Consider the following 72,089-nt stretch of genomic DNA (forward strand, 5'->3'; position numbering starts at 1 on the left):
TTCTGTTGTACATGCTTCATTCAACAGTGCCGGTGGGCTAGAGAACTGCCTTTTCTCCATTCTGCAACATTTATTAATTCACCATGAGCTTAACCAAATGTAAACATAGACGTTTAGTCATTAACATCAATGCTAGTTGTTCTATTCTAGTGTTGACTTTTCTTTTTTTTTTTTTTTGGCGGCACGCGGGCCTCTCACTGTTGTGGCCTCTCCCGTTGCAGAGCACAGGCTCCAGACGCACAGGCTCAGCGGCCATGGCTCACGGGCCCAGCCGCTCCACGGCATGTGGGCTCTTCCCGGACTGGGGCACGAAACCGTGTCCCCTAGCATCAGCAGGCAGACTCTCAACCACTGCGCCACCAGGGAAGCCCAGTGGTGATTATTTATGAATAAAAATGTCATTTGTGTTAAAAATCCAAGAGAAAAAATGTGCCCTCTATTCATTAACCCTTTCACTCAGCCTGGCAGTTTTCAAGAATTTGGGAAATCGAAGCTGGAAACTATCTACATATTTGTATCAAGCCTATTCTTCACGAATCAGGGTAGACTTTACTCCTATAGATTTTTAAAGAACAGATGGAAACAGATATATGGTGTCTTTAAAATAATAAGCTAAGTAGTACTGCAGAGAGTTGGGAGTCAGAATCCCAGGGCTGGGTGAGGGATAGGGTACCTGATCATATGAGGTGTGTAAAACGATAACTTTTTTTTGGAAAGCAGTTATTAGTTTGAGGGCTGAGAAGTTATTGTATATGAATTTTCAGCCACAACATTGGGACCATTAGGGTATTTGCACAGGATACAGGGACACAGAGAAAATAAACCACTGTCTCAAGGACACAGGGAAAATAAACCATGGTAACACAGTTCCAACTATAGTCCAGAATCGCTCCGATGTGGTCAAAGGTACGCCTGGGGGGTAACTGAAGTGATCTGTCTCCAGGCTCTGGCCATTAGAATCTGAAGTGAAAACCAGAGAAACCAGATATTTTTTTTCTGATGATAACCTCTATACATATATTGATAAAAGTCCAGGTTTAGTCCTAGAATAAAAATATTTAAGATATAATCACATGAGGAAGACCTTAAAAAATCCATGTTGTCCAATATGGATTGGACATGAAGATACTCTTCATTTGTTAAAACCAAGAGATAATCAGTTAACCCAGTAGTAATGAGATTTTCCAACTTTAGCTTTAGGTGATCACTATCTTTATCTAAAACACAAAGTATTGTGATGATGATGAAACTAAAATGTGTTTTTTAATGTCAAGCAATTGCTTTGCACGTATATTCATTTCATTATTTTAACAATCATATGAATTGAATAATTACCTTATCATGGAAGTGAAGAACCTTTAAAGTGTTTTATACATCCAAAAGGAAAAAAAAAAATCTCTTTCCATTTGGCAGTCCTAAACTTGTGTAGCAGCCAAAATGAAATAATATAGCTTGGTAATATGATGAATCTGCTTAAGACCTCCATCTATAGGTTTTAATACCTGAATTGAACTAGCAGTTTATTTTATTGTTTTTTTTAATATCTTTATTAGAGTATAATTGCTTTACAATGGTGTGTTAGTTTCTGCTTTATAACAAAGTGAATCAGCAATACTTGGCAATTTATTTTTATTCACACAAGATTGTAAGCTATAGGAGAACAGATCTGGGTATTTCTCAAAAGATAGGACAGTGTCTGCCACGTAGACTAAGAGCTCAATAGTTAAGTCAATAGATGAAATTCTCTCCTAGAATGTGTTTTTCTTGGGCAAATCACAACTTTCATGACAAGCAGGAATGCAAACAAACATGTAATGCATTTTAGAGACCTACTACTGAAAATTGTGCAATTAGTTCATCATGGATTAGTTCATGTGACCTTGTCACTTTCCTAATGAGTATTTCTGATTGACAAACACAGACACTAAAGCTCTGAACGGTCATAAACTTTTCAAAAAAACAACAAATTAACCATTGGCAGATCAAATGTTTTCTAATTCCCAAATTAAAACTTCTTTCTAAGACAATGTTTCCCAAGCCCCTGTCTTTTGGTACCATTTTCACTACTGTGAGGCTATAACCCCATCATCTATACTATTATTTACTGAGTATGTATTTAATTACCTCACTTGTTTAGCTTAAACTTATTTTAAATGAGACTTTATGTCTTAACATAATTGGAAAACTAATATAATTCATTACATAAAATATAACTATAAAATTAATTTAATTAAAGCAAATGATTAAATTCTTGATAAATATCATTAATTCATATATACTCTGAGGTGGCTGCCCATTCTCTTTTAATGTAAAAAGAGGTTAGCAAGTTGAAGACCTATTAACACCAAACTGGGCCTTTCTCCTTGACATAATCCAGATGAAATGAAATGAAATGAAATTGAAAATGGAATTTCACTGTACTTATGTGCCCCAGTATTATTTAAATATTATTTAAAATGAAACTTTTTTCTGTTCTGAGTCCCAACTGCATAGCACATGTTCAATGATTTGGAACACACTGCTCTAGGCCATATCACTTCCCAAAATCTGGTAAAGTATGTGTTTTTTCTCTTTCTACTTTTCTTTTCATATTATAATTTTGTCCTAAATATACATATACAGATATTTCTAGATAATCCTAGCTCAATCTCTTTATATTATTTTAGAAAAGACACTTTCCCAGTGGACTACCGTTATTCACATGACATTAAAGAAGTCTATTTTAGTTGGTGCATAAATGTGTTTTACTGTAATTGACAAACAAAATATTTTTCTCAAGTCAAAATTCAGATGAGTTCTTCATTAGCAGTTTTATCTTCTTCAATGTAACATTTTCCTAAGACCTCTCTTACTATTAAAAGGATCCCTTCCTCAAATGACTATTGTACTTTTATTTAATTCTTCATTTTCAAGGCCAATTTCTTAGAAGTCCCATTCACTTACTCTATTTCATGACCCTCCCAAAGACTTTTTCCTTGGCTCCTTGAAGCATCCCACCATTATATTAAACAGATTCTTTAAGGTCACCAACAACAACTCATTTGTCATAAATTATAGGCCTTTCCCTCTCTATATAATACTTAACTAATTACTCCTACTTAACCTCTCAACTGCATTTACTTGTGCGAGGCTGGGATCGCTTGGCTCAGACTGTTTCTGTATCTTTCCTCTTATGGCTTCAACTATCTCCTCTCTGTAAATGAGTCCCAATTACCAAGCTCTGGATTGTTGTCTCCAGCTGTCTGCTGTCCAAGGGAGATGAAATGCCCTGGATTGGGATGTAGGAATGGGGCATGTAACTGGAACTCTCTGCTGATCAGATCCAAAATGAAACTTGTGCTTCTCCTCCTCCTGTTTCCCATTGTTCTTATTGTCACTTTCATCCATCTAATATTTCAAGCCTAAAGTCTGGGTATCATCTCATTGACACGACATTTACTCAAATGGCCAGATACTGTGTTATACCTGAAAAATATCAATTCTTATCCTCATTTTCACTACCTATAATTCAGGCCATATTTACACCTTACTTGTCCTATTTCACAGAAGTCTTTACTATTCTCCCTGCCTCTAGTCTCGGACTCTTCCAATTCATCTTGAGCAAGACGGCCTGCCAGACTGTTCTTCACATAGGGTGATGCTCCTGGTCATGCCACAGCTCCACCCCAAATCAGCCAGTACCTTCCACATATACCCCAGCTAAAGTTCCAACATCTTAATCTAGAATCCAAATCCTTACATGACCTAATCACTCCTTTACTCAGTGTGTATTTGCTTTTCATCTTTGATTGGGCAGTATATTAAAAAGCAGGTTAATAAAAATTATACATAAAATTTTAAACATTTTGATCTATTAAAAATGCATATATTTACATTCGTTTGCCAGTCATTTCATGCAAATCATAGGCCTTTTCTTCTTTTCACTATGGATTTACCAAGTGCATGAATCATATACTTTTTCCAGTTTTAGTTTCCTTAGAATGAAATAAGTTTTTAGAGATACTTGTGAAGCAATTTGAATGCACGATCCTTTAATATTTTAAAATTTTCTTCCAAACTTTTACATTTGACTCTTCTCCAACTCCTAATTCTGCTGTAATTTTTTAGTGATTCATCTATGTTGTGTTTTTTCAATACATTAACTTAGCATTCACACACACAAAAAAAATGCCACCTTTCTTTTCGCACCTTTATTTCTTTGGCTAACATACTTTTAAATTACTATATATTTAAAATAACAAGAAACACTGATATGAGTAGTTTTAGCAACAAAAGCAAGTATATTAAGCATACAATCAGTCTGTAGAAAGAAAAATAAGTGAAATGTGCTCTAGAGTGGCTTAGTAGCCCTAGAATTCAATATGCCATGAGCATCAGAAATAACAACTTACCAAAATCAGGGAGGGAACTGGTTATTCGCAACTTGAAGTTGGTTAACGGAGATACTCTGTACTTGCTAGTCTCCATTAAAAATAATAGTTCTGACCTTTCCTTCCCACAGTCCTCTCTCCACTCAGCCCACTCAAATTTACAAGTATCTTCAGCAAATTAATCTTAAGTTCCAACTCAGACTCTGCCTTTCCATATTCAGTTCCCAGATGCCCCTACCAGAAAAATTTTCCCTATTAAACTACAATAACATTTGTATATGTACAAATGCAGGATATCTTTTCTCCTTTAATTATAGTTATTATTTTGTATATTTTGTTCTAAGTGCTTGGAATGCAGGTGTTGTTACTGAGTTATCTTGGTATCCTCCACAGAGTTTAGCATGAAGAAAGCAAAATGAGTGTATCATCATCATATCTCCAGGATAGTTCTCTATGGATACTGAGGCTTGGAGAAAAAAGGGACAATGGTAGAGCTTATACAGAATACCACCAACCAATGGATGTAGTTTGAACATAGGTGTTCATTCATTAGATGTCTTAATTTGCATTTGAATATCTTTGAAATGGGTAATTTCTAACCTTTTAAAAAGTTTTAAGTTTTTATTAAAAGGAATTTGCTGAAACAGGGCAAAATATACATAAACTATAATATATCCTAATGAAGGAATATTATGTAGTCATTTAAGATGATGCTTGCATTATGCTTGTGTAATGGGAAAAAAATTTGTTATAATGACAAGTGAAAAAAAGCAAGACAGTAAATTAAAACTACAGTTTAAGCACAGCTATTAAACCTTAATGGAAAAATAGTGGAAATTAAAAGACAAATATGTAGAATGATTGTGGGTGGTTTGTTTGCCTCATTGTTTATTTTATTCAAATTTTCTACAAAGAGCATGTTTTAATTTTATGATCATAATGCAGTAAAATGTATCTTGTTATTTTTAAAGAAAGTCGCTCAATTTCCATAAACTGAATTAATCTCCGTTATTAAGTAATAACTCTATTAATAGCTATAAGCAGATACCAAAAAGGACAATGTGGGTAGAAGAATAGTGCAAATCGCTATTGTTTGTTTCTAGAATACAAATGAGAATATCAATGATTTATTTTTAAAGTAAAAGGTGCCTGACTTTCAGCTGCTAATCCAAAGGTTAGATCAACAGGAGAAAAACTAAATATGTGATTTTAATGTACCTCCTCAGAAGATAAAATGCTATCTTTTCCCTTTAGGTAGGTGGTGCCTAAAATAATTTTTAGATATCTGCTATTTAATCTTACAGAGTCAGTGAGAGATAAAAAGGAGTATTAAACACACATGAGAGCAAAAACCATGGTCTTTCTTCTCTTAGATGTGACCTGGGACAAAGGATGTGAAGGTTTTCAGAGATTAAGGCCATCTCGATGACACCTGATTAATATAGTTTCCTCTCTGGGCTCCCTCATCCATTGCAACATTATCTTTCCAAGGTTCACAGCTCACCATTGGAGGTGTGTGGTGGGGTGAAGATGGTAGGGGGCAGGGAAGATGGTTTCCAATGATCTCAGAGAACAGTTAGGCAGGAAGGAAGCAAATGATGGACCAATACCAAGAGCACCTCCAATGCAGCTAAAAGTTTCTTAACTTGCTTAAGAAATAATTAGAGCTCCTCTTGAATGTATCCACCTTAGCAGTCATCCTAGGGTCTCCTCCTTGGACTGCAAATAATGTCCCAAAGTAATTTGTCTCAAAAGGTGGTGTATTCATTTCTTAGGGTTGCTATAACAAAGTACCACAAACTGACTGGTTTAAAACAACATAAATTTATTTTCTCATAATTCTGGATGCTAGAAGTTCACAGTCAAGGTGTTGGGAGGGCTATGCTGACGCCTCTAAGGGTGGGTTCTTCCTTGCCTCCTCTTACAAGGTCACCAGTCATCGGGTAAAGCACCCACCCTATTCCAGTATGACCTCATTTTAACTAATTACATGAGCAATGACCCCATTCCGAAATAATGTCACATCCCGAGGGATTTGGGGTTAGGGCTTCAACATGTCTGTTTGGAGGACAAAACCCATAACAGTTGGGTAAAAAGAAAAATCCTCCATCCAAACAATGACAAAAAAATCAACAAACACCATGACACTTAAGTCTACTCCTTTCAGTAACACATGTCTCATTAGTTGAAAGTTGGTGAGTTAGGGATAACATGATCTCATTATAAAAATCAATAAATCAATGACTCATTGAGAAATATAATGATACTCAGATATTAGAGATATCAATTACTCAGAGACATTCAGTCCCTCTCAAAGCTCCAGAGATAGAAACTGTTTTAATATAAAAAGTCAAGATACATTCTGGCTAAAGTCTCAACCAGATATCCAGAAGAATTAGATCTGGTACCATGAATACATGCCCTTTGCAACAGCTGCAATTTTAAGTGTTTATGTGACATAAAAAAAATAACGATTTATTGAGTATATATCTTCCACCCATCAAGTCACCCACCCATCTGTCTATCCGTTCATCCACCCATTTATCCAACTGTCAGCCTATCAATTCACCCATCCATTCATTTATTCAACAAATACTTATAAAGTGCCTGCTTATGTGCCAGGTGGTATCCTAGGAAGTGGCTATACAATGAAGAACAACACAGACTCTTTTTCTACTTTTGTGAAGTTCCATTCTAATGGGGGAAACTAACTAGAATAAACAGATAAATAAGATTTCTGGTTTCTTAGTCTGTATGCCAAGAACTAAAAATACACTTCTAGCGGTGGGTGTTGGGTGTTCTAGAGTAGTCCAGGCAAAGAAAACAATATGTGCAATGGATCAGAGGTGAGGGAACTGGTTACAATTTTCAGGACTGCAACTTATTCTATGATGAATAAAAGAGATGGGGAATACCAGAAAAGTAGCCAGAAGGGCAGGGAGTACACAAGTTCTAAAGGGCACGTTACGTGATGTGTCAAGGATCTGGACTGCACTCTATAGGGTGAGGAGGCACGTCTGAAAGATGTTAGGTAGGACATTTGCAGCCCTGTGCTTTGATATTTTCCTAACAACAGTTACTCAAATTTGAAGGCTGAATGAAAATGTGACTAATTTGAAGAACTATTGACATTACTCAGGCTTGGAGTCCTTTTCTATCCTAGCTTCTGGTTTCAGATTCAATTCCTCCCACATCAGCCAATTTCTTTTTAGATCCATGATGCCTTTCCAGTTCCTGTTTTTCCATACTTCCCTCTTCCCCACAGCCCAGCTATCAACTCATCTCAGTTCCTGGATCTAATTACAAATCTGCATTTACTCATTGCCTAGGAGGAAGTGTTGCTGCTTCAACACCCGCCCTGCCCCCTACAATCACTACCACAAGCCGATGTCTAAGTGTGAGGGTGACAATGGCTGGATTCATTTTGTGTCACAATCTAAAGAAAATTTTTTTTTTTTTTTTTTTTGCGGTACGCGGGCCTCTCACTGTTGTGGTCTCTCCTGTTGCGGAGCAAAGGCTCTGGACACGCAGGCCCAGCGGCCATGGCTCATGGGCCCAGCCACTCCGCGGCATGTGGGATCTTCCCGGACCGGGGCACAAACCCGTGTCCCCTGCATCGGCAGGCAGACTCTCAACCACTGCGCCACCAGGGAAGCCCAAAATATCTGGTTTTAATTAGCAGTCATAAAGTATTCTTTAGAGGGACCATCACAAACTGAATCCCTTCTTTAACAATTTATATACCCAGGATGGATGAGGAGAACGACAATACCAATATCATACTAATACCATGGATTTTGGGGACATGGCAATATTTTAAATAACATGGCCAATTTTTTGTAACAACAAGCATGGCACAAAAACTATTTTATTCCTGATCATTCATATGCTTATAAAGCATTTTCTGTTCACCATCACAGAAAATTCTGCGGATAAGCTGAGTCCTGGAATAGCTGAAAGGGGTATATCCCCCATCATTAATGACACAAAAGGGAGGGTGCTGGTGGGTGAGCATTTTAGATTTAAATTAACCACAACCAAAATATACAATCAGAGCTGTTCAGATGAAAACTGACTCATGAGAACATGTGGCAGAAACAAGATAAATAAAAAAAACTAGGTAACTACCAATGGTTTTGTTTGTCATTTTGCCAGCCTTCAAACATTTCTCCAAAAGAGTGAAATATCATATTCTGGAAATTTTTATAATATATCAAGGAGGAATTTATTCTAAAAAATTCTGTCAATCAATTTGTAGCAGAAATTATGGCAAAATTGTTTTCATAAGTGGGAGGAACTAACTGGTTTTAGGACTCAGGTAGGAGGTAAGAAAGGCTATTGCAGGTAACGAGTGTTCTCGTTTTCTCTCAGTTGCCCTGGGCATGCCACCTGGAAGACGGTTTTAAGTGAAAGAGCTTATCAAACAAAGCTATTATACTGGACCTCTAAAAAGGGCTTTACCATTTTATGCATTCATTTACTTATTTGTTCCATATTTTGTGAGCTGAACTCCACAAATGGTTTCCAATGTTAGAGAGAAATTACATAATTCCCAAGAACCCAAGGGAATTACTACAAGTTTGTATTTGGAGTAATCAGATCCATGTGCTGGGGACCAGCCTATGCTGACCTCTGTAGAACCTGATAGCAGTTCCTTTGAAAGAAGCATGCCTTCAGTTGGAGAGGCAAGTTTCAATGTCTGGAGGTGGTTGGATCCAGGAGCTGCAATTGGCCTTGACACTGATTAGTGGTGGGACAGATTTGTGAGTGTTTGGCAATATAAACACTGCAGGTGAGTATAAGTGTAGTCTCCATGCCTCCTGTCTAAAGTGGCAGCAGGTGACGGGTGAGGAAGACCCCTATCTTCATCTCTTCATGAAGGAGTGGTTCATTGACCCCCCACTCCTTGGGGAAGAATACATTGATAGCTGGGTGGACTTATACCATAAAGGAATGGATAGTTCTGCATCTGATACTGAATATTGAAAGAGAGGTTAAACAGGACATGAAAATGATATCTGAGACTCATGCTATTCCTGTAAACAAAATATGTATAAGGCAATCTCTACAAGTCATTTGAAAAAGACCTCTGTGAAGGCTAAACTGTAAATATCCAATTGTACCAGATGTCAGCTCTCATGATTGCATCAATCTTCCTCCTTAAATAGATATTCTGAAAAACCACTGGGGATATAAGCATTTCAACAAGTTCAAACACAAGTATACTTTATCTATGAAAGAATTACTACATGAAAAGATTATTATCATAATAAAAATACTATACCCCAAGGGAGGACTCAAGCTTTTCTTTGTAATTAAACTTCCTTTTAAAACAAAACAAAGAACATTTTTAAAGACAGCTTCTAAATCTTGAGAACACTTTGCTTCCCCCTAAAAGCCCTGTTGGATGTAAACAGATCCTTCTACTTGTGATTATGTTCAGAAGCTATTTGGGACTGGTTTGTTTATTTTGCTTTAAAGAAGGAGTTTGGAACAGCTACATTTATCTTCCTAAAAAGTAGACATGGTTAAAAACCATATACAAAAGTGGTACTTTCTTATCTGATTGAGCACTCAAAATCTATTTCTAAAAATAAGCAGAAAATAACTACATAAACAAGATTTTGTATCTGGAATCAACTCTACCTTTTAAGTGAAGAATAACAACCAGTTAGAAAATGGTCACAAAGGTAGAACTAATTTATGGCAAGGTACTTACAAGCAATGTAAATTTTATCAATTAGGCTGTACTTTTCCTTATATGATACACTTGCTCATATCCATAATAAAAGTGTGGCATTTGTTCCCTGGGACAAATATTCTAGAATTTGCAGATCCAGGTGGGAGAGGTCTATACAATATAATTGGCTATGACCAAGATGGAAAGATGGAGAGCCATACATGGCAATAATATTGAGGAGATTGAAGAAAAATAGGCAAGTGAAGAAAAGTCTGAGTTTAGGAGAAAAGGAAAGTAGACCTAGAATACTGGGTTTTTGATCAATAGGTTATCAAAGCACCAACAAGTCGATTAGACTTCTAGAATCTAGGAATCTAGCCAGCAGAATCCTCAAGTTAATCCAGGAAATGTTCTGGGTCAGAGTGAAGTCTTAAGTTAATACTTTTCAAAAAAGTTTTAAGCAGTTGGATCTCTTTAGAACCTCTATATGTCAGACAGTTAAAGCAAAGCTGCTCTGCTCGGAATGGGTGGGATACAGCTAGCAGCCTCCCCTTGGGCTGTATTGGAGACTGTGTCATAGGCTTGGGTGGGGCACTGGGACCGAGGGAAGCATAGTTTGAATTACCTTGCTCTAGGAAAGTGCTTTCTGACCTGGGCAATTCCATGTTCTAGGTTTAGAAGATGGTCTTTTGGCCATCTTATAAGATGGTCCATCTCCCTTATCTCCCTGCTTTCTGTGACATTACAGCAGAGTGAAACCAGCCCCAGATCTGGATTTAAACATTTGCATTGTGATGTCAAGCCTATTGTTTAATCCTTTTGAACTTCAGCTTCTTCATCTATCAAATGGCAAAAACTTATTATTCTCACTTCATGAGGAGTAATTAAGATGTAAAATTTTATCTAAGCCCTCTGATCCTGGAAAACAGTGATTGTTAAGAAATCCCACCTCCCACACTTTCTGTATTCTGGGAATCACCTTCCTAAAAGGAGCCATCTTCTTAAAAGGAGACACCCTTCCCCACATGACTTAGATAAGATTCAAGGATGTCCCCCTGTTTACCTATAATAAGGCCAGACAGGCTTTTCAAATTCCCAGTTTTTGCCTCATAAATGATTAGCTGTACTGTTTTGTCTTCACTGATTAATCAAGTTTGCTTAATGTTTGTTAACCAAACTTTGATTATCTTCTTCCCTGAGGTCCCTGAATTTGGCCCACTTTCAAGCCTGAGATAACACATACCATTTATTTAACAACTGCACCCAAGAGTAGGGCCACTTCTGGGCAAAACATTCCCTGATTTACAGTCTGATCAGGCCACTCCCTGTTCATCTCATTCATCACATTTTCCCACACCTACTTCTTTATAGCCTTGTTACTCCTTCCTGTAAAAGAAAAGCCTCTTTCTGCCTAACTTTATGATGTTTGCAGATCTCACGTCTGAGCATTCTCCCTATTGCAATGGCCCTCCTCTCCCTGGTCCCACAGCCATTTTCCCCTCTCAGTAACCTCTCAAATGAAGTCTCTCCTTACCTAAGTCAGGATTTGCTTTTTGTTTGTCACAGATGAAGTTAAGGAATTAGACAGGAAAGAAAATGGCCAGGTGATACAGGTTTTCATTAGCTGTTGGAGAATTTAAAAATCCAGGAAAAAGTATAAATGTATACACACACACACACACACACACACACACATATATGTATGTATGTGTATCTATCTATCTATCATTACCATTTGGACAGTGAGGGTCAGAGGAGGGAAAGTTTTAGGAATGTCTATGATATCCAGATTTCTAGAAGTAGGCGTAGTAGTGTCAAAATTGACATGCATCATCAGTTATCAACAACAGTTAAAACTGATTTCAAAGCAAAAATGCTCTGCAGAGTATAAAGCATTACATAAATGTCATTTGAAACTGCACAGGTCAGAAAGTGTTTTCCTAGTACAAGATATTTTAAACTACACTTCTTTCATCTGCAATGACCCCAGACTCCCAACTGCCAACCACACAGGCTCCACTACAGCCAAGAGGGGAGGCTGGTAGCAACATCCTCATCCTGCTCTAAGCAAAGCCATTCTGTTTTAACTCTGATATACAGAGCTTCTGGGTAAAATTGCACTTAAAGAAAAGGATCCAACTCTTCAAAAAAAAGTTTGAAAGTATTAACCTAAGGCTTCAATTGTTCATATCAATTCACTAAATGACATTAATTTTATTTTATTGTATTTTTATTGGAGTATAATTGTTTTACAATGTTGTGTTAGTTTCTGCTGTACAATGAAGTGAATCAGCTATATGTATGCATATATCCCCTCCCTCTTAGACCTCCCTCCCCCCTGCCCATCCCACCCATCTAGGTCATCGCAGAGCAGAGCTGAGCTCCCTGTGCTATACCACAGGTTCCCGCTAGCTATCTATTTTACACATGGTAGTGTATTTATGTCAAACCTAACCTCCCAATTCATCCCACCCTCCCCTTCCCCCTGCTGTATCCACACGTCCATTCTCTATGTCTATGTCTCTATTCCTGCCCTGGAATTAGGTTCATCTGTACCATTTTTCTAGATTCCACATACATGCATTAATATACGATATTTGTTTTTCTCTTTCTGACTTACATCACTCTGTATGACAGACTCCAGGTTAATCCATCTCTACATGATCAGATATGCTATTGGAACGTGAGTTAATTCACTGGCTGTGATTTAGGTCTAACGTCAGGCCAAATACTAGTTCTTAAGGATTAGTCTGTGTATTAATATTAATACAAATCATTCCTTAAAATGATAAATTCAAGGCAAGATTTACAAGCAAATAAAAGGATCTGATAACAAATTGCAGACCCTACATTATTCTTTGGTATAGCTGTAGAACTGACATTCATGAAAGTCCGAAACTAGCTCATCTTTATTTCTTGCCATCATATATCTTACAGGTATCAGCAGACATTTGTCTGCTATCAGTTAATAGGTTTCCAGCTCCTGCTATTGCATAGTAGATTCTTCCATTTACTCACCAATTCCCTCTCTCTACTAGACATCAGGAACCGAGGGGTGATGGGGCACTCATGACACCTGCCTTCAGGGAGCTCACAGTCTAGAGAACAGCAGTGCTCAAACTTTATGTGTAGTAGAATCATGTGTAGGGCTTGTTCAAACCTAAGTTTCTGGGACCCATTCTGTGTTTTTGGTTTAGTGGGTCTGGGGTGAGGCCCAAGAATCTGCATTTCTAACAAGTTTCCAGGTGATCCTGATGCTGCTAGTCTGGAAGCTATTCTTTTTCTTTTTTTAATTTCATTTTATTGGAGTATAGTTGATTTACAACGATGTGTTAGTTCCTGCTGTACAGCAAAGTGAATCAGTTATACATATCCATATGTCCACTCTTTTTTAGATTCTACTCCCATATGGGTTATTACAGAGTACTGAGTAGAGTTGGGAGCTATTCTTTAGGAACCAATAGTCTACGGTTATTAAGGATGTGATGCTCTTGTGAACTTGCTGACGGCAAGTTCCATTTGTGAGAAAGGGACAGAAACTTCCCACTCTTTGGAATGAGATTTCAGTAAGCTGTTGAGCTTTGTGCATACCTATAAAGAGTGATTGCAGAGAGACCCAGTGAGCATTCCTGATAAACTTTAGATTACCTATGACAACAAAAAAAGGTTCACGAGTGAAAATCAATCAAAGTTCTCTATGTTTTGATATAAAAGAAAGACATTAAAATTCAACTCGGAGAGTTAGAGTTGTTTCATGTTAAAAATCATGTGCTTGTCAAAGTGATAAGCTACTATGGTAATGACTTACACAAATATAATTTGACAAAAACAAGCATTTCCTCATTTATAGTGCAAAAGAGCAGTGTTTGTGTCATTCATTTCAGAAGCCAAGAAATATGTTCTGATTATTTATAGAATAATAAACCAGATTTTTATAAGGATAATTTACATGTGTGTTACAGAAAATTTAAGACATATTCCTTTCTTATTCCTATTTTAGCCTTTTTATTTTGGTGCCAGGGAAGGGAAGTCAGAGGGAAAAGTCCGAGATAAAGTAGGAAAGTTGTTCTTTCGTTGAAAATATTACCATAATATCTGAAGCCAATGCAGAATATAACATTTCAATGACTCTGATCCTAAAATTTGACAAACATGTTAAAATTGAAGCAAAACTCAAAAAGTAATAGAACGCACGTAGTCTTGAAGGCATGCTTGTTAAATAATAAATTTTCCAGAACTAATAAGTAAGAACTTCAATTAATGGATCAGGAAGGCCACTTACTTTGTTTGCATGAATAGAAGCATCTATGTGACCTTAAATTCTGTGAGGAATAATGCACAGTCTGATAAATAAGTAAATAAATAAAAAATAAGAAAGAAAGCCTGCTAATATCTATTCATATGCAAGGCTTTTTCAATGTTTTATTGACTCCAAACAAGAGTGACATAGGTCAAAAACAGTGATGTTTCCACTGAAGATGAGACATAGACCCATTAGGAGGTTGGGAGATTCGTTTTCTAAAATATCTCATCCAAAACGTAACCCCCAAATAAAAGAGTTTGAACAGCGGTTGTCAATCCCAACTACAAATTATGATTACCCAGGAAATGTTTAAGCCATCCCACCATTAGTCTGGATCCCACCCAGACTAATGAAATCATACTCTCTGGGTATAGAACCATCTGAATTCTCTACAAGCTTTCCAGTTGTTCCAAACGTGCCACCAAGGTTGAGAAATAGTAACTGAGAGGCCAGACCTGACGAGCAATGTATCCTTTTCAGGTTATTCTGTCATATCCTAGTTAAAGTCAGTTTCCACGCATAATTTTTAGCCTTGTCAAAGGGATACATAAATTGTTTGAAACATTTTTTGAGTTCAATAAGCACACTTTCTAGAGTCTGTAAGAATGAGAAAACTAAAAGGATGTCACTTGCTCAATGTCACTAGCAATGATCACTAATTCCAAACCAGAGGATGTCCAGGGACATTTCAAACCTACTGCCTCACCTATATCCCACTAAAGCACAAGGGAAGACAGAGATGATGTTGAGCAAAAGTGAATGAAAGCATAAACCACAGCTGCTCAAGATAGGCTGTAATGTTCAAACAGCTCTGCTGTAGCTTTCAGCTGGGAATAAAATGGCTGTAAGCAAGGGTACACAGTGATTGCTTTCCAAGATAGCCCCAAAGCCATTGAAATGTGATTTGACAGAGGACAAGACACTCCAGACACCAGTTCAGGGTTCAAGGAAATAATGCATAATGGAAAAGAGCTTATTTCTAGTTCTGCCCGCCCCAAAACAGAAGAATTCTAAACTTAAAAAAAAAAAAAATTCAGGCCTGTTTGCTTAAATGTAGAGTTGAATATATACTCCCATGCCCACTGGATAACCATTATTATGCATCTGTTGCATATCTCTCAAGCCTTTTCAATGTATCCAAGCATTAATACAATACTGTACATATTGTACATATTGTACAATAATTATATACATATGGGGGTCATATGTAATTATATGGGATCATACAATGCAAATTAATGTACAGCCTGTTTTTTATTCAACCTGTCCACAACCATCTTTTCATGTCTATAGCCACAGCTCTACCTTACCCTTTTCAAAGCTATATTATATTTAATTGAATAGTTGGATTTTTCCTTAGTTACCCAATTCCTCACTGATGGACATTTAAAGAGTTTGTAATACTTTGCACTTAAATCACATGCACCTGTCTTATTTTCTTTGGATAAATTCCCAGTTACAAAATCGCTGCAATAAAAATAATGCACGTATTAAGTTTTGCTAGCACAGGGCTAGTATGTTACAGTGTGTTGAAGGCTAAGTCTAGAGGCAGATCTAGGTTCAAATTCTGTCTCTGACGCTTGCTCAGTGAGCAGCTTACTTAGCAATTTGGAGTCTCAATTTCTTCTTTTGTAAAGTAGAGGTAATAATATTCCCCACATAATGGTTATGAGGCCCAATGGGGGAAAAACAAAAGGTAGTGTATTGAGCAAAGCAAACAGTTAGCAAGAGTTTTGTGTATGCTATCTTTTAAAGCTTTACTTACCTTTTATCAGACAGTTCTCAAGAAGAATTGCACAAATTTAAACGCTTTTGCCAATTTCACGCATTGCCACACTTTTAAACCTTTGACTCATCTGAAGGGTGAAAACTAATACCACAAGGTTGTTTGCATTTGAAGTTCTTTACTAGTGAAGCTGTGAAAGGATTTTAATATAAAACGGAACCAGAAGACATGAAATGGAGAATCTCACGCATGCGCCCTCAAGAATGGAACTCAACCAAGAGATTGATTTCCATTAAATACCTGATTTACAGAAGACCCAAGACTAACCTCCTGACCAATTAGATGTGCCAAGAATCTCTCCCCATCCCCAAGCCAAGGAACTTTTTGCTTGGATTCTGGCTGGACGTCTACCTCTTTGCACTCCTTGCCCATAAATGCAGCCCATCCCAAGCCCTCAAGGGACTCCCCTGTTGCCTGTTATAGCACGCGTTTCCCAAATTACAATTGCTCTGCTAGTCCTGGAAAAATGCAATTTCTGGTAATTTGAGCTTGCCTCAGTTTACCTCTTTATTTAGGTTTACAAAACTGATCAGTTCTTATCTACTACATATTCGTTTTTTAAACTATTCATAATTAGTAATTGAGTTTTCCTCCCTTCTCGTCTCTATCATGAAATTATCACACTCTAATCCAGTGACTGGCAAACTACAGTCTATGGTCCAAATTTGGCATGCTGCCTGTTTTTGTCAATGATGTTTTATTACAAAACAGTCACGTTCATTCACTTACTATTGTCTGCAACTTCTTTCATGCTACAATGGCACAGTCAAGTAGTCTCCAAAGAGACTATGTGGCCCACAAAGACTAAGATACTTACTATTGAACCCTTTACAGAAAGTATTAGTTGACCCTGTTCCATAGTAAGTCTTCCTGTCTCTGACTGCCTCCTTTTCTGGACTACATATTTCACTGTAAGTACAGGGACAATCCTGCAACCACAGAATGCCCTTTACCTAGCACAGTCCTTGGCACAGAGTTGGTATTTAGTGAACATTTCAAATATCCTTTCTGTTTTACTAAGTACCATAAAATTCAGGAAATTTAAGTGGCTGAAAAACCACCTGAAGGTTTAATCCTGAAAGAAATCTTTTTATCAGCAGAATTCTGCTCATCCTTCAAGGCCGAGGTCAAATACATATTATTTGAGTATATTCTCTAAATCGATATCCTCCTCAAATAAACCAACCAATGGCTTCCTTCTCTATGTACCACAAGACTTTGGAAAAACCAACATTACAGAATTATAACCTCATGTTAAAATTAAGAGTGTATGAATCTGCCCGTCTTAATAGGATGTGACCTTTTTTTAGATCAGAGACTCTATTTTGTATTTCTTTTTATACCTGCAGCATCCGGCAAATAGTGGCCTTGCATTAAGTATTCATTAAATGAATGAAAGAAGAATATACTCATTGTTAGTCTTAGCCTGGGCCATTTAACTTTCCTCTGCATTAATTTAACCACCAAACATAATATTCCCCCATCAACTCTCAAGGTTAAGAGCTCCATCAGTCCACCTTGGAGTCAGGTGCTTAATTGACCATACTGCTTGTGGATGACATGGACTCATTCCCTCCTCAGAGCAGGCAACATTTTGCTCTAAGCACTAGTGAACATTCCCTTGACTGGATCTAGAATTCCTTTTTAACAAGGTGTCTGCTGCTAAAGAGAAAAGCAGTGAACCCAATAATTCTACCAGCCTCTCATTCTTTGCATTGCTTAGGAGAGCAAAGGAAGGATGTCGTTAAGAAATTTGACCACTGTATTTCCTCAGCACATTCACTTAACAAATATTTTAATCAGAACCTGATCTGAAAGAAGCTATGTGCTAAATCCTAGAATATCCCCCGCCCCTCAATTTTTTGTTTTCCTTCCAAAGTGGAGGAGCCAGTCTTATAAAGAGACTGTTTTTTGTTTTTGTTTCTGTTTTTTTTTTTTTTTTCCAATTGATGCATTTGAAAGATTTGAAAGTATGCTCTCTTCAGGGGAAAATCAAAACAAAACAAAACACAAAAGTCAGGCATTATATGGCAATCTACTATATGATTAGCCCAAGGCCACATAGCAGGTTGGTCTCTCTGGAGATAATCTTCTCATTTGTGGAACAGAAATCTCATAAGACAATTTCACTGACTCTAAAAATTCTATGAGTTCATGGTTGAAAATGGATTCCTTAAACTAAATTTTGTGGGGTCCCATCCAAACTCTTCATTCTGTTTAACATATCATGAGTGATTTCAGTTTTTAAAACAATCACTTAGTAACTGTAATGGAAATAAATTTGTGTTTGTAGAAATGAGTGTTATTATCTTTCTGGTGTTTCTCAACTTCTAGTTATAATGTCTTTTTAGAAAAAAGTTACCAAGATATGTCCTCTTCTCTGGTAATTCTCTAAATGATGTCCTCATTTGTTGAATGGTAATGACAAATTCCAAAGCACTCAGATTCCTCAGAGGGGCTCTCACTAAGAGAAATACCCTCAATATATTCACAAATGCATGTAGCTACATAAAAAGCAAAGGCCATTTAGCTGTATGCTCAGCAGGGTCAGTGTTTGGCTGCTCCACGTCTGACTGCCCTTCTTCCCCTTTCTGGGACAGAATTCGAGAAATAAAGCCTTAAGATGCCAGAGACATGATGTTTATAGTAGATCTTTCAGTGCTTAAACCTACAAACATATTGGCTTTGGACTATTACAACTTGAGACATAATAAACACTCGGATACTCAAAAAGCATTAATTAGACACATCACCCAAGAAGATACACAGATGGCAAATAATCCCATGAAAGCTCCTCAAGATCATTTGCTATTAAAGTAATGCAAACTGAATCAAACACCCAACTCGATTCTGAGGCACAGAGGATCAGGTATGGAGTCAGTCCTTGATGGCCACTGATGTCTGTGACGCCTTGCTCTGGAAAACTGTATGAAAAGTTGAAGAGAGAAATAACCTTGATGGTCTTTTATTTTCTTATGAAGTATACACCATTAGTAAGCTACCCAAGAAACAACAAGAAAACTCAGTCCTGGACAAGTTCTCTGCCCTACAACAGTTATAACACAGCATCTAAGAGCTCATCAAGTTGGTGTCTGAGTTCTATCACATAGTAATAGGTAACCTTGGCTGAGACTTTCCTCACATATAAAATGGGAATTAATGACATTGACCTCACAGTGTTGTTGTAAGATGAAATGAGGCACTGTATACAAAATACTCAGTCCAGTGCCTGGTGTATGATGACATTTATGCTAATTGTTACTGTTACGCTCCATGCAATGACAGCCTCACGGCAGAGTCTAGATCTGCATCCCTCCCCGACGACGGCTCGCTCGGGTTGTGGGACCATACGAAAAAAATACATGGGCAAATATCTGAAGTGGCGAAGAAAGCTTCAATTACTCGAGGTTATTTCAATATAATACTGGCAAAGGTAAAATTGATTCCAATTCAAGAAATCTGTAGGGTAATTGAGCTTAGCTGCCTTCCCGGGGACATGTGAGGTGAGTGAAAAGGAGGGAAAGGTGGAGTTTTTGCTAGGTTGGCCTTATTCTGGCACGGAGATATCCTGGAGGGAGATAATGCTCTGTAACTTTGGGTGTTTGGTGGATGAAGGGGTGTAAGGAGTGAAGGAAAAAAATCAAGAAAGAGAAGATAAGAGTAACTGAGAAAGCACACTGACCATATAGAGAGTTCTCTAAATTTAGCTAAGATGAGGTCAATTGAACTATTTTTTAAAATCAAAATCATATAATTTTCTGTATTTCTGTATCCTCTTTTCAGCAGAGGAGTTGTTAATTTGCTGTCTTTCTTTCATAAAAGCCTACATTTAAATCATCTTTGGACCATCCATTTGTCTATATGGGTCTTACAAGTCAGGATTTATACATTTCATAACAGACAATACATGTGTTTAGTGTGTCATTTACTCAGATGCCATCAAGCCTTTGTTTATGGCCTTCCCTCCGACTAAAGTGTCCTTCCCCTCCTCTCACCACCAAAATCAGACTTGTACTCCAAGTCCCCCCAAAAATGCCATTTTGACACACCCAGGAAAAATTAATGACCATTTTCTCTTTCATCCCATTCTACTTAGTTGAAAAAACTGCTGGTATAATTTAAATATTTGTCTACAAGTCTGAATGCTTGCTTAAACTTTAGTTCCAGTAGTAAGCCTATAGTAGGTTCTCAGAAGTCTTTGCTTATTAGAAAATGATGTTATTCCACGTTTTGAACATCAATTACTTTTCAGATATTAGAGTTTTTTTCTCCAAATGCAATCTAAATCTCTCCTGTTGTTTCTTGAGCATGATCTTTGATGTCCTTTTTTCCACTAAAAGCATAATTTAAAGTAAAATAATTTTATCACTTTTATCCTTATCAATAAAACAAAATATTATTTAAAGAGATAAAGAGAAAAAAATTTCAGTTAGGGAAAAAGTAGAAATATCTCCTAATCCAACCACCAAGGCACAAGCACAATTCATATTTTGGTGGAAATCCTTCCATAACCCCTTCTTTCTCCCCCCAACGTGGACGCACACAAAGCAAATACAACTTAGTCCATTTTACTGGCATCAGTAAGCTTCCTATACACATCTCTTAATAAAACATTCTTTGCAGTTTGGGTCTCTGAAATATGTCTGCTGATTTCACAACTTTCTGCTACACATTCATTCCACAGGAGACCTTCCTGTTAAAAAGAGTTGAGCTAGTTTCTCCTCAGCTTAGTTCATCACCAACAAAATTGTCAGCTAAATTCTGGCCGCAGAATCCTTATTACAGCTGATTATATAAAAAGTAGATAAAGCATAGCAGGTGTTTTGGATTTTAAGTGGAACGGGCTGCATTGAAGGCACTGGAGCAATAGCTTCTTGCTTAATAATCTGAGTCCCAATGAAGTGGACAGGACAGGGCATCCACACGAGGAAGGAAATGGACAACTTAGTGAGCACACAGGGTGGGGGTTTGTGTGGCACGGGTGCAAGCATGGACCCGTGGAATCCCACAAGGGAACACTCGTCTGCATCCTTCCTCTACAATGGAAAAATCTGGCTGAAGGGAGTTAATCAACTTGTAAAGGTCTCATACACCTGAAGTAATGGAACTACAAATTCAAACCCAGGCTCCTCTGGTTCTACATTCCGTATGCTGTAAGCAAGCATTTCACACGTGGTGGCAACAGGAATGTCATATTTAGGTCTCTAACAAAGATCTCCCATAAATAATTCTACACATAGATAACTACAAGTCAAAACATTAAAAAAGACCTCATTATGCTAACAGCTAAACAATTTTAAATAAAAAATTTAGAAAGAAAAAGAAAACTGTGGCTAACATTTTTAAATAATGGCTAACATATTAAGGTGAATGTAAAATGCTCTACATGTATTATCTCATTTAATTCTCCTAGATTCCCAGAAAGTAGTTAGTACTACATGAGGGACTGCTTCCGTTTGCCCAGGTATATCCACTCTATCCATCGTTCCCTTCATCCTTATCTGTGAACTTGTGTGAACTATTAGCTCCTTTGTCCTTTGGCTGTCACTTGGGAAAAACTAGCAGAACATGGAAAGGAGGAAGGAGAGAAAGGTCAGGGTCTTTATATTCCTTGTTCCCTTTCTAAAAAGATCACAGCTGGCTGAGTCCTTGGGCAGAAGGTCTAGTTAGGCAGCGCTTTCCATACAGCTCTCTGCGATTTCAGGTTCAGATAATCACTACATTCACTCACCCTCCAGGTCCACAGGTAGTAAAAGACCACTGAGGTCACTACTAGCCCTTGCGGATTCCCTGTACACTGCCCACACCTATGTGAAGACATATTGCTGATGATACAGACTACATTGTCATCCTCATTTACAAGTAAGGAACTGATAATTCAGGGAGAGGAGATGACGTCTCCAAAGTCACAGAGGTAGCAAATGTTAGAACTCAGATTCAAACCCAGACTAATAGCAAATCACAGCCCACGCCATTCTGCTGTCTTATGCTGATTGTTCTTCCAGCCTGTAAAATCCAGATTTCAACCCTTGTTTTCTCTGAAGTCCGTGATAGCCTGATAGCCCACAGAGCAATGAAAGAAATTAAACTCCTGGATCAGTGGGGGGCAGTAGTAATATCTTTAGCCACCACAGGAGAAAGTACAACTTTATGAACCCAAGTCTAGTTAGCATAGAAAAATGCTGTAAAAACTATCTCCAAAATGTGCACAGAGTAATTCACCTCTAAAATCCACCCACTAGTGCTACTAAATATTTTCAAATGTGAAAGAGGATATTTCAAGAAATTTCCATAATCTAATATTCCAATACCAAACTAATGAATTCCTGGAGTGCCATAATGCTTCACAAATAGATAATATTGTGCAAAGTTAGAGGGAAGTAACCGAAGTCAAAGGATAACCCTATAGAATAGGAGGTCTTTGAAAGGTCATTTATATGAAAGGCATTGGTCTCCTTTCTGGGAAAAGGAGGGAAATCGTGCTATCAGTAAACCCACACTACTAGCCAATCAGTAAAATGAGGTAATAAGGTAAGGGTTTTGTTATGCTCTAATATTCAGGATTCACTCCTGTCCATAATTTAAATATTTTTATTGAAGTAGATTACAATAGTAATACAATATACAATAATCTACAATATACAAGTAGATTACAATGTTTTAGGTGTACAGCAAAGTGATTCAAATATATAATACATATATATAGACTTTTTCAGATTCTTTTCCATTCAAGATTATTACAAGATATTGAATATAGTTCCCTGTGTTATACAGTAGGTCCTTGCTGTTTATCTATTTTACATGTAGTACGTAGTCTGTATCTGATAAGCCCAAACAGAATTGGAATTGGGGATTAACCTTCCTATCCATAATGAATACGGTTTTTCATGGTCCTCTCGTGCCCGCCTCTCAACCTTCATCTTCCATTACCAATTCCATTTTGTATTCTAGGTGAATCAAGCTACTTGTAGATTTCCAAATCCATAAGTCTTAGTAACTCTGCATGTTTCTCACACTGTCCCGACTGCTTGGGTTCCCTTCTCCTCCATGCTGCCTTGTAAACTCCACTACCCTTAAAAATCTGATGCAAACTGTCATCTCCATAATAGCACTATTAAATTACAACAAACTTAGAGCTAACACAGCACACCGTGCATTCCTCATCTGCTAGATGTTGAGTGCATGCGTCACTCAACTGAGCTGGGTACTCTTTAGTATTGGGTTGTTTCCCCCTCATCTTTGCATCCCTAGAATATAGCACATGGCTCGCATTGTGGGCTCAATAAATGTGTACTGAATACATTTAGGAATGAATGATTGAAAGCTTAAAGCAGAGATCAAGGAGATTTCATCACTTAACTGAGGGAGAAACTATGAGTAACCTCAGGTATTAAGTACAATGTGGAATCTATGTAGGATTTGGAATAAATATAGGATGAATTTCTAGCAAACAAATATCATAGGATTGTCTTAGACTAGGAAGTACGTTGTGTTTACTCACCATCATCATCAAATCAACTTACTAAAAATGGTATTTCGTGGCACAGTATTTCTTTTCTCTCACTAACATCATGCCTATCACAATGATGGGCCCTTAATCCTGTACTCTCGGGGTTTCCTTCTTTGTCCATTGAAGTGGGCTGAATGGTGACTCCAAAGATATCAGGTTCTAATCCTTGGAACTTGTAAATGTTAACTTATTTGGAAAGACTCTTTGCAGGTGTGATTAACTTAAGGCTCTTGAGATGAGATCAACCTGGATTGCTGTATGGGCCCTAAATACCATCACAAGTGTCCTTTTAAAAGCGGGGTGGAGGGAGCTTTGACATACACATAGAAGAAGAGAAAGATGTGATTACGGAGGTAGAGATTAGGATAATGTGGCCACAAGTCAAGAAATGCCAGCAGCCACCAGAAGATGGAAGAGGCAAGGAACATGTTGTTCCCTAGAGCCTTTGGAGGAAGCACAGCCCTGTTGACCCATTAATTCTTGCTCAGTCAAACTGATTTTAGAAGTTTGGCCTCCAGAACTGTGAGAGAATAAATCTTTTCTATTTTAAGCTACCATGTTTGTGTTAATTTGTCACAGCAGCCATAGGAAACTAATACACCCATAAAACTAAACCTTAACTTGCCTTCAAAACTTACTCATAATTCTGGTATTTATGGTCTATCAGGCACTGTTCTAGATGCTGAGGATGAAAGAGAAAACACTTTTCTGTAAAGCTTCCCTATTTCATCCTCCTTTATCAGGTACAATTTTTATGTCTTCCTCTGTATTATCTCTGGTCCTTGTACCTAATTCCTCTGTGGTCCTTATCACCTTATATTATGATTTATTTTTAAATCTATCATTCCTTGAGAAGAAGATCAATTTTTCAGTCACTTCTCTTTCCCTAGGACATTGCACAGTGTCTGGTCGAAAGCATGTGCTCAGAAACTATTTGGTGACTTAAATTAAATTATCAGGCTTGAATAAAGTGTTTTCAAAAGAATAAAAGTTTTCTGTGTGTAAGGCAAATTAAAAATGCACACTTTCTTTTTTCTGGAAGAGGCAATATTAATGAAATTCTGGTAAACTTTCAGACATTCAAAACTGTATACAGGGGGCTTCCCTGGTGGTACAGTGGTTAAGAATCCGCCTGCCAATGCAGGGGACATGGGTTTGAGCCCTGGTCCAGGAAGATCCCACATGCCGTGGAGCACCTAAGCCCATGCGCCACAACCACTGAAGCCCGCATGTCTGGAGCCCGTGCTCCGCAGCAAGAGAAGCCACTGCAATGAGAAGCCCGCGCCCCGCAACGAAGAGTAGCCCCCGCCCACCGCAACTAGAGAAAGCCCGTGCACATCAACGAAGACCGAATGCAGCCAAAATAAATAAATAAAAATAAATAAATTTATTTAAAAAATGTATACATTGCAGAATAAATTTATATTATTGGCAAAAAAGAAGCAGGCCATTATTATCTTAAGATGTAGTAAGACATACAATTGCATGGCATGTTTTCAGTTGTTCATTGGGACCATGGCAGGGCCATTGTAAAGGTCCACAAAAAATAAATAAATAAAACAGAGTGTAAAGGACTTGGCACGAAGAATTTTTTTGAAATTTTCAATTAGAAAACAATTAGGTAGAATGGTATGATTATATTTAATGGCTGGTCTACTGAGAACCTCAGGCTGGGCTCAGAGCAGGTGAGAAGTGTGGTTCTGTAGTTTGGGAAGAGGACAATGAAGTGGGGGTTCCAATAACCCCCAATAACAAAAATAACAAACAATAACAAAAATAACCCCCAATAACCCCAATAACAAAAAGGGTTCCAATAACCATTTCATTTGATGGTGTTAGAAACCGTATTAGAAAGTCTAGATGGACAATTCCAATGGAGTGACTCTGTGCTGCAAATGAACTAACTTTGCTTTCTTTCTGAGCTTTAATTCTGGGGTAACACAAGCCAAAGGGGCTTAGTTCCTGCACTCCTGCCAACCACAGCTTGAGGGGATTCTTTGATTCATCCCTACCAACACCGTTATAGGCTGTACCTTCAAGTATACTTCACAGGCAGTTGTAGCCCCAGAAGTTCTATTCACCGTGAACCTAGGAGTTGCAAGCTTACTGGAAAGGACACTAGGAGGGTCCACATGAAGTTCCCTTATCAGGAACATATTCTACACAGATTATATGTTTATTGAGATGGTGTTTATCTTGACTTCATTGCATAGTAAACATATTGTTTTTAACTCAGTTCACTTGCGGTGGCATTAAAAGAGGACGATGAAGACTGATGGGGTTGCCTGACTCAAGTATAGGGGATGCTTAACCCCTTGGCTCCCTCCATGGCATTCCTAAAAAGTGGTTCCTTATTTTCCGTCCTCAAATGATGGGTTCTTATCAGCTTAGCGCTTTTGGAGCAGCGTATCATGGGACATATCCACTCTTCAGGTAGCTAAAGCAGATCTCTGCAGAAATGCTCTCTCCCCTTTCCCTACTCTTGCTATTCTTATATTAGGCATTGCTTGTGGTTATTATATACAGAATATAACTAATATCTCACTCTCTTTCCTCCTAAGTTGAGAAAACCACTTAAGAATTTTATGGGTTTGCAAATTAAAGCCTGATCTTTCTCACCCAATAAATTATTCCTCCTTGCACACATCCATTTCAGGCAAAAGTCACCATAAATCTGGAATTAAACAAATAAAACCATCTTCCACGTGATGACTCAAAGACTGAGAAAAGCAAGGTTCTGAGTCAGAGGAAGGATTTTAGCATTTTGTGGACAGATTTTTCTGTTTTGTTATTCAGCCTTGTGTAGGATTTAATGATCTGAATCGACTTTTTGTAAAACCCACAGATCCATCTACGCAAAGCAAAAATAAACAGACTTGTTAGAAAAGATCACAGTAATAGAAGGAACAGAGCACACGCATGTCTGCCACGGCATCGCTGCAACTGGATGATGGAGGGTCTGATATTTTTAAGGTGAGGAAGGACATGATTACCCAACATGACCCCCTGAAACTGACCACAAATGCAGTACTACCACCTTAACTGTAATATGTCACTAATTTTCTTGCCAATATGCTTGGATCTGGAATAAATATTTTACTCATTAGAAATAAACAAATATGGCTCAGTCCCTTTAATATCTCACAATGTGATGGTAGCGCTGGCACCACTGCCAACATTTTGATTATCTTTTTCCACAAGTAGGTTTAAAAAAATTCATACCTGGCATTAGTGAGTTGGTCACTATTCTATATGTTTATTCAATCATTTGCAAAAGATCATCTTGTGAACACTTACTGCAGGCCAGGTACTGTTTTAGGCACTAGGAGTGCATCAACACGCAGAGCAAACGTCCTGCATTTGTGGAGCTTATATTACAATAAACACAAAAAATAAGTGAATTATTTAGTGTTATAAGGTGATACGTTTTTGAAAAAAGCAAAAGTATGGTAAGGAAAGTGGCAAGAAGTCAAGGGCAGCAGTTGCCGTATTAAAGAGGGTAATCAAGATGAGCTTTATTGACAAGGTGAGATTTGAGTCAAGGCTTGGAAGAGGCAGGGTAATTAGCTAATCAGGTATCTGGGGGGTGTGCTCCAGGCAGGAATAGAGAAAAAGCAAAAACCTTATAGAGGAAGGATACCCAACAGGTTAACAGATCAGCTAGGAGGCCAGTCTGATTGAACTGGAGGAAGAGAGGGGGATTGCAGAATAAAAGGATATTAGAGAAATGAGGGAGACAGGTCATGAAGGCTGCGTGGATACAGCAAAGAAGAGTCATATCAAATTCATTAAACACAAATATATGCACATCAGGACTGCACCGAACCGTGCAATTTTTTCTAAGCAGGATTTGCTCTCCTTAAAGTCATTATTGGCACAAGTCACAAACATTACTTTTGGGCTCCTATACTCTTGTATCAAAAGTTTACGTATCTTGCAAAGCTTTCTGTTTACGACATCCGTAAGCAGGGGGCCGGCAAAATCGTCATCTCAACAAGAAGGAAAAATAAGCACCCTGCTTCATTCATCTCCTCACTGGGCTTTGATATGATTTTTTAAGCATACATGCTCTGCTCTATATCCAGAAAATGAGAATTAATACATGAGATTAAAAGAGAATTGCCCCTGGGGATATAAGTATACATTTAGCTGATTCACTTTGTTACACAGCAGAAACTAACACACCATCGTAAAGCAATCATACTCCAATAAAGATGTTAAAAAAAAAAAAAAGAGAGAATTGCCCCAAGTGAGTAAGCCAAGCCCAGGCACACAGGCCTGATTCTAAAGTCTCTTCAAATAAAGAAGAGTTTTTTGCTTTGCTTTGTTTTTGTTTGTTTGTTCACTTTTTTCTTAAGAGGATTAGAATAACAATACCTAGCCTTTCTGAGCGGTTGCTGTGTGCCAGATACTGTTTACACGAGTTAACGCATTTATTCCCACAATAAGCCTATGAGAAGGATACTATTACTTTTCCCCAATTTCACAGGTAAGGAAGCCGAGGCACTGAAAAAAAATTGGTCACTTGTTCAAGTTGATGCGGTTGGTAAGCAAAAGGTCTAGGATCCTCTCCCTTAGATCCAATGCGTGTCTGATTCCAAAGCACACACTCTTGGTGTCAGGCTATACCTCATCATTTAGAAACCTGGAAGGTTTGCTGGGAATTTTGAGATCCCTCTGAAAGGTACACAAAGAAGGGTCAGCTGACACCTTGGCCCCAGTATAGAGCGGGGAGTGTGCGGGGAGAAGGAAATGTAAATAAAAAGGGACTCTCACACCCAGAACAAAAGCTATCCTTGTTCCTCCCTTCCACATTCAGGCCATCAAACACTTTCAGAGGCAAATCAGTTCATTAGCATCAGAGAGCAGTTATTTTCCAATCGAAAGATGAGGAAGTAATCTAGAATTATCAAACCCTGGAATAATGCCGCAATGAAAATGATCGAACTCAGTGCACAGGAAAAACATGATCTGCAAGACCCCAGACTTCATGGAGCAAACAGAACCCTTTGAAAGAGCTAAAATTATATTCTGCGATACTTAAGAACTTGATCCTATCCATTAGAGAAGAACTGGCTTGCATGGACATTTTTTAAAAAGAAAAAGAAATATTGGACTTAGAAGCAAGATTGCTGCAATAAAAAGCTCAAGAGCTGTGCTGGATGACAGAACGGGCAAGGCCCATAAGCGAATGAGGGAGTTGAAGAAGGGAACAAAACCATTGTTCCAGAGTGCTAAGGGTCAGAGAAAAATCTGGAGAAATAGAAGCTTGGCCTAGAAGTCTCTTTTCACTGCCTCCCTAACCCTCTTGATTCCCTTCTTCAACCTGGATGTAACCACTTTTTATATACTTTTCTCATCTTTTTACTTTGCATTTGTGTCTCTGTGTATGTGCAAATTTGTTTTATAGAAATAGAATCATACTGTGTGGATATTTTCTGGAATTTTCTCTTTTCATTAATGTATGGCTAGAACTTTCAAATTTTCCTCTATGTGCTTCTGTTGGAAGACGTTTATAATAGCAGTCTTCAAAATATAAACTATGTTGGAGTAAAGATTTTTGTATGTGTTTTCCCAGTACAGATTTTTACCCATTTATTCAACATTTTTAGCAGTTTGAACTAAGAATTTCTATTCTGCATCTGGGTTGCCTGTCTAATGAACAACAGCCACACATCCAAATGGTGATTCACTCATTTTTCTCCAATTAGTCTTAAAAGGCTTGAAAAGAGGTTAATGGGATGCCTGGCTTTATTCAGCTATTTAACGAACATTGTTAAGTATAGTGCAGGTGGCTGACTCTATGGTAAGAATAAATAAAAAATAATGATACATAATATTTTCCCTCTCAGAATTCACTGTCTTGCAGAGGATACAAACACTCAGAGGACTATCAAACCATTTGCTAAGAGCTATAATAGATGTTTGTATAAGTTGCTATGGGAACACAGAGAAGGAAATTTTAGTAGTAAAGAGAGATATTAAGGGCCTGAATCAAAGAAAAGGGCATTTTATTTACTAAAAAAAAAATTGTTCCCTTTTTGAGGAAGAATCAATACAACACGGTGGCCAACCAAATGAACAGGGGAGAGAAGATGGCAAAGCTGAGCTGAAGGTGACTCAGGTGTTATCCTTGCAAAACACCTACTTGCTGCTTCCATTAATTGGGATGGAGGAAGTAAAGGCATCCTGGAACTTGCTTGCAAGGAGAAGGGAGAATTGATGATTTTAGTTTTAAACATACTGTTTCCATATGCTCTGGGTCATCTAAATGGAGCAGTAGTCCATTTTTTGCAGCAGAGCAAAATTATACCATGTGTTTCATAATTTTTACATTAAATATAACATTAAAACATTAACATAGTAAAGACTGAGAAATCCTATAGCAAAGAACTTTGCTAAACTGATTTAATGAGACTGCCTCCTGCTTATTTTTGTTTGTCTCCCTGAGTACTGTTATATCCTATAGAACAGGTTACTAGTAGAACTTTGAAAAATATTATAATACTCATATTCACACGTTAGGTAAGATTCTCTGAGGTGTATACTGTTACATCTGGATGCTTAATGAGACCCTTATCTACTCTTAAATGTACAGTGGTATTAAATACCTTTTCTGTCTTCACAGGATTCTTATGGGCATGTCAGTGAAACCAACAGGTGTAAGATACCTTTCAGTTAAAATCATGGCCATGAACATTTGGGGTCACCTACGAAAAATCCTGACTATGAAAGTTGACGTTTTTGAAATGCTGTGTCAAAACCTGACTTTACATTGCATTGCTAGCTGTGCCCCAAATGCTTGATCTGTGTGGAGTCTAATACAGTACATCTTATGTGAGTGTAAGAAAATAACCAGTGTCTTTCCGCTGTTGCAGAGGGAATTGCTAATTTAGAGTAATGATGTCTTAGGTTTTCAACCCAGCAGGGCTGCCTGAGTGTCAGAGAACTCATTAGCATCAAACACCACCTTTCATCCTGTTAGTCTGTGAGGACAGCAGACCGTGGTCAGTCCTCTGTCCCCACACCCACTTCTGCTGACCCTTGGCTCACCGTCAGCCTGAGCTTTGATCAGACACTGCATGTACCTGAGGCCTCCTGTGTGATTTGTGTGGGGTGTACCCACTCCCTACCATGGCTGCTGGCGGCCACTCAGCCCCCAGAACGGAGCTCTTCTCTCTCAGTGTGGGTGCCTGTCCTCCTAGGTGGCCAGGTAGCCCCATCAGGGGCCAGACTGGAGCGGCCTGTGTGTCATGCCTGCAGGTGGTTCCTGATCAAGAAGCGACAGAGGGGCCGGTGTGGGACAGCCGAGCAGCCCACAGCTTTCCCCTTAGTTAGGAAGATGTCCATGGAGGGAAGAGGGACAACCAGTACAGGATGCCTATGCCTTTGGCTGCCATCTCAGGGACTCGGTCACTGAGCCAGCAGCCAGCTGCACTTGGATCTGAGGTCAGAGGTTAGAAGTCAGAGGCTCATGTGACAAGAAACCACAGGGCAGACCAGGAGCCAAACATACCCCTGGGTGGGTCAGCCCGGGACCAAAAGAATGAAAGGACTCAAGATAACAGAGCTTGAGGCCAGGGTCTTCACCAGGGGTTGACATAGGTTCTTCCTGGAACTGAGACCCTGAGTGTTACAACCACAGATGTCCCTTGTCAGGGAGTCAGCATGCTTCCAGGACAGGATCAGAAAAATGTGTGAAGTCCCAACACTCCTGTTTCCAGGCCAGAGACCAGACCTGTCAGGGAAGGATCTGCACAGGAATCTGCACAGGTCATTTAAGTCTCAGCGTTGGAGGCTGCAGGGCTCTCACCAATGGTGGTCTCACCAAGGAGACTTTAATGCCCTGCTCCTGATACTACACGATAAAGAGTCAGGGTAATATCCTTGGCTTCTCATGACCCCCACGCCACCTTTGTCTACTCTGCATCTCGCGAGACAGGAGACTTACATGATTGTTAGACTGGGGAAGAATAAAATATTCAGTCTTTTCCCTTTGGGAGCAGGCGTTCCTCTGCCCCTCCATGTGGTCAGCTTCCCCAGCCAGCGATGTCTTTAACTGGATGATAAGTCTATCCAATGTGGGGTTGGGTTAACACCACCTATTGGGCTCTCAGGCTAAGATATGCTCCCTAATCTTGTCTTTACCACCAGTGAAGACATGATTCCTCCACAGGCCTTAGTATTTTCTATTTTTGACTTATTTCTCAATTAGTCTAGAACCCAGGCAGGGAAGAGGGATATTATTTATTGAACCCTGACGGGGTTCAGGACAGGCTGCCCCCAAATATGCCACTTCAGCATATTGATTATTTTGAATGAAATTTACTTAAGGAGCAGTTGGTACGAAAAGGACACTCTGACCCTCCTCTGTCCCCTTGAAAACAGAAAATCAGTCTCCCATGTGAAAGGTACTCTCCCTGTACCAGGCAGTAGAGAGACATCACCAGAGACAGGGAATTCAAGGCTGAGAAGGCTATGTCAACAAACCTGTTACTTCTTTACTAATTTACTACCCCAAACCCAAATTTCTTTGTCTTGTCCTCACATAAATTCCTCACAAATTTACGGTTTGTCTAAAAGGTATGAAAACTGCCTGCTTTGGTCACTCTGAGTATCGGACCTCTATGACCTCCTGTGTATATGAAATTGAAATGTATTCTTCTCTTATCAATCTGTCCTATGTTAATTTAACGATTACGCCAGCCACAAAACCAAGAAGGGATAAAGGAAAAGTCTTCCTCCCCTATAATCCCCTCAACAATTCCCATGGTTTATTAATGATTCAGGGATGTTGTTCTGTGGAGGACCTCACAGACTTTGGGGCTAGATCCGGGAGGTGACACTTCCTTTGTGCCAAGTAATGCCCTCAACATGTTACACACAATACATCTTATTTCATCCTCACAACTTACAGATGAGGGTAAACATTATTAATATTGCCATTTCAGAAGAACCTGAGGCTCAGAGAGTTTCAATAACTTGTACCATGTCAGGCAGCTTCTGAATTCCTTGCTCCACTGCCCAGGCTCTGCCCCATGGGTTACTTGGAATTTCTATGGAAACCAAATGACGGTCCTTTTCTTCCTGCCATATTTAATACAGCTCAGTTTAGCTCAAACTTGGAGGAGAATGGATGTCTGGTAGTTTGGATAGCCTGATGGCTACTAATGAAGCTTCCAAAGTTTCTCTTGCTTTGTATCCAGTTTCTAGCTTTGTCAGCTTGGACAAATGATATATGGACTTTAAGTGTCCATTTATTTATCCAAAGATCAGCAAAATCATAGTCCTTACCTCTTGGAGTGAAATGAGATGTTGCATATAAAGTGTTTAGCACAGAACCTGGAACACAGAAAGTACTTAATGAATCTATTTGGTCCTCAAAGTCTGATGGGAAAGCCACACATGTTTAACTATGTTTTCCCTAGTCCCTAGAGTAGACTGCACCACTGTTCCTTAGAATGAGCAAGTGCATGGTGAAAATACTTAGTTTATGTATCATGCCAATGTTACTGCTTAATACATAATACATACATACCTTGGCCACAGAATCACTTGTAATCATACCTTTAAACTTCATGCTATAGTGCCCAACACAATGCACATGGAATTGTCATTGGTGGGTGGGTATGCTTCCATAAAATAAAAATTAGATTTTTATTTTCAGTAAACTCACTTACTCAAAGGTGCCTATAATTTGTGCCTTCTGCTAGAAATGCTCTCTTTTCTGAGCCCCACTGCTCTTTCTCCTAACTCCCCTACTCTGCCTTCATATCCCAGATTGAAAATACTTCAAGGAGGCTATCCCTGAACATTGGGCCCCCAGTCCCCTTGCTATAGGCCCACCCAGCACGTTTTCCTTTCATCTTTGTGTCTTCATAATAATTTGTGAGCCAAACAGGACTGGAGTTATGTCTGTCTTCTCTGTTACTGTTTTCCTAGAATCTAGCACAGTTCTGGGGAGATAATATCTGTCAAGTTGAGTTGATTGAATATGGTCCATGTTATGTCAGAGAAATGAAGGCAAACCAACATATGTATGACACTTCCCTTACGCCAGGCATTTAACAGACACAATTGCAACTCACCCTTAACAATGCCATGTGATGCCCAATATTACCCATACCACCACACCCCCTAAAATACTGAAGCTTAGAGTGGTTAAATATCATGCCCCAAATTTATCAATTGCTTACTAGAAATTGAATTCATAGCCTGGTATATTTTACTACAATGCCATCACTTTTATTACTATATGGATGGATACAGCAAAACCAATGAGGTACATTTTGCTTTGATAGATAGATGGATAGATAGATAGATAGATGACACAGATTTTTTTCTGGAACAAAATATGTAACTAAAACACATCAATAGCAATGTCACTTTATGTCACCCAAATTTTACTAGATCTTTCAAACAGCCAAGTGCACAAAGTTGTTGGCATGCTTGGGTTGAAAACGAAACCCTTTCCCAGCACTACAACCCAACACAGAAGGTTAATTTTTCTGCTGATTCCTCTGGGCAGGTGGTAGCTGCTGACGGTGCTTTCCCTTTTGGACAACGACTGTGATGATGCACCTGAACATCTCATTCATTTGCACAGAGAACACAGGCCGCCTCCAGTGCCAGTGGATCTGCACATTTCATTATCAAATAATGTAGCAGGAAATGGAAAACATTTACTCTACCACCTAATTCATACCCCTCCTCCCTGGGATGTGTTGACTCCATGCTTTGCTCAGTCTGGCTTAAGCAAATCAACTGTGGGGAACTGCTCCATCACTTAATCAGTTCCACAACTGGAAACACTTTTCTGACACTCACATCTAATTAACAGTAATAATAAACCTAATGTGATGGTACTGATACTTTGGCCAAAATAGAGAATAGTGTCACCAAATTAAGCTAGGCAGAAGCTTCCTACTACCTGCCCATCTCTCATCTCAATGACCGCCAATAAAAAAATCACGAGCCACATACTACCCAGTTGTGATGCACGCCTGCAATGACTTTGCATAATGGATAGCAAAATTGAAATAAGCGCTAATTATGTACTGAATGGGATCTGGAGAGGTGTTTCAAGTAATTTGACTGGCTAATCAACAGAGATTATTTCTCAGCTATGAGTGTACATACCAGATACTACCTGTTAAAAATGCAAATCAAGATAGTGAGTGGTTAGGACAACGGCCCCAAGGGACACAGACAACAGGCCAGCATGGTGGTTCTGTGGTTGTTTGATAGTCTGGGGACAACATGCTTATATGGCTAGCATTTACTGACCACCTATATGACTGTTCTAAGATCTCCACATAGTTTAGCTAATTTAATCTATGCAATCCTATATTAAAAGAAAAGATATCAAAAGCACACAGGGTTTAAGGAAGTTGGCTAACAGCTTACTACATCTGATGAACAGTAAAATCCAGAATTGACCCAAGATGCTTGCTTCCAAAATCTAGGCTCTCCATCATTAAGTTAAGCTACCTTTCTCCATCTGTAAGTGTTTATGGCTGAATTTATACAGTAGACACTCTCAGATTTTTATAAGAGTAAAGTTGCCATCTAAGAATTGTTTCTAATCTCCAAGATCAACTTCATTATAACTTTGATTCTGGGAATCATCATCAACCAAATGACTAACGTAAAATGAAGATAGGATAGGCCCTTGCAATTGGCTGCCATTTGACCCAGAAATACGTGAATCCAAATGTAACATGCTTAGAAGATTGAGGGAAATGTTCAATAATACATCTAAGTTCTTTAGTTTCAGAATTGAAATGCCTAAGAAAATCACTAAGATTTATTTTCAATTGGCTACCGTTCAGTGGGGTAGTTCATGGTAAAACCATTGGCAGAAATGCCCTCTAGCAGTTGTCTAAAGCAGAAAAATCTCGGTGTAGGCCAAAAAGTCAATGGCTGTCATAAAAGTTAAATCACTTCTTTCATCACTACAAATCCCAGATCACTGTTGGAGCAAAGTACCAGTGGAGCCAGACCTACCAGTTCCATATGACAATGCTCTATGCTGGTATTTTACATACATGATCACTCGTCCTCATGAGGACATTATGAAGGAGTTTTATTATCTCTATTTTACAAATAAGAAAATGCACTCTGAGATATTAAGTAACTTGCTCAGAGTTACACAGAGTGTAAGAATCAAAGTTAAAACTCAAATCTAGGTTGTCTTAAAGTTCTTAAACCTTTCTCAAAAGTTTTCCAAGCCTTGCTTATAAATATTCTCATAACATCTCCAGATTAAGAAAATATAAAATTTTTCAATGTATCCCTTATGCCATTTCTCCTTAATTCCTTAACATCTTTCCAGCATTGAGGGCAAGCAATTAAAAAAAGGAGCCTCAAATTAAAACACAGCCTAGATCATTGCTACTGAGTCTGCCTTTTCTTCAAAGAGTTCTATCCCATGACTAGTTCATTTAGTTCATCCACATGTAATTGCACACCAATCCATAGGAGCCCACTGGTATCCTAAAATACTATAGTCCAATCACCCAATCACACAGCTGCCCCACAGGGCAATTCTATAACATATGCTGCACAGGAATACAGAACAAAAGTAAATATTAAGGGATTATATTGTAAAAATGAGGCAGACTCTCTAGTTAGAATATTTGGCTGTATAATATTTTATTAACTATAATTCAATTTGCTCTATTATATACCATGGTGAAAAAATCCTTTGGCATGATTTTTAAAAATTAAAAATAAATTCTATTCAACACTGAAAGCACTGAAGTTATAGTAATAAATAGGACAAGATCATTGCCGCAGAGACTCAGACAGCAATTGAAAAGTAGTAAGTTTTATTACTTTTTATGTGACAAAAGTAAGTAAGTAGTACACACTTCAATGTCTTCATTTCAATTCCATCTTAAGATGAATATAGGAAAATCATGATTAGGTATTTAATGGAAAATAAATCACTAGATTAGACCTGAGAACATTTTTCTCAGTTCATTCATAGATGGTCAGATAGAAGACATTTTTCTCTTACTATAGTATGAGGTAATTCTGTCCCACGAAAAATATATACACCTACCCAAAAGTGGGATCATTTCTGAAAAAAAAAAATATGATAAAGAATATACTTTACCTGGGTGATCTCAACCATTCTCGTAGCTTCAAATATCACATACACTCCTGACTCCTTAACTGACAGCAAGTCTCAGATTTGGGGTTTAATTTCCAAATCCATTCATACACTAGATATTTTAATTTGCATACCCTCAAGTAAGTCAAACTCTACACAGTAAAAAATTCTAAATGAAATTGCAAGAAAATAGTTTTTATTAAAACTTAAGCAGGTGGGTTTACTTAATTACAGTTATCAGGTGATCTAGTCTAGATGCTTCTGGACTTGATTATCACAGGTAGGCTGAAAGGCCACCTATGTGCTGCCTTCCTGTTCTCATTTATGTCACTAAGAAAACCACTGAATGACCCCCAGGCCAGCTCCTGGGCACTCCATTATGTCCAATTCCAACCAACACTCCCCTGAGGTACGATAAGCTGCCCTTTTACTACCTACAGCTCATCCAGACCTGCCACACAGAGGCAGAGGTAGATGCCAAAACAGCAACATCAGGAACAAGACATGAACAAGTACAGCTATTCTGAGATGACTCAGATTAGCCTGGTGTTAATAAAGGAGTGGGGACCTGGTGCACAGCCTGACTCGCTATCTGGAAACATAATTTGGAGAAATACTCAATGTGCCAAGTTACAAAATATGCGATTTTGCATTCATGTTCTTAATCAAAAAGTCTGAATGCCATTAAATCAATTTTCATGATCCGAAATTAAATTTCTATCTTATCTTGAATTGTACATACAACTCTAGTAAACCCATAAAACATGGCCTGTAATCTGCTTTCCTGACCTTTATAGATCGCAAGGCCATTTGCTCCTGAGGCAGCTGCTGATTCCCCAGGACTGACCACAATCACAAAGCCATTCTGAGAAGGTTCAAGCCCATCTCTTTCCTTCAAAAGTCACTTCTGCAGAGAGACCCTCCCTGACAAGGCTCAGTGCCCAACACATCCATCCCTGGGTCCCCGTGGCAACAATATCAGATTCTTCCCATTGTGTGCTCACATGGTCCCTGGAGGTTTTCTTTATTCTTTCCCAGCTCTTCCCCATTTGTTTTTCATCCACAGATTATTTCTGTGTTTATCTCATTAAAACCCCTCTCCTCCTCCAATCAGGATGTAAGCTTCATGCCTATAAGGACTAATTCTGTTGTTTTTTTTCCTTATATACTATTACATTCCTCGAACCTCACACAAGATATGGACTGAAAGGTGATTGATTCAATATACGAATAGTTTCTATCACTGTGTGTTTCTATCAGTCCAAGAGAATTAAGAATGTTCAGGAAAGTAAAATCATAAACTTGCATAATACAGAAGCTGAAGGGGCCCTGAAAATTGTTTCTTTGAACTTCTCCATTTTATACATAAAGAGACTGAAGCCAAAATACTGACTTGGGTCCAGAAACCCAAGTTCCCTCAGCTAGTTAGCGGCAGAAGCTAGACATCTGGGATGCAGTTCCAGTGGGTTTTCTTAGAAAGCATTCTGCTCTCTGATATGTGTGAAACACATGTGGTTTCTAAAACTCTTCTAAGTAGAATAGTCTCCTAGGCACCATTTTGAATTGATTTTAAATGATCTTGTGAGGCCAACTGGGAAAATCAGCTCCTTCTATGAGAAACACTGAAAATGTAAACTAATTTGGAACCATAACGAAGCTTTGGCTTTACTGTGCGATGATTGTATAGGACTGACTCACAGCTCTTTCTGGACTAGAGAACAGGACTTATTTGAAATGTGAAAGTTATGGGTTTCAAAACTACCAATTCCACAATTCCATCTCTGGAGGGAGGAGATCAATTTAATTTTAAATGAAAGCTAACCTGAAATTTGGTGAACATTAACAATTCCAGCCTCATCAGTTACAGCTCTTCTACATTTACTCTACCCATCAGCCTCATTAAATGATGCTTTGTAATCCTTAAAATGGATCAACCATATGTGATTCTAGATCTTCTGCACATGCTGCATTTTACCTGAAATTTCTACCTGAAATGATTGTGCTACTTTTGTTTGTCTACGTAGCTCACACTCATCCTTCAAAACCCAAGTTGAAAATCACTTTGTAGTAAAGAGCTTCCTGCTTTCTCAAGACAGAACTAGTGTCTCTCCGACTTCAGTGCATGGCCTAAAGTTGAATGTTTATTTTTATTTAATAGTCATGCCACAGGACTTTTCAACAGTCTCACGAAATGAACCAAACCAATATAAACGAGTAATATAAGGACAGTCTATTCTCAGAAAATGTTCAAATTTTAAAATTCATAATTTTTGAGATAAATATTCCTCTGATATCATAACCCTTTGCATGTGCAAATGCACATAAATTACGTGTTATGATAAATGACCATTAATGTTAAACTATAGGATACCTGAGCATCGTGTCAATATTCTTTATTCTACAGCAGATGACAAACAAAATCACATTAACTATTTTGCTGTGTTTACGGTAGGGACACACACACACAGTGATTCTGAAAGAACAGGCAAATAAACTTATCATAATTGCAACATCATAATGGAGCTCATTTTGTGGACTGAGCTTATCAAGTAATTTGTGTATGAGCTTTGCAATATGCATAAGCTTATCACTTAAGGTCCCTTCAAAATAATTAAATGGGAATAATAGTTTATCTCCAGTTAAAATTCTAGACTTTATTTCCTGGCTACTGAGTCAAGTGACAGAATAAAATAAAAATGCAAATACACTCTCTTGTAGAAGCCACAGAGCTAAAAGTAGTAGATCATTAAGTTTTTTTATCCCTGGAGATGGAATATATAATTTCTCTTGTAACTGGTCTAGCTACTGGTATAAGAAGAATAGTAAATCAATCAATGTGTAGGTATTGCTCTTACTGTTCTGGACTCTCCAATGCAGGGTGGTTGCCTGGAATCAAATTTGTTTTGGGTAATTTTTTCTCCTTTGTTTTTCAAAATTGTGTCATACAGTTCTCCCTCATAATGCATTTTTTATACCAACTAAGTGAGGCTATTCTCTGATATGCCCAACTGCTTTTTGTCATAGAATGCACACTCCCAGGGTGATTCGCATCAACAACGACTTAAATTATTATCTCTATCGTAATGCTTCCCAGATCTATGTATCCTGGGCTTAGACCTTCTCTTGAGCTCCGATTTTAAACAACTGTCTACCTATACCTAGACTTGGATTTTGGACAGGCCTCTCAAACCCAACATATCTAAAACTGAACTAATTCTCTCTCATAGTCCTAAAGACTATACTCTCTCTTCAAGGTTCTGTATCCTGCTGAGTTCATGCAGTTATACAAGCCAGAAATTTGAGAATCTCATTAATGTCTTTCTTCTTATTTCATATTCTTATATCTTACCAGTCACCAAATTCTGTTGGTCCTACTGCCCAAATATATTTTGAATCTGCCCCTCCCCCCCTTTTTTTCTATTCCCACGATGGATACCTGAGGTCCTGCTCCCAGCCACCATTCTTCTATCTGATATTCGTAAAATGTGTGTGATTCCTGCAATATCTCTTACTTATTCCCTCATAGCATATCCTAGAATTTTCACATTTTACTGCTTGTTTAATTGTCCAATCTTACTCAACTAAAAGTTAAAGTCACAATAGCAGGGACTTTCTGTGCAGACCTGGATTCCATCGTATTCTTATAGACTGTCCCAAAACCTGACACAAAATGGAAATTTATTAATTTTTTGGAATAAATAAATAACATTTCCTACCCAGTTTTTTTTTTTTTTTAATCTAGGTAATTTCAGAAGCAGACTTGTAGAAGACCCAAGTGATACCTTGAGGCCAACATATTGGAATTATCTAAGCCTACAAGGACCTTTTCCTAGGACTTTACAAGAAGACAATAAAGAACAACTATATGGATATAAGTATCTTTAAGTTACAATGAAAATTCAATTAAAGTTAAGGTCAATTAAGCGGGTTCTTTTCTCTCATTTCTGATAGTTCCTGTCAATTACTTGCATGAAGTTTGGTTTAGCATATTGGCTGATTCATCAGTCATGCAACCATTCATTCGGCAAATGTACTGAATGACTACCATCAGGAATGATTCCAGATACTGAACATATAGGAGTGAATGAATACAGGCCCAAATCCCTGTTCTTATGCTTCAGGGAGGAAATTGATAATAAATCAATAAATAGGTAATGTTTATATTACGTCTAATAGTGATGAGGGCTATGAAGATCAAAGAAGTGAAAAAAGGGCTTGGGGGATGCCAGGAATGGGCAATGAGAGTGCATTTTAATTGGATAGTTAGGGGGAAGCTCCCCTGGCAACTGGTCAAGGACCTCAAGGAGGAGTTGGAGTGACTCATCCTACCTGGGGGAAGAGATTTTAGGCAGGGGAGACAAGAAGTCCCCTGAGAAGGGGTTATGCCTTGCATATTTGACTTATAACAAGGAGGGTGGGCTGGATAAAGAATTGTAGTGAAAGAGGAGTTTGTGTTCACTGCGGGGGGGCTAACCTGGTAGCAAAGTACAAACAGAAGTTGTGGGGAAGTGTTTTATTGAATAAGAACAAAATGTGCTCCTTCTGAAAAAATGTAGAGATCTTGCATTTCCTATTTATGAGTTCTGAGCAGTCCAGTTTGGTATTTATTTTAGCACCTCTAGAGAAGACAATAATATAACTCTGGCTGACCCGCTGAGGTCTTTGGATGATCACACCTGGCATCACAAGTCAACTTAATGGAACTCCATCTTCTACTTTCTTATCTGTCTGCATATGTGTTCCTGCCTCCCTGCCTTCACCACTGGTCGGATATTTCGATCCTTAAGAGAGCAATGTTCAGAATCAGTGCCTTAACTCGAGTGAGTTAATTCACTGATGATATGAAATGTTGATTCCCCTGCAATCAGAAGTGGGTTCCATCCCAAGACCTCAAACTCAAACTTGAAATTCCAATTTAAGCACACTGATAATGGCTTCCATTTATATAGACACGTTTCTCCAGAAGTATTTAAGTGCCTTAACAATTTATATAGGCAATCACATCACCCACCATTAAAGCATAGTCATGTCTGGGGGCAAATGCAGTCACTGTTTAATAACAAACAGTAACATGACAAGAAATAAAGACAAACACTTCCACAAATGCCGTAGCCAAACATAAGGGGTGCGAAAGAGGGTAGACTGAGAAGCTGGATGTACCTCAAATTAGGAATAAGGCAGGATAATTTAGTTAAAGTCTGCATTTCTATAAATATCTAGTGCATAAGAGGGTTCAGTATTAACTTCTTCAGGGTCACCCAGGCCCATTGTACCACTGAAGCATAAAGGTAGAAGCCAGTCACCCTATTTCGGCCTACTGAACAAGAATACTTCCTAGATATAATCCAATATACTTTTCCTGCTGACCTCAACCTTTCCTTATAAGGGCAGAGTTAAACTGATTCAAATATTCTTTGCTAATACAGAGCAACCAAAGAAAAAAAGCCAGTATTTCCCAAATGCTGACCCATAAGATAGCTGCTGCCTTAGTGTCACCAGAGAGTGTAAAAATGTTCTGACTCATGGGACCCATATCAGAGTTCTCAGCCATATTATTCAAAAGTAAGACCCAGGAATCTGCTTTTAAACAAGCTTCCTAAGTAACCCCCATGTACAGGTACTGACGGTTTGGATACCACTGGTCCAGCTAGGATTAAGACATGCATCCGTGGCTATGAAACATGCATAACGAGGAATGGGAGAGATCATGAAAACATGGGCACTTGGGAAAAGAAGCAATCCCCAAGGCTCCTTATTCCTAGATTAGGACCTTGAAATCTAGTTCTCTGATACTGCAATATCATTCAGACAATAAATTCCGAGTCTCCAGATGGAGACTTCAGAGCTTGTGTAATCTAATGCTCCATTTACAAAACTGGAAACTGAGGACAAAGAGGTCATGTGACTTGACTTACTCTATAATAGGACTTGTGAATATATTACAATGACCTTTCCAGCAAAGCAACACATTTCTGGCCCAAGGGCCTGATCTGGAAATACCAATTGGACTGTGGTTGCTTTTAGTAATTTGCTCATTTCCTTCTCATTAACTAACTGGTTCACCCCTAACAAGTTTCATATCCCTTTACTTTCCTAACATTTTGATTTCTTTCCCTTCTGCCTCTTTCCTTACATTTACTTGGTCCCTGCTTCACTTATCATTTTTAACGACTGCAAACCACTTTTTGTTCCCATTAAGGTAGAAAGTCATTGCCAGGTAACAGGCATGCAATGGTGTCCTACAATGCAAAGAATATGACTTTTGAAATCTAGAGAACTATGCCCCACTCACAATTGTGACATTAACTTTAGGCATAGATACCATTCATTTATTGAATAATTATTTATTGAGCATCTACTATATCCTAGGGATTGGTAGGTGCTGGTAGCAACACAGACATATTTTCTTCCCTCCTGGACATCACAGTCAATGAAAAAGACAGACACTAAACAGTGACTTAAGTTAATAATTGCTAAGAGCTATATAGGGAAAGTGTGGGCTACTGTGGGGTAAGCTATATCTATACAGGACAGAAAACCTAGTCAGGGAGGGATGGGGGCTCAGGAAAACCTTCCTCAAGGAAATGACACTAAAGTAAAGACCTAAGAGTTGAGTAACAGTTAGCCAGGCAGAAGGGAAGCATAAAAGAATGCTGTAGTTAGATCTAAAAGTACATGCAAATTTCCTAAGATGGGAAAGAAGCTGAAAGATCTGTGTGATTAGAGCTTGAGCATGAGGAGAGCAGGATATAATCTCAGAAAAGAAGGAAGTGGCCAAGTCATGATACTACAGGTATTACTGAATAAAATGGATATAATCCAACTTGATAAACTAAGAGATGATGAGACAAAATAACGGTTGGAACTCTTCTCAACATCCTCACGATTTGGTAATCATTGAGGAGACATGACCTCTTTCAGACCCAGTTTTCAGTCCTCATCACTGAGAGAAAGAAATAACTTTTTAAGAATTTTGGTCATTAATAAACCGTAAAATATTAATAGCTACAGAATGAACTATTTCCCCATTCAATGAGTGATGTAACTTCCCCTTCTCATTGAAATGTTTCCCCTCTTTGGTTTGGCCATATGAAATGCAAGACATTATATCTTCTATTTTCCATTGGTGTGTTTTTTCAGATTTCTACCCTTACTTCCTCCTCCATAGCCACATACATACAACCTTGTGTAAATAAACTTTAGATGTTTCAGGGATTCTTTTTATAACACTAAATTTGGAGGAAGGGAAATCTGATGAATATTGAAAGAGTGATCGCTAAAAGAACTAGATCTTTCAGGAAAGTCAAAGGCACAAAAAACTATACTCTCAATGTTCATCTGTTTCCCTGAACTACCACTGGGCTCACTAAGTAGCCCTTGGAGAATAAATTGCTCTACACGTAAGAACTAACTGCTGTCATATAGGATCTTCCTGCCCTGCTGGGCTCCTTTTGGAAAGTATTCTTGGTATTAATCTAATGAGTTAGAAAGAGAGACACTGAGCTTATCAATTAAACGCTGAGGATCAATTCCTGGCCTTAATGGATACCCTCAGAGTATTACAGTAAATTAGTAGTAGAACAAAAGAGAGTCAACTCGTAATACCCATAGTGATTCTGCTTGAGCCATAACGTGCAAATGAGTTACTGCAATCCAGTCTCCTTCCCAAATCCTAAAACATCAGCTTCCACTAATGAGGTAAATACATAATACTAACCAATCATTATCATTTTGCTACTTCGCTAATGTTCAAACACAAGTTCAGTTCTATTAGATTTTTATCTAGCCTGTAGATTCGCTCATCTAGCATATGCTAATGAATTGCTTAAAAAAAAACAAAAGCCTTGGCTTAAGTATTCTTTCTCTTTGAGCTATTACCTGAAAAAGCATCTAGCAATTATTAGAACTTGTCAAAGGAGTTTACAGTGATGAGTTCAGTATAAGTGGAACCATCTTGCATCTCAATTCACAGACCCAACTGCTTAACACTTACCTCTGATGTATTCTTCAAGTATTTTAGAATAATATAACCACTTAATGGGTCATGTTGAAAATCCGTGTTTAAAGCAATAACACTCATAGACCAAAGAGATTGAAAATAGTATCTGATAGAGAATAAAAAGCAAACTGATACCATTTATATGCTCCAGTTGATTCAGAACCATCACAATTATTACTAGGTGAAAGCAACTACTAAAGGAATCCTGGCTGTGTTCACTTATCCAATCTTACATTGTAGTAAAAAGACTTGAAACCATGTGATGTTACAGGTGAAATTTTATTAAAGACATCGGAAGTTGAATATCTCTGTAATTTCAGGTCACATAAAAACTAACACTTTTCTCCGATATTTGTAGTATGGACTCAAGTGAGAAATTACCAAGTCAGAAAACCTCAGTTCAAAGTCTGACTCTGCCACTACCCTAGGTGCATGATCTCAGATAAGCAACTTCATCTTTCTAGACCACAGTTTCCTCACCTGTATGTTCTTGGTAATAATAACCCATTTCCTAGTTGAAAATACAATGAAAGTGAAAGTATCCTGCAAGGACCTCTAGAATTTTTAATTAGAAGTTGGATAAGTTAGCTGAACCATTTATCACACCTTCAAAAACTCCCTGTGTTGTACAATGTAGATATAATTTTCACCTATCTAATAATTTTAAAATATACTCAGCAATTCTGACTCCCATGATGTATTTAAGTATCATTTTACATAGAGCATTACAATGTAATATTATCCAGCAAGGACAAAGGCTCTGATCCTGGAAAGACCTTGTGAGTTATGGGAACCAAGAGAGGGCCAGTGCGACTGGAATGTATGGAGGAAAGTGTTAAGTGACAGGAACTGTGTTGGGAGAGCCTAGTAGGGGAACACACGTCTGCCAGCCATGATAAGCAGATTGGATTTATGTGCAGTGGAAGGTTTAAATAGAATACTGATGTGACTTTGTTTACATTTTTTAAAAATTTGGCTGCTTCATTAAGGTTGAAGCAGAAAGATCAAGGAAATAAAGAGTAAGGGAAACGAAGCCCACCAGGAGGCTATTTTAATTAAGATAATGACCTGTACCAAGATGGTGGTAGAGGGATGAAGAGAAAGGGATAGACAGATATACTGTGACATCAGAATGAGAAGAGGATGAAAGTAGGGGGTGGTGTTGAAGACAAAGGTGAAATGGGAACTAGGAAATAAACTCCTAGGATGATACTTTTTTTTCCCCCCAACCTCCACTCTATTTCAATTCTCCCTATCTAGTTCCCATTTCATTTCCCTACAGTCACAAATCAGCTCCATGTCTCCACAGTGACATACCCCTTCCTGGAATGGTTCTAGTGTCTAATGCTGGCCTCACTCACTGGGCCTCTTCATTACAATTTACCCACTGCTACAATTAACCAGTCCTTGCGTCCACTGCCCCATAACTAGATTGCAAACCACAGAAATCTCACAATCATCCATGAACACGTGTTGTGTACACTTGTAAAAACTGACATTTAGAACTGTGTGCTATGATGCAAGGTTACTGATACTTTCTCAAGAGCACTTGCTTTATTTTCTTTTTATGTAGAAATAGAGAGGAATCACTATTTATCCTGTTGCGCTGCCCACCTGTCCTCCCATCTGAGCCCCAGTGGAGGGCAAGAGGAGTGAAGGGTCAGAGAGGTGAAATTCACACCTACTTGTGAAATGTAAACAGCTTCATCTGCTAACGGCGTTGAAAGTCTTATAATTAAGGCAAACTGGCAGAGTAAACAGATAATTAGCTTGTCTATTTGGGGTGTAAACAAGAGGAGAATCCAAACATTTGCCGTGAGAACTCTATGGATAGGGAATGCTTTCTGGGCAGGGATTTATTCATCTTGTTCATTGTTGTGACAGCACAGTGCAGGGTGCTTAACATAAAGGTTGCAGGAATGTATGAAGCCAGGAATGAATGAATGTTCTCCTCCACTGCATTTCTCATGGCCTAAGAACTGTGCACATAGATTTCCTTGTCTGCACCGATGCAGATGCAATAGCTAAACAACTTTAAAATGATATATGCTAGACTGAGTACATTTGTGTTTGTCTACACTGCATACACAAAAATATATCAGCAAACCAGAGGCTTGATGTTTCAAATCTGAAACGATATGGCTCTAGTTTGGCCACAGTTTATTTTCAAACATGCTGCATCTGCAGAATGCTGGGTAATGATGATGAAAGCCCTTTCAGAATAATTACAATCCAATCATTCAGCACTGAGCCCCTCTGAAGCTCACTGTCACTTGTTTGGTGCCTTGGAAATTAACGCCTCTTGCCACAGTGAGGAAAGTACCATTGCAGTAACTTACTGTTGTGTATTCCAATACTGAGAATTTTAATGATGAAGTGTGATAGCATCAGCTGGCCTCGGCTCATCTGTATTAATAACTGACTGTTGTAATCTGTCTTAACCCTTCCCTGGCCTCTTCCTCTCCAGCTATTTTTTCCTTAAGGGCAAAGTTTTTATTCTGCAATCTGTAGAAATTTATCTTAATAGTGTCCCATTCATGTCAAGAATATTGGTTTGCACTTGTTCCCACACATTCTTTTTATTTTAAATTAGGGTAGACATAGCTTAGCCACAGTTCCCTAGACCCACAGCTTGCCTGGTGTTTTTTATAACTTACATTGAATATAAGATAATCTACATTGAGTGCCTGGAGCCTCTTGTGGCCTCCCTACTTAATTTTTGCCATGAAAAACTTCCCTTGCTCTAACTGGCCTTAGACTTGACCAATTATAGCAGAAGTCTCTTTGCCTGATTAAACGTGGTCCTTTCCACCCTGCTGCCAATTGAGCTAAGTCGAACTGTCTTTCAGCTTGCTTACCATCCCTAAATGGGAGAGAAAAGCAAAAGAGAACACCAGTTCCTATCATGACAGCCAAACTTCGTAGTGACCTTGTCAAATTGTGAATAAGTTAGCTTTATAAACAACTCATTGCTAAGACATTTAGTCATGCTAACCAGAGGGTAGTCCCAGAGAAGGTCAAACAGGATGGTTTATAAAACTAAGCTCTTCAGTTTAAACCTTAAGGGGCTGATACATTAAAACTGGGGACCTTTGGAATGGGTAGTAGACCAGATGAACCCTGGACATCTCCTGCCTACCTTCTGCATCAAGCACAGCAGCTCCACCTTTATACATTTTATTTATTGATGCATAAAATATATTTGAAAAATGGTTCTGTGACCTAAGAAAAGTAATCACACTCGTCTGGGGCATGGACCCTGATTTTGGAATCAAATACACAAGATCAAACCTTATATGGCATCTCCTTGCTCTCTGACTTTGAAAACTATATCTAACTTCTGTGTCAGAGGAAGACACTAACCTCCAATGGCATACCCAAGTCTATCTAAGAAGACAGGTAAAATCTGCTTCTTATATACATGTGAGATCAGATCCTTTTCAGTTATTCCCTGGATCACAGATAGTCACATGAGGCATCATTCAATTCATTCATTTTTCTACTTCAACATAAACTTATCAGAGGTCTTCCATGGGCATCCATCTAAAATATCATTACTCTATAACTCTTTAGCCTTCACCTTGGTATATTTTCGTCCACAGTACCTGACTTGTTACACATTAACATGTGTTATTCATTCATTATTGTCTTCTCTCTCTTTCATGGAAGTTCCAGAAGATCAGGGACTTGTCCTTTCTATTACTTTATTGACAGGACTGGAATAGTGTTTGGCCCATAGCAGACATTCAATATATATTTCTTGAATGAATGAATGAATGAGCACCCCTTATATCCTAAAAAGTAATTTATAAAGTGGCTACTGCCAAATAAATAAGAAAAGAGAAAAACAGGGTTTTAGATATATTGAGGAATCCTGGATTCTAGTCCTCTTGTTAATGTTAGCTCACTAGATGACATCTGGCTAAACATTTATCTCTCTGGACCTGTTTGGACATATGGATATCAGTGGGGTTTAGGTGCTGAGATTATATGATTATGATTATATGCAAATACATGCCATTATTCTTGCCTTCTGTTTTTCATGTCCTATGTAATTTCCTTGAATGTGGGTGAAACCTATGACTTGCTTCTCACCCACAGAATATAGCAAAGTGACGCGATGTAAATAACTATATTATATGAGATTGCAATGGCCCTTTCGCTAGAGACTCCCTCCCTTTCTGGCTTTAAGGAAGTAAATGGCCATGTTGGGGAGGTTCATGTGACAAGGAATCGAGGGTTACCTTCAGATTCACAGCCAACAAAGAACTGAGGCCCTCTGTCCCACAGCTCACAAAAAAAAACGTAATGCCACCATCAACTATGTGTTTGGAAGTGGATCCTTCCCCAATCTAGCCTCGTATGAAACCTCAACCCCAGCTAAGGTCTTGATTGCAGCCTCATAAGATAAGATCCTGGAGCAGAGGATCCAGTTACATCATGAAGGACCCCAATTCACAAAAACTATACATCATAAATGTGTATTGTTTCAAGTCACTACATTTGTAGTAATATTGTCAAACAACGATATGTAAGTAATACAGATATGAAATATTCCCTTTGCTATAATGGTAGGTATATCAAATGTACTGAGCCTTATGCCAATGGAGGAGAAAGGGCCAACTATGCCTCTGAAGTCAGGGTTTCTAATTTTGCAGAGCTCACTAAATGACGCTTAAGCATCATTAAGCCTCAAAAAATAACTGATGCTTCACTTGGCTACATATTCTCCCCATTGTACTGTTATGAAGCAGGCAAAGATGTATTTCAGACATAGTTTCTCTTTTGCTTTTCTTTTTTTTTTTTCTTACAGTCCCCTCCATCCCTCCTGTCCCAACTTCATTTCCCAAGGTAATAATCCTACATCAATTATTTTTTCTCTTTAGGTTAACAAAACAAATCACATTGTGTGAACATCCCCTTTGCAAACTGCTCACCAATGTAAACACTATTTAAATTAGCCTTGTCAGGTCGTGGCCTGGTCTTCTCACAAATGCTGGCTTGACAGAATATAAATAAGCAATCACAATCTAGCCATTGAAAAAGGTGCCATTAATCAGTCCACATAGATGAAGCCGTTCAAAAAGTCAGAATTATTAGCACTGCACAAAATGTCATTTCTCTCTATGGCTGCCAAACAGGGCATGTTTCTGAGAGTAAACAATAGGTAGGGAAAGGGTTCAGCCAGAAGATATGCAGATGTCTTTCTGTTTTTGACTTCAGTAAACTTCTCTGGATAAAAATATCTTCCTCAACAAAGCACATAAAATTTACCAAATAGTAAAGTGATAGAGATATGCATAGGCTTAGAGATACATGCCTCCATATTTTATATTCCCATGAAGTCAAATGCAGAATAATTGGATAATTTCAGAAAGAGAGTTTGTGTTACATGGAATGGAGGGGAACCTTAGATGGACAGTAAAGTAAGCAAGTTGAATAAAATGTGAAAGGCACAAGTTTGTTTGTTTAATCAATAAATCTCTCTAAGCTTCCTTTCGTGTGTCTTCCTTTAAGTTAGAGAATACACAGAATTGGAGGAGGTAATGTATCACATGTAGTATTCACTAAGCTAGTCCTCTGCATCAAACCTAACTTAAAGAACAGAGGAGTTATTCCCGTTGGGAAGGAAGAGAGAGGAAGAATATCCCAACTACTTTTTGCTCAAGGACACCTTCTAGATAATAAATCATCAGTGAGATAGTTCTTTGACCCTTCTTTCATTCCTTGACCTCTTTTAAACTTTCTCCTAATCTGTTGTTTTCTTTGCTTACTTGAGTCCCTTACAATGGGTAATTGCAGTAGTTCTGAGTTTTTCCAGCACATTGTAACTTATTTAAACCTGCTAAAATATCCAAGGCTCAGTTTCCTAAGTTTTTCATGAAAGTCCTTAACTTAGATAAGATAATGCTAATTTCTATAACAGAAGATTCCCTAGAATCATAGCAGCTGACCAACATAAGAAGTTTATTTCATGTTCACTTAACCGTTTATTATAAAGTATTTGGTGGATACAATTTTACACATGGCTCAGTTATTAAGTTTCTTTCATTTTGTATTTCTGCCATCTCCCAGGGGCTCAGAGTCCTTTACTTCTAGCCAGCAGAAAGAGACAGTGGAAGCCCTCACACTTCTTAACCATTTCAATGGAAGTGTGATGCCCATCAATTCTGCTCAAACTCTATTGGTAGGAATGAGTCACATGGACAACAAGACTCAGTAGTTCTAAGATGAGCAGCCATGTTCACCAATAGTCTGTCCTATGGAAAAGAAACACATCTTTGGTGAGCAGTTAGTCACCTTCTTCTAGCTCTGTAACAATGTGCTTTTATCATGTGAATCTTCTATCCTAAATTAAAGTATAAACAATGTAAAATAGCAGAAGCACAGATAGGAAGGTAAATTTTAGAAAATAAATCTCCCATGGATCCCCATTAAATGCAGATATGAATATACACCTTAAACTGTCCATTAAAAATTATTTGAATAAAGAATCCATGGAGTTACAATGAAATACATGAAAAAAGTATCAATAAATAATTTTATTATCTTAAGCAATCTCTGGTGGAGGCTGCAATTCTGGCAACAAACTAACTAGTACAACTAATCAATTTTCTATTTTAATTAACTATGTACTATGTGCAAAGTGCCATCTTGGGTACTGTGGCAGAAATAAGATAATGTGAACACTTAATTAAGTGGATAAAAATACCTCATTGAAGGAGCAAAATAACACTGACATAAACTAAAAATATAATAGATAAACATGAGACACAAATATTTCCTTTAGGGGGAGTGGTCCCAAGGTATTTTTTTGTGGGAATAAGAGTTTCAGCTGAGTCTTAGAATGTAGGTGGAGTTTGAGGACATGAAGATGAGGGAAATATCTCTCTCTTCTCAAGCTCAGGCCACCAGCCTTTTAATCTATTATTTATTCATAAAATGGACCAAAGGAATAATACGTTCCTTTCCATGGATGCTAGGGAACTGTGTATCTGTATGGACGTTTACTTTTCCATCACAGATTTGCTCAGTTTTCTTCTCTGAGCTCTCCAAGTGCTCTGACTTGCTCATTTAAACCAGTTTCTTTTTTTCCTGGGCTTTTAGAGTAACATCTGTTACATATGCACTATACTCAAGTAATATTAACACCATGACATTTGTAAATGCCAATATGAGTATTTTCAAAATGTACTACTCTCAGTGTACCAACACCTCCACCTAAAGTCCCTATGAAGTTTAAAGAACTATTTTCCTTAAGTAAAGTGTACATGTTTCTTGATGATAATAGAACATTTTGTTCAAAGAGAGAAATACTCTCTAGGCTAGCAGCTAGCTTTTAAAGAAAGGACAGCAACAACAGCATTTAAAAATAAGAACACTTGTTAGAAATTAACTAGACTGGCTCTTTCATTTTCTAGATGAGGCATAGGAAAGTTAAATGTCCCATCCAAAGACACTCATCAACATAATAGTAGTATGATGATGAGAGCCTATATTATAAACTACAGTGACAATCCATAATTTTCTGAGTTTAGTCCATCAAACTCCATTCTTAGGACATAGTCTGGGAGATTGAAAGGATAAGACCACAGTGTTAAATAGAGGGGAAATCAATATTTGTTAACTAACAACTACCTAGCACTTAACAGAAGGTCTCGATTTTGGGTGGTTCAAGAAAAAAAGAAGGAAAGAAAGAAAGAAAGAAGGAAGGAGGGAAGGGAAGGGAAGGGAAGGGAGAGAGGAAAGATGGATAGATGGTTGGAAGGATGGATAGATGGGATGACACATATCCGCCCGTGTTATTCTCCAACATGTCTCAAGTTGTCTTTAAGATTACAACTCAGCCTCACCAGGCACTGACAATTCATTTAATGCTAGGATCTAATTAGTCATTCAATGATGATAATTTTTAGTAATGCCTGCCTGTCCCCAATTTTCTGCAGGTAGAAAATTAAATGTATGATGAAACACCTTAATTATTTTGTGTCAAGTACAGGGGATTGAAAGGAAGATGGATATTAAAGGCTTAAAACTGATTTTCATTCTTCGGCTTAAAATTCCTTCTGTGGTTTCCCTGGCCTAAACCTTAGGAATAAGAAGTTGAGCTCCTGTCCTGAATCATGGAATTTCTGGGATGTAAGTGCCATTTTGCGGGGACAGCAAACAAGTTACAGTTACATTTAACTTTAAGTGGTACGTCTGCAATAAAGTAAGAATTTTTTGTTTTTGTTTGGCAGTGGATTCATCTACAGATCTCTGTACACACCATCACCCTTCATGGCTACAATATAAGACAACACTATTTAGAAAATAAGCTCTTTAGCTGATAAAGCCCAAATTCAGATCTTTCTAAGAGATGCCTGACGCCTATCCTGACATTTGGGAAGACAGGCTTATCATTTTAATGGACTCTGCAACTCAGCTGGTATCATGCTAAAAAAAAAAACTTCCAGAAAATAACATGAAAGGAAAAGCTGTTTGCTTGTCCTACACATCACTGTGTTCTGTTCTCTAGAGGATTTGCAGGTGTGATATTATTCCCCAGAAATGCTCGGAAATATTTTGAGGGAAAGCTGTAGGGCTCCCCCTGAACTCCTTACCAGCAAAATATACAGATAGAAATTGTTTTTGTTGTTTTTTTTTTCTCCAGTAAAGATGGAATTTCCTTTCATGGACAGTAGACACTTCCTTCTGTTACCATTTGCCCTAGTAGATGATGAATTCTTCTCAGTCATCTCAGATGCTCAGTGTTGTCCTGGCTTCATGCAGGTTACCTCTCTCAAGATTTATTCTTGTCAAACAACTTAAAATAAGGAGATCACTTAGTCGTTCTAGGTGATAGTTTTGGATAAGATAGGGATAACAATACCTACACTTCATGGAAAAACAGTGATGTATTATTAGTAAACAGCTCATTACAATGCCTGGCATACAGTAAGTGCTCAATAAATGAGAGCTGGTACCAATAATGATAAAATTCACCACCATCACTGCCATCACCTCTGTTGTTGTTATCATCACCAAGCATCTTAAGCTCAAGACCATTTTCTCATTGTTTTCCTAACTGAAAAGATAGGAGTAGAAACTTTCTGTGAAAAAAGTTGGGCGGTATTTAAAATACTCATTAATTTAAAATATATCATAATTCACTTATGAGAATCTATGATAAAAATAATGAAAGAGTAGTAAACAATTGTGGCAATGGATGATTCCATAGATGTTCGAATTACTAAATTTATACTATTCTTCCATTGTATATGCCACAACAGTCTGATTCCTAACATGAAATATATTCATGTACTATACTTCATTCTAAGAGTCTTTATTTCCTTGAAAAAATAGTATTATGGTGGTGGAAATCTATATTACTATGAATAATTGTAACAGTTACCAAGGTTAAAAATATAATTTTTATACTTTATAACAGCTACCCAGGTATCACTGATAATAATCCTTTGATTTTTTAGGAAGTGAAAAATAAGAAAATATTTAAATATCTCTTATCAATATCAACATTTGCAGGATTCAGAAAATGTCAGTAAACACACTTTGAATGTCAAGTGAAACATTTGCTTCAAGGAGAAAGTTATGCAGGCGTTTGAGAATCTACCTACAAACTGGAATCCAAACACAGAAGGCACGTGTTCCTCTTCTCTGCAAGATGAGTCCTTCTGAAAAGAGCATTGTAAACAAAAGATATGGAAGGGAGTCGTAGAAAATAAAAAGTATGGCCTACTTTAGTCTATGGGAAAGATAGTTTTCACAGAGGTCTTTTCAAGGCGCTCTAGCTGCTGATACATTGGTGAGGAATGTGACTTCACTGATGCAATAAAAGTCACAGAGACATAATCAGGAGACAAACATGTACTTCAGACCATAAGTATAAAGAGTAGAAGCAAGTCTCCTGGGACCTCTATGTTTACTCAACTCTTACTTAGTTCAGTATTGAGTAAAATCTAGAACATGGGTGTCCTGACAATTGTTCTAGTTATTTTATCCTTGGGGTAAAATTCCTCTAAAAGTGTAAGATACTAATGCCTTTGTTTATTGAAGAATTAAGTCTTAATAAGTTCACTCAACAAAAAAATGTTTACTAAGTGTGGATTTTATACCCTTGCACGGCACTAAAATAAAATAGTAGTTTGAAGAGTAAAGAACTTAGTAATTTCCAAAACAGTAAATCAAGAGATGGTGATTCCCCAGTTTATTCAATGGTTAAATTATGTCTCCAAAAACCTAGGAGTTTTCCATATTCCCATTATCTTCAGCTTCTGATGGTTGCCCCCTTAATAGAAAATGACTGCAGCAGCTCTAAGCACCTCATCCTCACACTATAATGTTCAAAAAGCAGGAAGAGACTGGCAGGCCTTGGGTGTCTCTCTTGATGAGGAAAGAAGAACATTCTCACGTATTCTCTCCTGTCTCATTGGTCAGAACTGGATTACCTGCCAAGGTTTAGCAGCAGGGGACCCAGGGAGCTGACTGAACCACTTTAGTGGGACACAGACTCCACCAGCAGGAACTGAGGGGGCTGTGAGAAGCTGGATGGCAACTAGCAGAGTTTACCATGATGTGATTCCTCTTCAGGACAGGCTGGCACACTCACTGAACAGAACGTTTCTGAGCACTTCCATGTGTAAGACTTTATCTTAGGATGCAAAGATCAAGAGGACTTCGCAGGTAAGGAGTTAGTAAGGAATTTGAATTTTATTTCAGGTGGAATGGGGACTTTTTGGATAGGTGTGTTCAACATCACATTGGCTGCAATCTATACTAGAAATTTTCACTTGGAGCATTTTACATAATTCCTTATAATCTCTCAGTGAATTCACCTTTCCCCATCTCTACCCCTTGCTTATGAAACTCCAGCCATGCTGGCCATCCTGTGATTCCTAGAACCCCGCTAAGACAGTTCCAGGGGCAGAAATGTTATGCTAGCTGGACTTTCCCTCTGCAAAGCCTTTTCATAGATCTTGTGGCTGGCTCCTCAAAATTCAAACCTCAGCCACAAGTTACCTGCTCAGAGGTCCTTGCCAGAGTTCACAGATAAAATATATGCACTCCATACCTCTCAGCATCATTCCTATTTTAAAGATAAGTGAACCAATTCTCTGGGACCAGCTCAAGATTATACAGCCAACGAGCCTAAACCTTCTTGTTCATTTTCGTTATCTTATTTATTTCTACAAAAGCTTATATGAAAAACCATGTTGTCTCGTGAGTCTCCAGCTCCTAACCCTGCTTTACTCTCTTCATAGACGTCTCACTTCTGAAATGTTATATTTTTTTCAATTCTTTGATGTCTGCTTTGCCAATCAGAATGTAAGTTTCACAAAGGTAGGGACATTGTCAATCTTGATCTTATTTATTGTCATGTCTTTAGTTCCTAGAATAATGATGACAATTAGTAGGTATTCTAAATAATTTTTGAAGGAAGGATAGTATGAATGAATTACTCTGAAATGTGTTAAAAATCAGAAATTTTCCAGGGAGTGAAAGGACATTTCTTTTGTGATATAATGAGACTTTCTACAGGTGTTCAAATCCTAGCAACGTGTAACTATTTTGTTGCAATTTGACTACTCTAAGATTTTATCTGGTGCTGCATTTTTCTTATGACTTCTCCTTCATAGGTTCAGACAGATACTTGTTTCCCTCCAGGTGATTTCTTTGGCATAATTTCTCTTTTTATTTTATTTTTATTTGATCTAGGTAGAGTTAACCTATTCAATCCCGAAAAAAAAAAAAGGCTTCAGTCTGTATTAACAACCATTACTAAATATCTGTGCATGCCTGGAGACACAGCTTTCTTTATAACAGAACAGGTAGCTATATGAAATATTTCCAGAATAGAGTAATCTGGAAACCACCCCCTGGGCTTCAAATCATCCTTTTTCCTCCACCATCACCTAGTTTAATTGTGCTGAGTTGCCATTCTCTGTGGTCAAAACATAGCCCCCCAAACCTTCTTTTAAAACACAGTATTTCTGGAATCGGCAAATTGTTGAATGACTAACACTCCAATCTGGATCACTTTATTTGTAAAATTTCTTTCTCACTTAACCAAACGGCCCAAAGAGAAGAATAATGCTGGGAACATTGGCTGGAAAGGTAGTGCACAGAAAGTAGGAAAGTAGGAGGATGAGGGATGTGGTGAAGAAAACCAGTGGGCACTCCAGATTTCCACATATGGAACTTATCTAAGGGTAGCATCAATTGCATCCCTGTGGCAGATTTTGTAGTAAGAGCAAGATTACTTCGCAGTGTCAATGTTAATTTCAGGTATCCTAGGATGGGGGAACTAAAGGATATTATGGGGGTTACAAGACTAAGAGAGATCTTTCTCTCCCTACAGCATGTCCCCATTAAGTCAAACCTACCCTAGTTCAAAATCTACCTCCTGCTAGATCTGCGTGGTGGGGTGAAAAGTTTAAATGGTTGCAAATACCTGTAAGACAAAGCGAAAGATTCCGAAGATTTGACATGTGCAGAGTAAGAATCTCTATTTAATGAAACTGAACAGTAGCTGAAATTAACTGAGAAAGTGCCTCTTTTTTGTTTGGAACCAGTTAAGGGAGCTTGTGCTTCCAAAAGCGATCCCAACATGACACCTAGTGGCGGCTCTAGGCTTAACCCTTCAGGTCCTGACAGAAAAACCCCGTTACAAGGTTTACATAGAATAAACACTAGCTCATCAGTTAATTAGGGAGTTAATTTTGCTGCCCCCTCTCACGTTTAATCAGAAGCCTGAAACTAAGGATTTTTGTATTTCTACATAATGATTTCCTTTTATTAACTGTCATTTGCTGAGTGTCCTCTATGTATCAGGCCTGGCACTAAAATCACTTTTCATACATTTTTTAAAATGAATCCTCAAAAGAGCCCTAAAATAGAACTCTTACCTTCACATTTTAGATTTAAGACCACTAAGGTTTAGTGACTGACTTAAATCTCCTTCAGTTTGCAAACAGCAGAGCTGAGATAGAAATGCTGTCTTCTTCAATATTCTTTACTTGATCTTTTCTTTAAGAAGCTGAAATGGATACTCTGTGGTATAAAGATGATTTTCCCCCAAACAACTATTTAATAATAAACTGAGTCTCTCAGAGACTCAGACTATATACACATATACACATATAGTTGATAATGTATCAAAGAAGTATGATGTTATATTACTTTGATTCTAAGTCACTGGAAACTCTTGCTTTGAAAACAGACCCCTTTTATCAGCTTCTTGGGCTGTTCTCACCAAGGAAGGCCTTATTTCTTCAGGGAATCCTTAAACTCAGCCCAACTCCTATGTTTACCTTCCATTTCTCCTGTCTTCTTGAGAATGGGATACAGATAGACGCCTGGACCAACAGAATGGGTGGTTTACTCTATATATCTGCCCTTCTGAGGATCCTACTTACTTGAAAACCCCATAACAAAATTCTAGAATATACTGAATATAAACCTTTGAGTTCTGCAAATTTCATCTAAGATGCTGAGGAAAAGGCAGCTGCTTTGGTTACAAGGATTCAAACACTGGACAGCTTTAGATGTAGAATTATAATTGCAAGCCTGAAATTTTGCTTGGAAGCAAATAGGAAGCAATTATTTCTTCAGAGGCCATTGGTCTTGGATGATTAACATTTTTAAGGCAAAGTTGCAAACTTTTTTTTTTCGATAAGCGTGTTAGCCCTTTGTATCCCACAGACCTAGATGTAGAAACACAGAAACTATAAAACTAGCACCATCTAGGGAATAGACTGTAGTGGTTAAGAGTAAATCACCTGCTGCCAGATTATATGGTTACCATCCCAGCCACACAACTTCATGGGTCACCTCAGACACCACAAGCCACCTCTCTGTGCCTCAGTTTCCTCATTGGTTGAATGTGAGGGTTAAGTGAACTAATCTATGGGAAGATTTGAGAACGGCACCTGTAATAAGGTGAGTAATCAGAACTGAATAACAGTATCAGTATTGCTGAGAATATGTTTGTACATACAACCTTCACAGCCCCAAGTGCCTGCCCTTCAAGTCAGCCTGTGGGAGAACGTCTTCTGGAGAAGTCACTCGTGGGGGACGTTTATGAGAAGCAGGAGGCGTTTCACCAGGTATGTTCTCTGTCTCTCTGTCTCGCTCTGTCTCTCTGAAGCAGCCACACACAATTGTTAGATCAGAATGAATCCTCACATTTTTTTCTCCAGATGATGGATGGAAAAACTAAAATAAGTCCTTTTGAGATAATGTTTTTTTGAGTGTCCAGCTGGTGGAGACAGGAAAAGCTATTTCAGTGAGACAAGAGCTTTCAAGAACAGATTTGGAAAGAAAGTATCATCCTGGTCTTCTAGAAATAGAAGTGCCATGATGCAGACTGCAAGGAATTAAGATGATCCATAGATGGACTTCCTTGCTCAGTGAAACAGGAAATGATGGAAGCTGTAAGGCAGAGATGGTCCTGCCAAATCCCGATTTGACCAGCTAGCCTGCTGAAACCAGCGTAGAGCTGACTGGGTACCATATTCTGCTTTGAACACTTAACGTCTTGGGTGTGGTGTGACTATAGCAGAAGCAGCTTGGTGCCAAAATCCTTGCACGGTGGATAACCTCCAGCTAGTTCCGGGACTTACCTAATGGACAAGTCCAGAGACTGACAGCCAAGCAACACCACTTTGAGAGAGACACCACTTTCCTCTTGAGAGACAGTTCTCTGACTCATGGCTTTAAAAGACTACTCCATCTTTTCCTCCCCAGAAGTCCATTCCAGAGTCCAGATTCTCTGATGAATGGCATTCTCTAATTGTTAGTAAAACTTTTCAATTCCATAATTAATCTTTGTTTTTATAATTTTTGTCTTTTTTTTTTTTACTTTTCCAGCTTATTTTGGTATATATGGCGAATAAAAATTATATATATGGCGAATAAAAAAATATTTTTTTTCTTTAATAGTGCTAAAATATATTGAACACCTTTGATATTATCATTCTTTCTTTTTTTTCTTCATTCACTTCTCCCTTCCACTGATACTTACCGAGCACTTAATATATACCAGGGACTATGGAATGCAATGATGACCAATTCAGACAAGATCCTACCTGCAAGTTACAGAGAAGAGAAACAATGCACAACTAAACAGATATATAAACAAGATAATTGTAAAGCATGACAACACATACTAAAGAGATGAGGTATTATGTAGATCACCCTGGAGGGCTGCCCACTTTAGATCAGATGGTAAGAAAAGGCCTGTCTGAAGAGATGACTTTGAGTAGAGATGTACAGGTTGAAAAGGAACACTGACCCCTTATAGATGCCAGAATTTTGTAAGCATGAACATGTGCAAAGGTCCTGAGGTAGAAAAGAGTTTGGTATGTTCCAGGAACATAAGAAAAGCAAGTGTGACTAGAATATATTGAACAAGGGAGTAGGCAGTGTTCAAGATAAGCTTGGAAATTTAGGCATGGGTAGATTATTGTGACATGGCCACATATACCATGGTTGTAAGACTGGCGTTTATTCCAAAAATTTATAGAAAGCCAATATACATATTAAGCAGGAAAGTATCATGATTTAATTTATAGTTTAAATTATTTAGATTGTTGCATGATGAGTGGCTAGTGAATGGGTAAGAACGGAGGCTGCAAGACCAGTTGTGAGGCTTCTGCAACCCCGAAGGCAAGAGGTAATAAATCGTGACTTAAACTCAGACAGTGACAGTGTAAATTCATCTCATTTAATCATTACACCAAATATACAAAGGGGACCTTATAGTTGCTCCATTTTAGAAATGAGTTAACAAAGATTACTAGTGATTACTACCTAAAAGTACTCATCTCCTAAGTGAAGGAGTCAAGATTCAAACCCAGACCAGTGGGGCTTAGAGGCGAGTTTTCTTTCTCCTAGACATTTGACTAATGCCTTTAGTGGGTTTGGCAAAAGCAGCTTAAAGTAAGCTTCAGGAATCCTTAACACAGAGTGATGCTGGCCATGGACCTAGCAGTGTTCTAAGTGTTTCCTATGCAGTAGCAAAGTTAATGTTCATGACAACTTTGAAGTACCTGCCATTATTACCCTCATTTTGCAGATGAGTAATCTGAGTTTTAGAGAAAGTAAGCTAGTGAATGTCAAAAGCAAAATTTCAAACTGGGCAGGTTAGCTCTGAAGCCATGCATTTAACCACTAAATGATTTAAGATGAACCCTCCTTAGCTGGTCACTGTTTCTACACAGAAGCAGTATACTTTAAACATACCAGGAAAATAGACCCCTTTAACCCCCTTTAAACCTCCAATTGAGATAAAGATTCACACAAAACACAGAAAAGCTTTTTATGGCAATTTCATCAAAATGCTAAAGATTAGACAGGAAAGGCTTCCCACACACTTCAAATGAGAATAATGAAACATCTCTAACAGAAGTGAACAAAAGATTTATCCTTTCACCATTCTCAGGGCTCAGAAGCAAAATTTCTACCAGGTCTGCTTTTTTATAATATAAATATAAGAGGAGACAGATTGAAATGCCAAACTGAACTGCTCAGTGTTTTAGAAAAAGCTGACAAACATAGGGCAGCTTCAACTCAAAACACATTTGTTTGATATCTCCTGAAAATTTTCAGCAAGTTGGGTTCATGGATTCTTAAAATTAATGACAAAAAATCTAATATTCCAACAGAACAGGAGTGACCTATAAAAGGCTGCCTTTATGCTCTGCGAGGGCTCTAGCATCATCCTCACAGTGTCCCCAAATCACCTCCAATAGGTAGAAGTTTGCTCGAAGCTTTTCCAGTATCTCTACCGTGACCTTAACTACTGTTTCCGCTATTTCCACATGCCCTTTGACTGTCCCAAGTCCCACCACTTTGATATATAAAATGTAGATAATTTAAGCTTTGCAAGGACACACTGCTGAATCTCAAAGACTGAGGATCTCAGTGTATCAGGGAGAAGATAAATGGAAACAGACACTTTCGGTTTTTCTGCATTTGACTTTTTATTGCTAATAATAATACTGACGGATCATTTGAAGCTTTGCAGGTATAATCTCATTTAATCTCATAACAAAGATAGATACTATTATCATCATTCTTATTTTTCTCAGGAATGTTAAGATCACGTAATCAGAATTAGAACCCTAGCTGTCTGATTCTAGAACTGTGTCTATTATCTTGTACTTACATCCCTAAGTATACTATGGTATATGGTATTTGTTTTTCAGTATATCATGCAATACAGTGTATTGATAAAAATAAGTATAATATACAGTACATATTCTTTGTAAGCACATTATAATATGCTTAAAATGCCAGCATTAATTCTTCTTTCCTTTTCCCCAATAGGATTCACAACATTGTATGCATTAAGCATTGGACCAATAGGTCTTAAACAACTTAAGTCTCTGTTTTTAATCCTGGATATAAATTTATAGTTACATGGGGAGGTTTTAAAATGTGCTTACTATGCCCTTCCCTAGCTTAGAAGATTCTGATTTAATTGTTCTGGGGTATGGCCTGGACATGGAGCATTTTTAAAGTTCCCCTCTCTATCCCTCTGGTGATTACAAAGATCCAGGGGCTGGAGTATAATTCCTCTGAACAACAATGCAGTCTTATGTGTTACAGACTGAATTCTGTCTCCTTAAAATTCATTTATGCTGAAGTTCCAACTCCCAGTGTGACTGTCTGGAGATAGTACCTCTAAGGAGGTAACTAAGGTTAAATGAGGTCAAAAGGGTGAAGCCCTAATCTGATAGGACTGGTGTCCTTTTTTTCCCCCCTGAGTAGGATTTTTTTTTAATTAATTTTTATTGGAGTATAGTTGATTTACAATGTTGTGCTAGGACTGGTGTCTTTTTAAGAAGAGGAAGAGATACCAGTAATGTGTGTGCACAGAGGAAAGGCCATGTGAGGCCTTTCCTGCAAGCCAAGGAGAGAGGTCTCACCAGAAATCAATCCCTCTGGCACTTTGACCTTGGACTTGGACCTCCAGCCTCCAGGATACGAGAAAATGAATTTTTGTTGTATAAGCCTCCCAGCCTATGGCATTTTGTCATGGCAGCCTGAGCAAACTAATATGACATCTTTTGGTCACAATGATTGTTGTCAGTTGTGGGCTGGTAAAGCTGTCTAGTACCTGAAGGTGAATTGGAAGGTTCTAGGTCCAGGAGTCGTTGGCATCCATCCCTCTGCCCTTAGTGAAGCCAGAATGGTTTCCCTAAGAATGGAGTGAATGGAGTGAATACAGAAGGGAAAGAGCTTCAAAGACTGTGGAAAGAAATGGAGCCTCATAGTGTATCATTTATACACTGTTAAATGGGAAGAAGGAGTAGTATTTAGAAAAGACATGGGATGGTGCTCTAATAACAAAGCCGACAGCATTCTCATTGGTTTCTCCACTGCAGGGTAAGGGCTGAACTGAGCTCTCGTTGGTCTATCATCCTCTAGTGGATGCTGTGGAGTCCATACATTTATCCAGTTACTATGAGGCCAGCTTATCTTTATCTTTTTGTTTATTTACTTTAATTTAAGGTATGACCAAAGTGTGTGTGTGTCAGGAAGAGTCTGCACCAGGAACAATATTGAACATGTGAAGAAAGTCCAGTCTTCCTTCCCATGGCATTTTTTTCTCTAATCAAGATTACTTTTGATTTGGGCTTTCCCAGTGCCCTTACCAAAGAATGAATTATAACCTTGTAGAAAACACATGTAACCAATAAAATGTGAGGGTGACTACTGTATTAAGAATTTAATCGAGGTCTGCAAGGCAGTGATGCTGCAAGTCATCACTTGCAGCCTCTTCTAAAGAAGAGTGTCTTCCCAACATCATGACTGGGTTTAGAATACGTGGCCTCAAGTAAAAATGTAAGCTTTAAAAGCTGTTGCGCTGAATTGCACATCGCCTAAGGCCTTGGCTTGTGATCTGGGACCTTCAGCTTCCTTCTCTGTGAAATGGAGATAATGAGGTCCACCTCCTATGATTTCTGCAGGACTGAATGTGTTAACACTTTAGAATCTTCTAGGATAGTGCTCGAATAGGGGCTTCACAAATGTGATTTGATTTTCTTACTTTCTGTCCCCGTTCTTATTTTTATACTTTGATTATTGAAAAGTTAAAATCACTTTCTGTGTCTATATACTGTAAACTCTGTAATATAAACATTCCCATAGGATTAGGACAGGATATGTGTTAATTACTCCATGAAATGACTTGGTAACATATCAGGTCCTATGATAATATTTGTTTATTTTATGTAAAATTTTGTAGAGACTTGGGCATTAATTCCCAATGGGGACTTTTTCTCATACAAACATCTCCCTTTTATAAACTGCTGTGAAGCTGAAGAGGTGAAAACAAAGTGTTAGCACACTCATTTTACTTTAGTTTAAGCACCACGTCATGTGACTGTACGTCTAAGTCTACTCCCTGAATTGTCTCTACCACACAGTGAATGTGTCATATTTAGTGGGACTGACCACATGACTTCTTTGAGAGGCAAAGCTGCTAGCTCTCAGTTATAGCAGATGAAATCATAACAGACTACATGTTAAAGAGTTACTAGATCCCTGCATGTTATAACAATAAAGTGCAGGATGGAAATACACTTCCATACATACACTCGATACCCCTACCCCTACCATTTCTCTTATCTTTGAATTACTCAAGTGCTATCTCAATAGCCATAATGAAACCAGATGTAAACTGAATTGCACTGTTTTAAAACTGGAGCAATCACACATCAACTTGCATTAAGTCTCTGCCCTGTAGATCTAACTGGTGCAACAGAGAACTGTGAAAGCACATTTTGACCTCCATTCGTTATTCTCATTCCCTCATTCTGCTGTAAACTTGATTTGATCTCATTATAATATCCTTAAATGTACTAAATCTTGCATTAGTAAAAAGACACAGGAAGCTTTTCAACTAATCTGTTGTCCTATTCTCCATCCTAGACTATCAGAGTTTGTGGCCTGCAAGTCTGTGAATTACTTGCCTACCACGTTTAGCTACGTGAAGTCTTAAAATATGTTTTCAATGAGAAAAAAATGGACACCCACATTTTCCCCCATATAAGGAGTATATGAAAGACATTTTCAATTACTGTTGGCTGTGTCATTGTAGGTCTCTATTCCTACAATGAGTTACAGTGATAGCGGTGACCCAGGTGAGAGGACACGTACCTCTATGATAACCAGGCTGCCAGCTGCTAGTTATGTCCTGGAGTATATGTTCAGGTCCTAGAAGACTGACCACTATAACAAGTGTGTGTCGGTGACCACAGACACTTTGCCTGGTTCTCAAAAAAGAAAAAATAAAATCTGATACTAGTGAGTAGTTGGCAATCATCTACACTTGAAACAAAGAAATGCTTAAGTGAATTGTGGTTCATTTAGTTAAAAGACATTCCAAAGTCATTAAAAATAGAAATGTTTACAAAGAATGTTAAACATGAAAGGCTTATGATGCTAAACTGTTCAGTCATGATTTCCCCATTCATTTTCACCATTCTCAATTTCTATTTTTTATTAATGAATATATGTTACTTTTATCTGAGCTTTAACTAAGATATAATTCACATGCCAAAAAGTCACTGTGTTAAAGTATGTAATTCAGTGGTTTTTAGTATATTCACAGAGCTGTGCAATGATCCCTAAAACCTAATTTTAGAACACTTCATAACTTCAAAAAGAAATCCCATACCCTTTAGCAACCATTCCTCAGTCTCCTTTGCCTCCCACTCTTGGAAACTAGTAATCTGTTTTTTGTTTCTGTGCATTTGTCAGTTTTGGACACTTCACACAAATGGAGTAATATAATATGTGGCCATTTTTTCATTGCCCATCATGTGTTCACAGTACACCTGTGTTATAGCGTGTATCAGTACTTCATCCCTTTTCAGTGGCCAAATAATTTTTCATTTTATGATGTACCATACTTCATTTATTCATTCATTAGCTGACAGACATTTGGGTTGTTTCCACTTTTGGACTATTATGAATCATGCTGCTATGAATATTCATGTACAAAATCTTGTGTAGAGATACGTTTAATTCTCTTAGTATACACCTACGGGCAGGATTTCCAGATCATATGATAACTCTATGTTTAACGTTTTGAGGAACTGCCAAACTGCTTTACAAAGTGGCTGCACTATTTCACGATCCCACCACGTGTGCAATACAAAAAAAGAAACTGATTCAACAAAATTACCATATAGACTCTACCTAATTTTGGCTCACTGTAACTCTAGAGGCTACAGATTTTTTTTTTTCCTGTTTAAAGAGCAAATGTCTGAGCTACAGTATTGCCCTTTTATTGCAGCAAGATTGAACCCTTCCAATTCTTCATTTTAAAAGATTATTTCTACCCACTGCCATTATAAATTTTAGCCAAATTGGAGAACAGAGAGAAACTGAAACATTACAGGGAATTTAGGACACAGAGAAAATACAGCAGTAAAAGTAGATAAGCAAAATAGATACTATGCAATCAGCATTAACTTTGTATTTTTATGTCAAGGAGGAAAAGCAACATTGAGTTGAACAACTTGGAGATCTGTAAATATCCCAGATTTGGAGTTTAAAAATAGGCTTTGGGATAAAAATGCTGTTTTCCCCTTTAAATACATTCTTAAAGCAAAAAGACGTAGGTAGAAATTGAAAACAGATTTCACTAAATGCCAGTGCTTCTACCAGCCCAGTGTGTGAAAATCCAGCTGTTCTTTTCTGCTTCTTACGTTAGCAATAAGGATGGTAAAGACGATGCCTTCCTTATTTGCTGACAGTTGCACTGAAGATGCAGGATGCAAAATAGCATTTCTCTTCTGGGCAACGTTAATCATGGAACGCTGACGAGAGTTCAAAAATAAGTCCAGATCCTTCAAGTCAGTGCCCCACATCAAGATAATATGAAAAACTCATAATACACTGACAAGCATGAGAGAAGTGTACACTTTACATGATGCCTATTCTTTTTTCCATAAGTAAAGAGATTCATGATAGATTTAAAAACCAATATGAATAATGGGTTATACCAGAATACCAATTTAGAGATCCATCTATCATCTATATATTTTTATTTATATTACTTACTTGATTTGTTGAAGCAGAAAGAGAATGTAACCTTATGTTCCTTTTTCAGACGATAATACTGAGGGTCTGAGAGATTAAGTGACACAGGAAATAGGTGGAAGAATATGGATTTTATCCCAGATTTCTGCCTCTTTGTGCAATTCTGGAACTTTCCTATATTTTAGGAGCAAATTTCAGACCAGAGTCCAGCAATTTTAAAGTTATTTATATGGACAAGGAGTCGGAATTTTCGAAATGCGGGCCATATAATGAATTGAGTGCAACTATACCACACAGTTATTTAGATAGTGCATATTTCCTGTTAGAAATTAATGCTGCTAACCTAAAATATTTAGAACATTTGAATTTTATTGCTAGGATTTAGCAACTAACTGGTACCTATTGTCAAAAATAAAAGGGAGATTCGATAAGTATTTATTACACTCCACTACAGTTGTTTTTTGTTTGTTTGTTTTCGGTACGCGGGCCTCTCACTGTTGTGGCCTCTCCCGTTGCAGAGCACAGGCTCAGCGGCCGTGGGATCCTCCCGGACCGGGGCACGAACCCATGTCCCCTGCATCGGAAGGCGGACTCTCAACCACTGCGCCACCTGGGAAGCCCTCCACTACAGTTTTTAAAGCAGCTCTTCAAGGTAAGTATTATGAACCTCATTTATTAAAGGCAGAAACTAAAGGTAATAAACCTTAGGCAACTTGCCCAAGGTCAATAACCAACAAAAGGAATGTTTATACTTTGAACTCAAGTTTGGCCCCAAAGCCCTACTCTTTTATAATGTTAGCTTGAGAAAAATTACTTAAGCTTTAAAAAACTGCTGGTCCTTTGAGCCAGTAATTTCACATCTAGGGCTGTATTCTAAGAGAATCACAGGCCATGTACTATGATTTCAGCATACAAATCTTTATCTCAATGTTGTTCATAGTTGCCAAAAAATGGAACTAACCCAATGACAAAAAAAATAAGGGCTCAATTAAATTATTTGTGTTATATCCACACAGTGACATAGTATGCAACCATTAAAAATGTTGTAACAGAAAATTATTTATTGGCAAAATGATACTACGTCATACACTCATTTTGGTGAACTCCACCTAATGCACAAAGTTCAGCGTCCTCACCCTGCTTTTCATTCCAAATAAAATCAGGCTGACTCTCCTCTGTGCTCCGACAGGTCTTCACATACGGCCTACGGGTAGTTTACTTCATTAGTTGGTTATCTCCCCTTGTAGCTATGATTGCCTCAAGGTTAGAGAATCAACTTAGTCACCTTTATTACTCCACCCATATCTAACACACTTGTTCATAATTAATAAGAGGTATTCAAAAAACTTTCACTGAAAAAATAAATGAACAGTTAATTCTTTAGCACTATGTCCAACCCATTTCATGTTAAAAATCATGTAGAAAATAAGACTTCTAGAGTTTAATGGGGGAAATTGTCATGCTTGCTCACAATGAGAGGAAAAAGACCCTGAGGTTTTAGCTACCCTTGACCCTATCTCTCTGCCTTGAAGATAGAAAGGGACTATGGTCTTGGCACACCTGTAACCCATTCACTGCATGCTAGGGTCTCATCACGCACTGATTGCAAGGGTCTGGCAATAACCTGAGTCAATGCAGGGGTTTTAATCTGAGATCTATACATTTCTATATGATATATCTGAATAGGCTTCATCAAATACATCTCTTGGATTTATCTTCAAAATTTCTATAGGTTTTATTTTGTGTATATGTCTATTTTGTAAGGATAGGGGCCTTTCACTTTTTATTAAAAAAAATCCCTGCATCTAAAAACTCTGAAATCCAGTGATGGATTCTACATTGTTTTCATCATATTATTTTGACTAAAAACATCTTAACTTTTACATGTGTATTTCATTTATTAAGTGAATTTTTTTTTAATTTTCACTTTGAGACTGGGGTAAGCTGACTTTTTAATGAAGCCCATTAAAATGTAGTTAATCAGAAACTTTGATCATTATTCTTTTCTGTAGACATTATAGTACAGCAGAAATACTTCTAACAAGATTACAAACATTCCTCTGGGAGTGAGAAAAGAGAATTGCTCTTTGGAGTTCAGTGGGGATGAAGATCCCTTTCACCTTTGGTGTCTGTACAGTCAATATTTTCAAGTTATCTAAAGAAAGTCAGAGAGTGGGTCATTGGGAAGAGCGTCATATGCATAAGGGGCAGGGAAAGAGAAAGAAGGGCACCAAAGCCAGTTTACAGAAAGCTAAATCAGAAGACTACCTTCAAATAATACTCAAGAAATCTTCACACATTCTTGAAATCCAGCTGGCCGTGTATGTGTGTTTCGATGTAAAGGTGTAGTCATATTCCTTTTTTCTTTTCTTTTTCTTTTTTTTTGTGGTACGTGGGCCTCTCACTGTTGTGGCCTCTCCCGTTGCGGAGCACAGGCTCCGGATGCGCAGGCTCAGTGGCCATGGCTCATAGGCCCAGCCACTCCACGGCATGTGGGATCTTCCTAGACCGGGGCACAAACCCGTGTCCCCTGCATGGGCAGGCAGATTCCCAACCACTGCGCCAGCAGGGAAGCCCCCTTTTTTCATTTTTAAAAGCTACATATTTCATTGCCTGAAGGAGCTTCTATTCATTGTCATGGTACTGTTGCCTAGCAGGACCATCACAAGCCATGTCTTAGTCTTCTGCCTACAATATTAGGCTGGAAATGTTGACGGGGGAAAAAATCAGGTGTTCACCTCATTCTGCTCCTTCCAAACTCTTCTGAATTGGGATTGCACGTAGAGTTGGTGACTTGAGGTTTCAGAGGTACCAACCTAGAATGTTCCTCATCTATCACCATTGTCAGTCTTGGGCTAGTCCCAGTTTTAAAAAACACTGCAAAGGAAGCCAGGCCATTCTCAGAGTTTGAGGACATGTCAAAGAGGATTGGAGGGGTCCCAGGACACCCAATTTCATTCAGACATAACAGGCATTACGTGGTCTCTCATATGTGTTTTGGTTTGATTTGACCTGTATTTTCATAAAGAGACAACTAGGGAGTCTTGAAGGCTCTCTATAGGATTATGGAACATTGCTGCCAAAACCAGAGATCATCCATTCCTGACTTGTGTTAAGTTGCTTGGATAAAGCAATGTTTTATGCGTTAGCATATGAAACTAACAGTAATGATAATGTTTATTGTGTGCTTACTTTGCACCAGGCACTGCTCTATATACTTTATATGTAGTAACTCACTGATGCTTCACAACCAAATTATGACATCAGTATTATTATTATTCCCTTTTTGTCAATGGGGAAAGAAGGCACAGGAAGATGAAGCAACTTGTGCAAGGACATGAAATTAGGAAATAAGGCCTCAGCATCCCCCATAATATGGAATAATTATCTACAGGGGAGAGATGTGCAAGCAGGGATTTCTCTGGTCCCTTCCAAATGAACATTCTTTTTCTCTTTTTTAGAGAGAGGGAAGCTATATACCCAAAACCAAAGATGATCACCAGAAATGAGTATATTTTTCAAATCGTTATCTGCTCTTCCCATACATACACACACACACACACACACACACACACTTCTACACACCTGAAAGTACTTACAATCACAAGATTTTTTTAAAAAATTCATTTTGGAAATATTGGCCCTTCACCAGTGAAAACCAAAGACTTGCATGTGGTAAAATAAGCAACAGTGATGACATTTCCCATCTCATCCTGCTAAAGAATTCTTAGTATGAAAATCCTGCCTTTCACCTCTCATTTAATAAATAAACACAACTAAAAATATACCTTGAAATCCCAAGACAATTTAACTGGTTTAATAATTAATTTTCATAGCAAAAGATTAATTCATTATTTTCCTTGTTAAAACAATAAATGTTCATTGAGCAACCATTTGCTTTAGTATCTATGCACCAGGCATACATGGCAATTAACAAAACAGATTACACCTCTGACTTCATGAACCTTCTACTTGGTGGTAAAGATGTTATCACTGCTACATTACTGATGTGTTCTCTTAGGTCAATACAGTCTATGTTTATAAAGTTTATAAATTTATAAAGTTAAAGTGAGAATGACTGGAAAGAGTGAAATTAGACACTGTGACATAAACAAAAAGAATTCAAGATAACAAATAACTCTGTAACCACATAACCCAACTGACACAGAGACAAGCTCTTAGTATGATTAGTTCTAGTTTAAAATCTAAAGATACCCATATATAGCACAGAAGTCACAAACTCTGAATTTGGATTTATCCTTTCTTCTAAGAAACCCCACCTCTTAGGATCTCCCTATCATCCATGCCCAAACAGCACCCCAGTATATAAGCCTATCGATTCCATAGTCAACAACATATCTTCTTTAGATGGTTCACAGCCAAATTAAATCTCCCACACTAACAGAGCATACAGTACCAGGATGGTGAGTTATAAGGGTTAGAAAGAGGTGAATAACATGTAAGTATTTAAAATGGCCAACTAGGAACACGAGAAAAACTATATGACAGGAAAAGTATATACTGTAGACTATGATACTACCTGAAATGAACATATGGATAGTATATCAAGTTCTTACTGCAAATCATTTAAGACTAGGAAGACCCTGGCATCAGACTGTAGTACTTGAATAAAGGTTCCAACACATAATAGCTCAGTGATAGGCAAGGATTCATTTGATTGACCTGGATACCTAGCAGGCCACATTCCCAGAGAGACAGTTGCCATCCCCCCTTCCTTCAAAGAGCAGCATCATTTGGAAATTAAAACCCAAAAGATATGGAAACTGGTTAAAACTGAGTACTTAAGGCAGGCATCCTGATAGAATGCTGATAAGATAGAACACAGCTGAAGGTCAATAATCTAAACAAAAGGCTTGGGTCCTGGACCCTGATCCCACCAAAAGAGAAACTCTGTTATAAATGCTGAGGTTGACAGGGCTGGAAGCCCTGTCAGGAATCTGCTACATCACAGAACTGTAACCACAAAGTTTGGACCTCAGCCCCAAACCATCCTAGAGGAAGAGCTGGTGTTCCCCCAACAATGAAGCTTAGGAGCCCCACAGCTCAAGACTGGGACCCCTCTCAAGTCTGATGTCTTACTCACCAGTTCCCTGTGCACCTGGCATTGAGAAGCTTGCTCACCTGCCACCGCTCTGTCTCTGTACGTTTTCCCCTCAATCAAAGGCTGGTCCCAGCTGGTGTGTGTGCTTTCAGGTCATTCACTCTTGATTACTCGACATCAGATGATCTTGGACAAGTTGTTAATTC

General features: G+C 38.1%; 1 long non-coding RNA gene across 1 annotated transcript; it reads right to left on the minus strand.

The window, feature by feature from the left end:
* Positions 1–20,414: 20,414 nt before the first annotated feature.
* Positions 20,415–37,636, minus strand: LOC141279276 (uncharacterized). The gene is made up of 3 exons (XR_012333248.1): positions 37,556–37,636; positions 32,944–32,991; positions 20,415–20,472 (listed from the first exon to the last, which is right to left on the minus strand). It is a non-coding gene; the product is annotated as an uncharacterized lncRNA (long non-coding RNA).
* Between the last annotated feature and the right edge of the window lie 34,453 nt (positions 37,637–72,089).

This window comes from Tursiops truncatus, chromosome 8 (assembly GCF_011762595.2).
Source record: "Tursiops truncatus isolate mTurTru1 chromosome 8, mTurTru1.mat.Y, whole genome shotgun sequence".
NCBI lineage: Eukaryota > Metazoa > Chordata > Mammalia > Artiodactyla > Delphinidae > Tursiops > Tursiops truncatus.